Source organism: Amblyraja radiata, chromosome 12 (genome assembly GCF_010909765.2).
Source record: "Amblyraja radiata isolate CabotCenter1 chromosome 12, sAmbRad1.1.pri, whole genome shotgun sequence".
In the NCBI taxonomy this organism is placed as follows: Eukaryota; Metazoa; Chordata; class Chondrichthyes; order Rajiformes; family Rajidae; genus Amblyraja; species Amblyraja radiata.
The window spans coordinates 60,310,672-60,382,760 of NC_045967.1; the positions used below are offsets into that span (position 1 = coordinate 60,310,672).

The 72,089-nt window shown below is 47.2% G+C and overlaps 1 protein-coding gene and 1 pseudogene across 1 annotated transcript; both read right to left on the reverse strand.

Moving 5' to 3' along the window:
• Positions 1 to 32,847: 32,847 nt before the first annotated feature.
• On the reverse strand, positions 32,848 to 53,910 carry LOC116979331 (interferon-inducible GTPase 5-like). Its single transcript, XM_033030937.1, has 2 exons — positions 53,743 to 53,910; positions 32,848 to 34,063 (listed from the first exon to the last, which is right to left on the reverse strand). Exon 2 carries the CDS (start codon positions 34,054 to 34,056, stop codon positions 32,848 to 32,850), a length of 1,209 nt encoding a protein of 402 aa, XP_032886828.1. The 5' UTR covers positions 34,057 to 34,063; positions 53,743 to 53,910.
• Positions 37,921 to 40,725, reverse strand: LOC116979332 (annotated as a pseudogene).
• Positions 53,911 to 72,089: the final 18,179 nt, after the last annotated feature.

Below are 72,089 nucleotides of genomic sequence, written 5' to 3' on the forward strand. Positions count from 1 at the left end.
TTTCCCCCTTATCCTTAAGCTGTGACCCCTTGTCCTGGACTTCCCCAACATCGGGAGCAATCTTCCTGCATCTAGCCTGTCCAACCCCTTAAGAATTTTGTAAGTTTCTATAAGATCCCCTCTCAATCTCCTAAATTCTAGAGAGTATAAACCAAGTCTATCCAGTCTTTCTTCATAAGACAGTCCTGACATCCCAGGAATCAGTCTGGTGAACCTTCTCTGCACTCCCTCTATGGCAATAATGTCCTTCCTCAGATTTGGAGACCAAAACTGTACGCAATACTCCAGGTGTGGTCTCACCAAGACCCTGTACAACTGCAGTAGAACCTCCCTGCTCCTATACTCAAATCCTTTTGCTATGAAAGCTAACATACCATTCGCTTTCTTCACTGCCTGCTGCACCTGCATGCCCACTTTCAATGACTGGTGTACCATGACACCCAGGTCTCGCTGCATCTCCCCTTTTCCTAGTTGGCCACCATTTAGATAATAGTCTGCTTTCCTGTTTTTGCCACCAAAATGGATAACCTCACATTTATCCACATTATACTGCATCTGCCAAACATTTGCCCACTCACCCAGCCTATCCAAGTCACCTTGCAGTCTCCTAGCATCCTCCTCACAGCTAACACTGCCCCCCAGCTTAGTGTCATCCGCAAACTTGGAGATATTGCCTTCAATTCCCTCATCCAGATCATTAATATATATTGTAAATAGCTGGGGTCCCAGCACTGAGCCTTGCGGTACCCCACTAGTCACTGCCTGCCATTGTGAAAAGGACCCGTTTACTCCTACTCTTTGCTTCCTGTTTGCCAGCCAGTTCTCTATCCACATCAATACTGAACCCCCAATGCCATGTGCTTTAAGTTTGTAAACTAATCTCTTATGTGGGACCTTGTCGAAAGCCTTCTGGAAGTCCAGATACACCACATCCACTGGTTCTCCCCTATCCACGCTACTAGTTACATCCTCGAAAAATTCTATAAGATTCGTCAGACATGATTTACCTTTTGTAAATCCATGCTGACTTTGTCCAATGATTTCACCACTTTCCAAATGTGCTGCTGTCCCATCTTTAATAACTGACTCTAGCAGTTTCCCCACTACCGATGTTAGACTAACTGGTCTGTAATTCCCCGTTTTCTCTCTCCCTCCCTTCTTAAAAAGTGGGGTTACGTTTGCTACCCGCCAATCCTCAGGAACTACTCCAGAATCTAAAGAGTTTTGAAAGATTATTACTAATGCATCCACTATTTCTGGAGCTACTTCCTTAAGTACTCTGGGATGCAGCCTATCTGGCCCTGGGGATTTATCGGCCTTTAATCCATTTAATTTACCCAACACCACTTCCCGGCTAACCTGGATTTCACTCAATTCCTCAACTCCTTTGACCCCTGCTATTTCCGGCAGATTATTTATATCTTCCTTAGTGAAGACGGAACCAAAGTAGTTATTCAATTGGTCCGCCATATCCTTGTTCCCCATGATCAACTCACCCGTTTCTGACTGCAAGGGACCTACATTTGTTTTAACTAATCTCTTTCTTTTCACATATCTATAAAAACTTTTGCAGTCAGTTTTTATGTTCCCTGCCAGTTTTCTTTCATAATCTATTTTTCCTTTCCTAATTAAGCCCTTTGTCCTCCTCTGCTGGTCTCTGAATGTCTCCCAGTCCTCCGGTATTCTGCTTTTTCTGGCTAATTTGTACGCATCATCCTTCGCTTTGATACTATCCCTGATTTCCCTTGTTATCCACGGATGCACTACCTTCCCTGATTTATTCTTTTGCCAAACTGGGATGAACAATTTTTGTAGTTCATCCATGCAGTCTTTAAATGTCTTCCATTGCATATCCACCGTCAACCCTTTTAGAATTAATTGCCAGTCAATCTTGGCCAATTCACGTCTCATACCCTCAAAGTTACCTTTCTTTAAGTTCAGAACCATTGTTTCTGAATTAACAATGTCACTCTCCATCCTAATGAAGAACTCAACCATATTATGGTCACTCTTGCCCAAGGGTGCACGTACAACAAGACTGCTAACTAACCCTTCCTCATTACTCAATACCCAGTCTAAAATAGCCTGCTCTCTCGTTGGTTCCTCTACATGTTGATTTAGATAACTATCCCGCATACATTCCAAAAAATCCTCTTCCTCAGCACGATTGAAGTCACCCATTATAACGGTTTTGCCTTTGTCGCACGCATTTCTAATTTCCTGTTTGATACCATCTCCAACTTCACTACTACTGTTAGGTGGCCTGTACACAACACCCACCAGCGTTTTCTGCCCCTTAGTGTTTCGCAGCTCTACCCATACCGATTCCACATCCTGCAAACTAATGTCCTTCCTTTCCATTGCGTTAATCTCCTCTCTAATCAGCAACGCTACCCCACCTCCTTTTCCTTTCTCTCTATCCCTCCTGAATATTGAATATCCCTGGATGTTCAGCTCCCAGCCTTGGTCACCCTGGAGCCATGTCTCCGTGATCCCAACTATATCATAGTCATTAATAGCTATCTGCACATTCAACTCATCCACCTTATTACGAATGCTCCTTGCATTGAGACACAAAGCCTTCAGGCTTGTTTTTACAACACTCTTATCCCTTATACAATTTTGTTGAAAAGTGGCCCTTTTTGATTTTTGCCCTGGATTTTCCGGCCTGCCACTTTTACTTTTCACCTTGCTACCTATTGCTTCTACCCTCATTTTACACCCCTCTGTCTCTACGCTCACACATTTAAGAAACCCTTTCCCTTTAACTCCATCCTCCACTAGCCCATTCGACACCCCACCCCCCTTATTCAGTTTAAAACCACCCGTGTAGCAGTTGCAAACCTGCCTGCCAGAATGCTGGTCCCACACCTGTTAAGATGCAATCCGTCCCTTTTGTACAGTTCCCCCTTACCCCAAAACAGATCCCAGTGATCTAAGAATCTAAATCCCTGCCCCGTGCACCAGTTCCTCAGCCACACGTTCAGGTCCCGTATCTCCCTGTTCCTGCTCTCGCCAGCACGAGGAACTGGAAGCAAACCGGAGATAACAACCCTGGAGGTCCTGCTTTTCAGCATTTTTCCGAGCTCTCTAAAGTCACGCTGCAGAATATTCATCCCCTTCTTTCCGACATCGTTTGTGCCGACATGCACTACCACTTCCGGATGTTCACCTTCGCCCTTGAGGATTTTCTGCACTCTGTCCGTGACATCCTGGATCCTGGCACCAGGAAGGCAGCACACCATCCTCGCATCCCGTCTGTTGCCGCAGAAACCCCTGTCCGTACCTCTCACAATGGAGTCTCCTACTACAATGGCGTTGCCTGCCTTAGGCCTTTTTGGTTTTGGCTCAACAGCCCTATTCGCATCACAAGCCAGTCCGCCGCCCAGTGTAAACACCTCTTCTGTCCCGACAGCTTCTAAGTGGATGAACCTGTTCACAAGAGGTACAACACCCGGGGACGTTGGCATTCCATGCTTCCCTCCCGTTCTCACTGTCTCCCACCTTCTCTCTTCCAGTACCTTAGGTGTAACAATCGTACTGTAGGACTTGTCGAGGAGTACCTATTGTCTATTGTCTACTAAAACAACCGGTTCTCACAAGTTTCACTAACACGTGTCAGCTGCAGTCATTTTAATTAACGGTCGAATACTAAGAGTTAGGCTTTATATAGATCTTTTATTGTGAAGTATTTGTACTGAAGCAAGACTGTTAATTAACAATTGATACAACTCTATTTGTCTAAACATTCAAATGTTTTGACCCATCAACAGCAACGGTATTACACTAGACTAAGTGGGTCCCGTTGGGTCCCAGCATAACATGGGAGGGCTGGTCACCCTACGCAATATTCCACCTCTCCACCAATTCCAATATTGCTGGCCAGTGGGGGGAGGGGGGGATTTCTGTTGCGCTAGTATGGGCGTTATGGGCCGAAGGGACTGGTTTCCAGGAGGTTAGTATGGACATTGTGGGCTGAATGGATTCTTGGGCTGGCAACTCAGTCACTGAGGCCTGGAAGCTCAGTCACTGAGGCCCGGCAGTACAGTCACTCGGACCTGGCAGGCTGGAGAAACTGCCAAAAATTCTGCCCAAAACATGTGACAGACTCTGAGAGAGAGAAGGGGGAGAGGATGGACCGAATGGATTATTGGGCTGGCAGTTCACTTACTCACGGCTGGTGGGCTGGCAGTGCAGTCACTCGCGGCTGGTGGGCTGGCAGTTCAGTCACTTACAGCTGGTGGGCTGGCAGTCTACTTACTCACAGCTGGTGGGCTGGCAGTGCAGTCACTCATGGCTGGTGGGCTGGCAGTGCAGTCACTCACAGCTGGTGAGCTGGCAGTTCAGTCACTTACAGCTGGTGGGCGGGCAGTTCACTTACGCACAGCTGGTGGGCTGGCAGTGCAGTCATGGCTGGTGGGCGGGCAGTTCTGTCACTGACAGCTGGTGGGCTGGCAGTTCACTTACTCACGGGTGGTGGGCTGGCAGTACAGTCACTCACAGCTGGTGGGCTGGAAGTTCAGTCACTCGCAGCTGGTGGGCTGGCAGTATCCTTAAAAAAATCGCAAACCGTATGTGGGTTTTGAATTACATTTTACTCAAATGCAAGCCAAGCAATGGCATAGTTGTTTGCTGTTAATTGGATATAATCAACCTCGCAAATTAACAATATCCCTATTGAAAGGGAGTTGGTGCTGAAGCTTTCAGGACATTTTATAATTTGCCAAAATATACATCTCAATACCATAATGACTTTTCCACACACGACTCGTAAGTCTGGAGATTTTTTAATGATAAATTTAGCTTTAATTTAGCCAATTGGGCAAACACTTTGCATGCCAACAAAACACATTTGCTGAAAGCCCTTTAAAAGCCAAGCCAATTGGGCAAACACTTTGCAGGCCAACAAAACACATTTGCTGAAAGCCCTTTAAAAGCCAAGCCAATTGTCAAACACTTTGCAAGCCAACACCAGGCGATATAAGGCCCCTGTCTCACTTAGGAAACCTGAACGGAAACCTCTGGTGACCTTGTGCCCCACCCAAGGTTTCTGTGCGGTTCCCGGAGGTTTTTGTCAGTCTCCCTACCTGCTTCCACTACCTGCAACCTCCAGCAATCACCTGCAACCTCCGGGAACCGCGCGGAAACCTTGGGTGGGGCGCAAAGTCTCCAGAGGCTTCCGTTCAGGTTTCCTAAGTGGGACAGGGGCATAAGGCCCTGCGACGGGCCAATTCAAACACCGCGATTTGGAGCTGGCAAAGTTAAATTAAAATAAATTAAATTAAATTTCTTTATTTATATAGCACATTTTTAGTCAACATGCATTGACCCCAAAGTGCTTCACATAATTACATCCACACACACAGGCAAAGGTGGGTGAAGTGTCTTGCCCAAGGACACAACAACAGTATGCACTCCAAGCGGGATTCGAACCAGCTACCTTCCGGTTGCCAGCCGAACACTTAGCCCATTGTGCCATCTGTCGTCCCAGTTGCTGTAGCGAGAGCTCTCGGAAATATGCCTCCCACCAGGGACTTGCGAGCTCCCAATTTTTAAGTCCATAGGGCCTGCGGCCGAGGTCTCCGAAGTTCTGCAGTCGTGTCACCGCCACCGCTCCACCTCAGCCTCTGAGTCAGCCAGCTCCGTGATGGTGGGTGAGTAGGAGGTGAGCCCGCAGGCTCTGCAACTGGAGCCCTCAGGTCGATTCCGGTCGGAGGCTGCCAGCTCCACGAGGTTAGGCCCCAGCAAAATGGAGACACGACAAGGAAAAGGTCAAAGGCAGAGGCAGGGACTAGAGAGTACCCCGGTGGCTGTACACATTGACAATAAGTACTCCTGTTTGAGTACTGTTGGGGGGGACAGCCTACCTGGGGGTAGCAACAGCGGCCGGGCCTCCAGTACAGAGACCGGTTCTGTTGCTCAGAAGGGTAAGGAAAAGAAGAGGAGGGCATTAGTAATCGGGGACTATAGTTAAGGGGTCAGATAGGCGATTCTGTGGACGCAGTCGGGAGACCCGATGGTAGTTTGCCTCCCTGGTGCCAGGGTCTGGGATGTGTCTGAACGTGTCCAAGATATCCTGAAGTGGGAGGGAGAGGAGCCAAGGTTGTGCTACATATAGGTACCAATGACATAGGTAGAAAAAGAGAAGAGGTTCTGAAAGGAGAATTTAGGGAGTTAGGAGGAGAGTTAAGGAGAAGGACCACAAAGGCAACAATCTCGGGATTACTGCCTGTGCCACGCAACAATGAGAATAAGAATGGAGCGAGGTGGAGGATAAAAGCGTGGTTTTTTTAAGTGTGTGAGCAGAGAGACAGAGGGGTGTAAAATGAGGGTAGAAGCAATAGGTAGCAAGGTGAAAAGTAAAAGTGGCAGGGAGAAAAATCCAGGGCAAAAATCAAAAAGGGCCATTTTTCATCATAATTGTATAAGGGGTAAGAGCATTGTAAAAACAAGCCTGAAGGCTTTGTGTCTCAATGCAAGGAGCATTCGTAATAAGGAAGATGAGTTGAATGTGCAGATAGCTATTAATGATTATGATATTATCGGGATCACAGAGACATGGCTCCAGGATGACCAAGGCTGGGAGCTGAACATCCAGGGATATTCAATATTCAGGAGGGATAGACAGAAAGGAAAAGGAGGTGGGCTAGCGTTGCTGTTTAGAGAGAAGATTAACACAATGGAAAGGAAGGATATTATCTCGGAGGATGTGGAATCAATATGGGTAGAGCTGCGAAACACTAAGGGGCAGAAAACGCTAGTGGGAGTTGTGTACAGGCCACTTAACAGTAGTAGTGGAGCTGGGGATGGCATCAAACAGGAAATTAGAAATGCGTGCAACAAAGGTAAAACAGTTATAATGGGTGACTTCAAACTACATATAGATTGGTTGAATCAAATTGGCAAGGGTGCTGAGGAAGAGGATTTCTTGGAATGTATGCGCGATAGTTTTCAAAACCAACATGTAGAGGAACCAACGAGAGAGCAGGCTATTTTCGACTGGGTGTTGAGTAATGAGGAAGGGTTAGTTAGTGTGGCCCCTTGTTGTGCGTGGCCCCTTGGGCAAGAGCGACCATAATATGGTTGAGTTCTTCATTAGGATGGAGAGTGACATTGTTAATTTTACTTCAGAGTCACGTGAGTGACTACGTGAAGAAGACCCGTCCAGGCGCACGCGCGTCATACCGTCAGACGCATAGCGACTGTGACTGCGTTAGGAGGAACAGAGCCCTCCAAGCGGTGAGTGAAAGTAAACCTGAAGGTAAGTAGTTTCACTTTCACTTCAGGCCATTTTTCTGCCAAGGAGACTGTGTGCTGGGAAACAGGCAAGTCTAATTATGGAGAAAAGTGGGAAAAGTAAAGGGAAGCGCACCGCAGTAAGAACTCACGAGGACAGAGTGTCTGAGAGTAGTGGGCGCCCTGTAAAAAAACAGTGACTTCTAAAACAGTAGAAAAAAGCCCCGTTGAAACACCCACAGTGGGTAAGGCCAAAAAGGAAACAAACAGGCCAGTGGACTCGGATGAGTCGGAACCAGAGATCATGTCAGACAGAGTTTCACAATTGAAATTCCTCATGGGGAAAATGATATACAAAGGCAAACTCCGTAAGCAGTATAAATACCGCGGGCCTACAGGAGAGCCAGCGTATGGAACACCCAGGAGAGGTGCTGGGAAACTTTGGCCTATAAGTGAGCCAGTGACTGAAATGCCTGATGATGATGAATATGTATGTTGGCCTAGCACAGAGCCAGCAACAGAAATGTCTGAAAGACAATACAGATGTTGGTCTACAGGAGAGCCAGCGTATGAAGCAGCATCCAAAAGAAGGCTGCCAGAATATGGTTCTATGGAAGAGCCTGTGATACCCAAAAAAGGGTTGACTAAGCGTAGGCCTATCAGAGAGTCAGCACATGAAATACCTGAAGGAGAAATGCCAGGTGAACCCCATTATGAGGAGGAATATCCAGAGGCTTCTGACAATGAATCATATGAAGACCAGAGCCCGGTAATACAGCTCAAAGTACCAGGTCTGGCCCAAAATTTCTTTAGTCCCAAACACAAGGGACAACCTCTGCCAGAGGATATAGCAGAAAGTATAAATTACCTGCTTTCCCTACATTTGGAAGTACCAACAATGGATGAGATTGTGAATTCACGTGCCTATGCAGAGAAAATTCAGGGACACCTCTGTCACACAGGAGACACCAGGAGGATGTGGAAGGGAATCCAAACACTGATGGGGTACAAGGCAAGGCAGCAGGTGACTAACACCGACACTTCTCTTCCCGATAAACTGAACAATTTCTTTGCCCGTTTTGATGCAGCTAACACCACACCCAAGGGGAGAGCCAGCCCCTGCGCACAAACTGACCAGCCAGTCCTGATCATAGAAGCAATGGACACACGGAGAATCCTGTCCAAGGTCAACCCGTGGAAAGCAGTTGGACCCGACAACATCCCAGGACGGGTGCTCAAGGAATGTGCGGATGAGTTAGCAGATGTGCTAACAGACATCTTCAACATCTCACTTAGTCAAGCCATTGTCCCCACATGCCTCAAAACTTCTATAATAATCCCAATAGCAAATAAATCAGTTGTGGCCTGCCTAAATGATTACCGCCCTGTCGCCCTAACCCCCATAGTAATGAAGTGCTTTGAATGCCTGGTGAAACCCCACATTACTGCCAGCTTCCCCTCATCGTTAGACCCCCTCCAGTTCGCCTATCGCCTTCTACAGAAGATGCCATCTCCACTACGCTGCACACAGTACTCACTCATCTGGAAAACAAGAACACCTACGCCAGAATCCTGTACATTGACTTCAGCTCAGCCTTTAACACCATCATCCCACAGAGACTTGTGGAGGAACTAACCCTGCTGGGCCTTAACACCACCCTATGTCACTGGATCCTGGACTTTCTGACACAGAGACCGCAGTCAGTCCGTGTTGGCAAGAATATCTCAGGCTCGATCACGCTGAGCACCGGCTCCCCTCAAGGCTGGATGCTCAGCCCGCTGTTGTTCACACTGCTCACACATGACTGTGCTGCTATATTCAGGGACAACGGGATTATAAAATTTGCAGATGACACCACAGTGGTGGGACTCATCAGTGGAGAGGATGAATCAATGTTCAGGGAGGAAGTGAAACAACTAGTGGACTGGTGCGGCAACAACAATCTAGAATTAAACGTAGAAAAAACAAAGGAGATGATTGTCGACTTCAGGAGGTCGCAGCCCAAACACACACCCCTCAACATCAGTAGCACCAGAGTGGAGAGAGTGGAGAGCATAAAGTTCCTCGGAGTGCAAATTACAGACAGTCTCACCTGGTCCAGGAACATCACTGGGATTGTCAAACGCCCATCAGCGACTGCACAACCTGAGGAAACTCAAACAGGCCTCACTCCCCACCAACATCCTCAGGACTTTCTACAGGGGTACGGTGGAGTCTGTACTCACGTACTGCATAAACACGTGGTACTCTAACTGTAACTGCTCAGACAGGAAGGCTCTGCAGAGGGTAGTGAGGGGAGCAGAGAGGATCATTGGCATCTCCCTACCCTCGGTACAAGAACTGCTCCAGAGCCGCTGCCTGAAAAAAGATCTGAGCATAGCAAAGGACAGACTGCACCCACTCCACACATGCCTGGATCTCCTGCCATCAGGAAAGAGATACCGTAGCATCAAAGCCCGGACAACCAGACTGCTAAACAGCTTCCTTCCACAGGCTGTGAGGCTGCTAAACAGTCATTCCACCTGATTCTGCAGCTTTTGCACTGACATTTTAATAACTGGCACTGAGTAATAACTCTGGCACTGGCTCAGGTCACTTAAATCAGTTGCCCTGGACATTTTATGACTTTTTTAAATTGTATTTTAATGTTGCTTTTTTACCTGCACTTTTTAAAAAACTATTCGTACTGTTTTTATCAGGAACTGGATTGTTTTTATTTATGTGTGAAATGTTTAAGTTTTTATGTGCGATGCTCCGGTATTCCCTGAGAAACGTCTTCTCATTTTGCACTGTACAATTGTTGCTTTGCATGATGACAATAAAGAATGATGCTGATGAATAAATATGAAATCCCGCAGAATTGTGCACTGCTAGCAGTCCCAGCACTAAACAGTGAAATATGGGGTTATTTGGGCACCGCAGTACACGCACAAGAAATGAGGATACTGCGGGTAATAAAATGAATGGGGTCAAGCATTATGCCGTTTGCCAGAGACCTGGAAGAAGGAAATGTGACTACGTCACAACAGGATGTTATGGGGATGATGTGTAATGCACACCTTGAAATAAACTGTTTTCGTAAAAGTGCGATAAGACCTAACATGCATCCTAAGTTTGCAGGGCTCTGTAAACCATCGAATATACAATTGCCAAACTTGCTCTTTGGAGAAGAACTAGCCAAAAAGCTGAAAGTCCTGACTGAAGAGGCAAAAACCATGGGTATGATAAAACCACTGATGTTTGGCAGAACAGTTCGAAGGCAATATCCATACCGAAGGGTGGCTGGAGCTGGTGAAGGGACAAGCCGCTCGTACCCGTATACGCGCTATTGGCGCACAACCCCAGGACGTGGAGGACATGGTATTCCCACAAGGGGCAAGGTACAAAAAGTGACACCAGCAAACCCTGAGGTAGGTGGCTCTGGTTCTGAAAGAAACATATCAGATGTTTCATATCCGCAAGTTGGGGGAAGGTTACAATTCTTTCTCAAAGAATTGCTGAAAATAACATCTGACACATTTATACTGCGCAGTATAATGGGGTTTAAAATTGAATTCTACCAAAATGAGAATCCCCCTACTCAACATATTCCGAGACGAATACATTCTTTCTCTAAAGAAGAGAATAGAATCATTCAAGTAGTATTTGACATTTTGAGTAAAAATGGGATTATTGAAAAAACAGTCTATCAGAACCACCAATTTATATCTAGTGTTTTTTCTAGGCCAAAAAAGGATGGTGGCTGTAGAATTATTCTAGATTTAACAAGTCGCAACCCCTTTGTACAGTATAAACATTTCAAAATAGAGACATTTTTTGATATGCATAGATCTCGAAGATGCATATTATTCGGTGGCTGTGCATGTGAATGACCGTAGGTATTTAAAATGTAACTGGATGAATCAATAGTGGCAATTGAAAGCATTGCCTAATGATTTAACCTCAGCCCCAAGATTGTTTACAAAATTGCTAAAACCAATTTTAGCATTGTTAAGAGCCCAGGGCCATTTAGTAATGGCTTATTTGGATGACATTTTAATTGTGGGAGACACTGAAGCTACAATAAAAGCATCAGTGTTAGAAGTGAAACTTACATTTCAAAATCTGGGATTTCTTATACATCCAGATAAATCTAGACTGTCACCCAACAAAACAATTAACTACTTGGGTTTCACTATTAATTCAGAGCAGATGATAGTCACGTTACCCAAGGACAAAAAGCTGCAGCTAATTGACGGTTGTAACAAACTAATGTCAGATCATCAGCTATCAATTAGGCAAGTGGCAAGCCTACTTGGCAAACTAATTGCTTCTGTTCCAACTGTTCAGTTTGGTCCACTGCATTACCAGCAGCTGCAGCAAGCAAAGGTCAAAGCATGTAAAATCTGCATGTGCAGGTTCAGATTGACAATACTACGACAGTAGCATATGTCAATCATATGGGTGGAATCAAGTCAGAAGCTTGTGACAGATTGGCAAATATTATCTAGCACTGGTGCATTACTAGAAACATTTGGCTTTCGGCAATTTACCTACCAGGTAAATTCAATATAATTGCAGACATTAGGTCATGAAAATTCAATGACAATACAGAATGGATGTTAAATCGTGACATTTTCAACAACATTGTTCAAAAATTTGGAAAGCCAGAAATGGACTTATTTGCATCCAGACTGAACCATCAATTACCTCAATATGTTTCATGGGAACCAGGTCCAGGTGCAACAGCAGTGGATGCATTCTCGTTAAATTGGGGTGGAACATTTTTATATGCATTTCCTCCCTTTTGTCTTATTAGTAGGTGTCTACAAAAGATCACACAAGATAATGCTTCAGGATTATTGGTTGTCCCAGATTGGCCTACATAGAAACATAGAAACATAGAAAATAGGTGCAGGAGTAAGCCATTCGGCCCTTCGAGCCTGCACCGCCATTCAATATGATCATGGCTGATCATCCAACTCAGTATCCTGTTCCTGCCTTCTGTCCATAGCCCCTGATCCCTTTAGCCACAAGGGCCACATCTAACTCCCTCTTAAATATAGCCAATGAACTGGCCTCAACTACCTTCTGCGGCAGAGAATTCCAGAGATTCACCACTCTCTGTGTGAAAAAAGTTTTCCTCATCTCGGTCCTAAAAGATTTCCCCCTTATCCTTAAACTGTGACCCCTTGTTCTGGACTTCCCCAACATCGGAAACAATCTTCCTGCATCTAGCCTGTCCAACCCCTTAAGAATTTTGTAAGTTTCTATAAGATCCCCCCTCAATCTTCTAAATTCTAGCGAGTACAAACCGAGTCTATCCAGTCTTTCTACAACAATACACATTTATTGTCATTTGAGCCCCAGTGAGACCCAGTGAATTTCTTCATATGAAAGTCCTGACATCCCAGGAATCAGTCTGGTGAACCTTCTCTGTACTCCCTCTATGGCAAGAATGTCTTTCCTCAGATTAGGAGACCAAAACTGTACGCAATACTCCAGGTGTGGTCTCACTAAGACCCTGTACAACTGCAGTAGAGCCTCCCTGCTCCTATACACAAATCCTTTTGCTATGAATGCTAACATACCATTCGCCTTCTTCACTGCCTGCTGCACCTGCATGCCTACTTTTAATGACTGGTGTAACATTACACCCAGGTCTCGTTGCATCTCCCCCTTTCCTAATCGGCCACCATTCAGATAATAATCTACTTTCCTATTTTTTCCACCAGAGTGGATAACCTCACATTTATCCACATTATACTGCACAACCATGTTATCCACTAGTGTTAGAAATGGTGACAGAACCTCTAATGCATATTCCAAGACAAGAAAACCTACTGGTGCACCCTGTAACTGGTGATTTTCATCCTTTACATGATCGTATTGATTTGTTGATTTGCAGATTCTAAAAAGGCCATATGTCGGAAGAGGACAATCAAATCACACTATGGATGTAATTGCAGGAGCCTGGAGGGATAGTACCCAGAAGCAATACATTTCTTACATTAAGAAATGGGAGGAGTTTTGTTCAAGACAAAACATTTCATACCACACTGCAGACACTTCAGATGTGTTAGAATTTCTGTCAACATTACATTTTGATGTAAATTTAAGTTATGGTGCGGTCAACACTGCTAGGAGTGCCCTCTCTACATATTTATGGAGAGCATCTGAACAACAGGTTCTAAGATCACACCCCTTGGTCTGTAGATACATGAAGGGTATCTTCAATGTTAAACCTCCCAGACCTAGATATATGGAAATCTGGAATGTGAGGGATGTGCTCATGTTACTTCGGGATTGGAGTCCCATCTCAAATTTGTCTTTAGACAGAATTACCATGAAGATAGTCATGTTAATGGCATTAGTTTCAGCACAAAGAATACAGACATTACACAAACTACGGATAGACAGAATGTGAATGACCACAGAGGAAATTACATTCTATGTCTATGACGTCCTAAAACAGAGCAGACCAGGAGTCACGGGGTGTAAATTGGTCTTTACAGCATATCCTTCAGATCCAAGACTATGTGTAGTGACACATTTAAAATACTACATTGAGACCACCAAGGATCTAAGAGGTGTAGAATCTGCATTATTTATCAGCCACACAAAAAACACACTAGAAAGTGTCAACGCAAACAATTTCCAGATGGCTGAAGAAGGTGCTATTGGATGCAGGATATGATACTGACAAATTTATATCTCATTCCACCGGGGCGGCGGCACCATCAGCGGCCAAGGATTTGGACGTTCCTATAGACCATATCCTCGCGGCCGCAGGATTGGCAAATTAAAGGATGTTTTACAAGTATTACCACAAAGAGATTGCAGACCCTGGTGTATTTGGTGGTACTGTTTTGGATTCAGTATTAAATGTTCCCCAGTGATTAAAAAGGGGACACAATATGTTTATGATAAATAAAAACCATTAACTGATTACATAAATGTTATGGTTGCATGTTATTGACTGTCTTTCACTCATATAGAGTCAATCAAATGCAGTGATATGCCAGAGTTGAATCTACTGCCTGAAATCACAGAAGCTTTAAAACCTTCACGTAGTCACTCAGGTGACTCCGAAGTAAAATAGTAAGATTAAACGAGAACTTACCAGTTTGAAGTTTGATCTTTATTTTATGAGGAGTTACGTTGAGGGACTACGTGCCCTCCGCTCCCACCCTAATAAAGATCAAAGGTAAGTTAAGTTGGTATCACGTAGCTTACTTTTATCCTTCGGTATCTAACATCTGTGATTTCACACCGCTGCTGTGCAGATTGACGCACGTGCGCCTGGACGGGTCTTCACGTAGTCCCTCGACGTAACACCTCATAAAATAAAGATCAAACTTCAAACTGGTAAGTTCTCGTTTAATCTTACTATTCAGAAACAATTCAGAAACAGAGGCCCGGGAACTGTTGGAGCGAGTGGAGGAGGGTCAGGGCTGTGAGTATTTAAATCGGGCGTGGGGCTTGCTTTCACAGAGGCCTGGGAACCGTTGGAGCGAGTGAAGGAGGGTCAGGGCTGTGAGTATTTAAATCGGGCGTGGGGCTTGCTTTCACAGAGGCCTGGGAACCGTTGGAGCGAGTGGAGGAGGGTCAGGGCTGTGAGTATTTAAATCGGGCGTGGGGCTTGCTTTCACAGAGGCCTGGGAACTGTTGGAGCGAGTGGAGGAGGGTCAGGGCTTTTACCAAAATCTGTAACGTTCCACACTTCATAGGGAGGGTTTTGGTGGAAGCCGCTGATTGGTGGAAGCAGACTAGAGGAAGCAGCTGATTGGGTGCAACCTCAGGTTAGCATTTCTGCTTTCTGGTTAAAGGTACAGTGCTTTAGTAAAGGTACAGTGGGCTAAGGGTACAGTGGGCTAAAGGTACAGTGGGCTAAGGGTACAGTGGGCTAAGGGTACAGTGGGCTAAAGGTACAGTGGGCTAAGAGTACAGTGGGCTAAGGGTACAGTGGGCTAAGGGTACAGTGGGCTAAGGGTACAGTGGGCTAAGGGTACAGTGGGCTAAGGGTACAGTGGGCTAAGGGTACAGTGGGCTAAGGGTACAGTGGGCTAAGGGTACAGTGAGCTAAGGGTACAGTGAGTTAAGGGTACAGTGCTTTAGTAAAGGTACAGTGAGCCAAGGGTACAGTGCTTTTTGTTTATATAATAAAGGTGCAGTTTAAAAGTCAAGAGGGAGCAGCTGTTGTGAATCAGATACCTGCTGATTTCTCCCAGCAGTTTCTATTGTATTGAACTTGTATCGGATCCAGGGTAAGGCGAGAGAATGACAGTCAGAGCAGTGTACTGTTCGGGATGTCAGATGTGGGAGGTCATGGTGTCGGATGGCCCTCCAGACGTCCACATCTGCTCCAGGTGCAGCGAGATGGGACTCCTAAGGGACCGTATTAGGATCCTGGAGCAGCAGCTCGATGACCTCTGTCTGGTCAGGGAGAGTGAGGAGGTCATAGAGGGGAGTTATAGGGAGGTGGTCACTCCAAAACCACGGGAGAGAGACATGTGGGTCACGCTAAGGAAGGGCAAGGGGCAGAGGCAGGGACGAGTGAGTACTCCAATGTCGGTACACCTTGCAAATAAGTACTCCTGTTTGAGTACGGATGGGGGTGACAGCCTGCCTGGGGGTAGCGAGAGCGAACGGGCCTCCAGCACAGAGACCGGCCCTGTTGCTCCGAAAGGTAGGGACAAAAAGAAGAGGGCAATAGTAATTGGGGACTCTATTGTTAGGGGGTCGGATAGGCAATTCTGTGGATGCAGTCGGGAGACCAGGATGGTGGTCTGCCTCCCTGGTGCCAAGGTCTCGGACGTGTCTCAACGCATCCAAGATATCCTGAAATCAGAGGGAGAGGGGCCTGAGGTCGTGGTACGTATAGGTACCAATGACATAGGTAAAAAAAGGGAAGAGGTTCTGAAGGGAGGATTTAGGGAGTTGGGAGGGGAGTTAAGGAAAAGGACCAAAAAGGTAACAATCTCAGGGTTACTGCCTGTGCCACGCGACAGTGAGAGTAGGAATGGAGCGAGGTGGAGGATAAATGCGTGGCTGAAAGACTGGTGCAGAGGGCAGGGATTCAAGTTTCTGGATCATTGGGACTTCTTTTGCGGAAGGTGGGACCTGTATAGAAAGGATGGGTTGCACTTGAACCCGAGGGGGACCAATATCCTGGCGGGGAAATTTGCAAAGGTCACTGGGGAGACTTTAAACTATAATGGTTGGGGCGAGGTGTCGCTCTTCCAGGGAGATGCTAAATGCATTTCGTTGTCTCTGTATTGTACACTGACAATGACAATTAAAATTGAATCTGAATCTGAATCTGAATCTGAATCTGAGGGACTCAAATAAAGAAAGCTAGTAGACAGAATGGGAGGCAGGAAGCAGATAAGGGAAGCACTCGGACACAAGAGGAGAAAGAAAAAAAAGGAAATAAACAGAGAATAAGAGGCGGGGGGTTTCTTAAATGTGCATATTTTAATGCTAGGAGCATTGTAAGAAAGGTGGATGAGCTTAGAGTCTGGATAGACACCTGGAAGTATGATGTTGTGGTGATCAGTGAAACATGGTTGCAGGAGGGCTGTGATTGGGAACTAAATATTCCAGGATTTTGTTGCTTCAGGTGTGATGGAATTGGAGGGGCAAGAGGTGGAGGTGTTGCATTGCTAGTCAGGGAAGATATTACAGCAGTGCTTTGGCAGGATATATTAGAGGGCTCATCTAGGGAGGCTATTTGGGTGGAACTGAGAAGTGGGAAAGGTGTAGCAACACTTATAGCGGTGTATTATAGACTGCCAAATGGGGATCGAGACTTGGAAGAGCAAATATGTAAGGAGATTGCAGATATTAGTAGTAAGCACAAGGTAGTGATTGTGGGAGAATTCAACTTTCCACACATAGACTGGGAAACACATTCTGTAAATGGGCTGGATGGTTTGGAGTTTGTAAAATGTGTGCAGGATAGTCTTTTGCAGCAATACATAGAGGTACCTACTAGAGGAGGGGCAGTGCTGGACCTCCTGTTAGACGGGACAGGTGGCGGAGGTATGCGTTGGGGAGCACTTTGGGTTCAGTGATCACAATACCATTAGTTTCAATATAATTATGGAAAGGGTCAGAACTGGACCTAGGGTTGAGATTTTTGATTGGAGAAAGGCTAACTTTGATGAGATGCGAAATGATTTAAAAGGAGTGAACTGGGACATTTTGTTTTATGGGAAGGATGTAGAAGAGAAATGGAGGACATTTAAAGGGGACATTTTAAGAGTACAGAATCTTTATGTTCCTGTTCGGTTGAAAGGAAACAGTAAAAATTGGAAAGAGCCCTGTTTTTCAAGGGAAATTGGACATCTTGTTCGGAAAAAGAGGGATATCTTCAATAATTATAGGCAGCATGAAGTAAATGAGGTGCTTGAGGAGTATAAGGAATGTAAAAAGAATCTTAAGAAAGAAATTAGAAAAGCTAAAAGAAGATATGAGGTTGCTTTTGCAAGTAAGGTGAAAGTAAATCCAAAGGGTTTCTACAGCTAAATTAATAGCAAAAGGATAACGAGGGATAAAATTGATCCATTGGAGAGACAGAGTGGACAGCTATCTGCAGAGCCAAAAGAGATGGGGGAGATATTGAACAATTTCTTTTCTTCGGTATTCACCAAGGAGAAGGATATTGAATTATGTGAGGTAAGGGAAACTAGTAGAGTAGCTATTGGGTACTATGAGTTTCAAAGTAAAAGAAGTACTGATCCTTTTGAAAAATATAAAAGTGGATAAGTCTCCAGGTCCTGACAGGATATTCCCTAGGACATTTGAGGGAAGTTAGTGTAGAAATAGCCGGGGCTATGACAGAAATATTTCAAATGTCATTAGAAACAGGAATAGTCCCGAGGATTGGCGTACTGCGCATGTTGTTCCATTGTTTAAAAAGGGGTCTAAGAGTAAACCTAGCAATTATAGACCTGTTAGTTTGACTTCAGTGGTGGGCAAATTAATGGAAAAGATACTTAGAGATAATATATATAAGCATCTGGATAAACAGTCAACATGGATTTGTGCCTGGAAGGTCATGTTTGACTAATCTTCTTGAATTTTTTGAAGAGGTTACTAGGGAAATTGACGAGGGTAAAGAAGATGGTAAATGGTAGGGAATTGAAGAATACAGTTGAACAGAGGGATCTGGGAATAACCGTGCATAGTTCCTTGAAGGTGGAATCTCATATAGATAGGGTGGTAAAGAAAGCTTTTGGTATGCTAGCCTTTATATATCAGAGCATTGAGTATAGAAGTTGGGATGTTGGAAGAGTGGGCTGAAAGATGGCAGATGGAGTTTAATGCTGATAAGTGTGAGGTGCTACATCTTGGCAGGACAAATCAAAATAGGACGTACATGGTAAATGGTAGGGAATTGAAGAATGCAGGTGAACAGAGGGATCTTGGAATAACTGTGCACAGTTCCCTGAAAGTGGAATCTCATGTAGATAGGATGGTAAAGAATGCTTTTGGTGTGCTGGTCTTTATAAATCAGAGCATTGAGTATAGAAGTTGGGATGTAATGTTAAAATTGTACAAGGCATTGGTGAGGCCAATTCTGGAGTATGGTGTACAATTTTGGTCGCCCAATTATAGGAAGGATGTCAACAAAATAGAGAGAGTACAGAGGAGATTTACTAGAATGTTGCCTGGGTTTCAGCAACTAGGTTACAGAGAAAGGTTGAATAAGTTAGGTCTTTATTCTCTGGAGAGCAGAAGGTTAAGGGGGGACTTGATAGAGGTCTTTAAAATGATGAGAGGGATAGACAGAGTTGATGTGGACAAGCTTTTCCCTTTGAGAATAGGGAAGATTCAAACAAGAGGACATTGTAGATCAGTGCATGCTCCTTTAACATAGTGACCTCACCACTACTAACCACGCCCCATTGTCTCCTGTATGATTGTAGCTTCCCCGCCTCTAGCTCTCTCTCTAGTTCCAGTGATGACCACGGACAGCTAGGGCATAATGTATGTAATGAATAAAGATACTTGGTAAGAGACTTTGAGTGTTGGATGAAGTCCTTTTACATGGTGTCAGCGCGGTAGACTTGCGTCTCCTGTTTATCGGTTTTATTTTATTATTTGTTTCTCCCAGTTGTTTCCCCACCTTTACATTTAATATGGCTAACTCGTTCCGTCGTCCTGACAAGCTCATTTTTGACGCGGACATCGTGCACCGCTGGACTGTCTTACAGCGCGACTATGAGCATTATATCGCTATTGCTCATCCTGGTGTATCTCCTGCGGTACAAGCTCACATGCTCCTCAACCTGGCTGGTCCGGAGGCTATGGAACATTATGCTGCGTTCGACTTCGACCCTCCGGAGGACCGCCATGACCCGGTATGTCTCATGGCCAAATTTACTGCCCTGTGTGACATTCCCACAAATAACATAATTGAGCGCTTTAAGTTTTTCTCAAGACGTCAGGTTCCCGGTGAGCACATTGACGCTTACATTGCCTCTTTGCGTCATTTGGCTCGGAGGTGCCGCCTCGAAGCTATTACAACTGACGAATTGATCAGGGACGTCCTGGTATACGGTCTCCTAAACTCAAAGCTGCGCGAAGATCTACTGATGAAACCCGACCTCACGCTAAAGGATGCCATGCATTCTGCTCGTATGGCCTCTGCTGTCGGCTCCGTTTCCCACCCACAGTCCCAGGACATCAACTTCACCGGTACCGTGGGCCGCCGGCGGATCAATAGCCCGCCTCGCCCGTTCTCGCCCGCTTCTCCCGCTAAGGTCACCCCTCGTCGTTGCCCGAATTGTAATTTCTCCTCGCACCAGAACAACGTTTGCCCGGCGCTGGGTAAAACTTGCAACTCTTGCGGGAAACTTAACCATTTTTTGTCAGCCTGCCGTTCTCGTGGGAAACCGGTCCCTGCTCCTAGAAGGAGTCTAAACATTCTAGCGGACACTGATAGCGCGCCTGGTTCCCAGTACCAACCAGAACTCCCTGATTCAGATACGATTTCCTCCCATGGTGATCCGACTGTATTTTCGCTCCTGGGTGCACCTGGCCCGATAACGGATCCCTCAATACATGTTATTGTGAATGGACACTCCTTCTCGGCCAAGGTCGATACTGGTGCGTTTGCAAACATTATGTCTGTTCGCCTCTTCAAAAAGATAAGTTTGGGTGAGAGAGTGCTTCCCGATAGCTCCTGCCTTCATGCCTATGGGGGAGGTGTTCTGGTCGCAGTGGGGAAGGCCACTGTTATCTGCACTGTTCTCAAGACCTCTCGGCCCCTCACTTTTTTCCTGCTGGACTCTGATAACGTCACCCTGCTGGGCGCCCGTGCATGCCAGGACTTGGGTTTGGTCTCTTTTCACCACGATGTCCACCTGGTGCAGGCCCCCATGGACCCCCTGATAGAGTATCCTGACCGTTTCGATGACGTTCTGGGCAAGCTGCCCTGTGCCTATAAAATCGTTGTTGACCCGGGGGTCGACCCGGTCGTTAGACCGGCCCACCGGGTGTCTTTTGCCATGAAAGGCCGCGTGGAGTCCACACTTCGTGATATGGTTTCCACTGGCATTCTCAGAGAGGTGAGCGCACCCACCCTGTGGGTCTCCACCATGGTCGTTGCTGCCAAGAAAGACGCCAGCAAGATCAGGATCTGCATCAACCCGAAGGACCTGAACCTTGCTATCCAGCGCCCGCACTACCCCATGCGGACGGTGGAGGACGTCGCTGCACAGGTCGGTCCTGCCACTGTCTTCTCGGTCTTAGATGCCAAGAGCTCCTTTTGGCAGATCCCTCTGGATGAACGCTCGTCTTATTTAACCACCTTCAGCACACCTTTCGGCAGGTTTCGTTTTCTTCGCATGCCCTTCGGGATCAACTCAGCGAGTGAGGTTTTCCAGCGGACCATGGAACAGCTGTTTGCCGGGTTGCCATGTGCTATTATTGTCGATGACATTCTGGTATACGGGAAGGACGTCGCTGAGCACGACCTGCACCTACGCCAAGTCCTGGACCGGGCCCGTGAAATTAATCTCAAGCTCAACCCGAAGAAGTGTCGGTTCCGCGTTCAGGAGGTCACGTACGTGGGCCACGTTTTCACGGCCAGTGGACTAAAGCCAGACCCCCAGAAGACTGCTGCGGTCACCGAAATGCCTGCTCCCACCGACGTGCCCGGCCTGCAGCGATTTCTGGGCATGGTCAACTACCTGGGTAAGTTCATACCCGAGCTCAGCGAACTGAGTGCCCCTCTGAGGGAGCTAATCAAAAAGGACAATGCCTGGGTCTGGCTACCGCATCACCAGTCGGCATTCGTAGCCCTGAAGTCCAGGCTCGCTCGCACCCCGACTTTAACGTATTTTGACCTGAACAGACCAATCGTCCTCACCTGCGATGCTTCTCGGTTCGGACTCGGTGCTGCCTGCCTGCAGCTCGAGGACAATCGGCAGCTGCCTGTTTCCTATGCCTCTCGCACCATGACCCCTGCTGAGCAGCGCTACGCTCAGATCGAGAAGGAGCTCCTTGCCGTGGTGTTCGCATGCTCCAAATTCAAAGACTACATTATGGGCAACACTTTCACCATTGAAACGGACCACCAGCCGCTGGTTTCTATTTTGAACAAGCCTATCCATGCGGCTTCCTCGCGGTTGCAGCGAATGATGCTGCAGCTCCAACGATTCACATTCAACATTGTGTACCGCAAGGGCAAGGAAATGTTCGTGGCCGACACATTGTCCCGTGCGCCGCTCCCTTCCGTTGCCCGTCATCCATACGAATCGTCTGACCTGATGGTACTGAACGTTAACATTGTTCCCTCTTGGCAGATGCAGTCCCTGGTCGAACACACTGCCGCTGATCCTGCCCTACAACAGCTTGCGGGCGTCATCCGCCGTGGCTGGCCTGACCGACGCTCTTCTCTACCGGCCGGTGCCTTGCCCTACTTCCTGGTTCGGGACGAATTGGTGCTGCACAGCGGCGTGGTGGTGAAGGGCCACAAGGTCGTGGTGCCGGACGCTCTGCGTGACCACTACTACCAAACCGCACACAGCGGTCACCCCGGGGTGGAGTCCACTTTGTCCCGGGCCCAGGCTCAGTTTTTCTGGCCTGGCATGATTCCGGAGATTCGTGACAGGGTCTCCGCCTGTGCTGCCTGCAACAGCCTACTGCCTCATCAACAACGCCAACCTCTCATGCAGCAGCCGGCTCCTGAGCTGCCGTGGATGGCTGTCGCCACTGACATATTCGAATGGCGTGGCAAACACTTCCTGGTCCTGGTGGACTCCTACTCCAGCTGGTTCGAGGTGGACCAGCTGCCTTCCCTCACGTCTGTTGCCGTCATCGGGAAGCTTCGCCGCCACTTTTCAACCTTTGGCTCCCCGGTGACTCTCCAATCCGACAATGGCGGGCAGTTTTCAAGCGCGGAGTTCGCCGCTTTCGCCGCCCTATGGAACTTTCGCCACATCACCAGCAGCCCCGAGTACCCGCAGAGCAACGGCCTTGCTGAGCGCGCTGTCCGCAGTGCCAAGGAACTGCTGGAACATTGCCGTCTGTCCCATTCGGACTTCCATCTTGCCCTCCTCAACCTCCGCAACATTTCTCGGGACCCCGCACTTGGTTCGCCTGCCCAGCGCCTCATGTCCCGCACCACTAGACCCCCTCTCCCGGTTTCTCAGCAATCTCTAACGCCCGCTGTCCAAAGCCCTGCCGCTGTTAAGGATCGCATCGTTGAGAAACAGGTCATCCAAAAGCGCTCCTTTGATAAATCTTCCCGATTACTTCCCCGTCTGTTCCCGGGCCAGGTTGTTCGGATGATGTCCACCTCCGGTCATCACCGGCTGGCCGTTGTCGTTGGCAATGCCGACTCTCCACGGTCCTACCTGGTTAATTACGAGGGCACCGTGTACCGTCGGACACGCCAGCACCTGCTACTAGTCAACGAACCTGCTCCACCTCCCGCGGACCCGTTTTCGCCGCCTGCTCATTCCCCGCCGCCTTCCCCGCCCCCTCCGCCGGTCCGTTCACCGCCGCCTGCGGCTACTCCTGCCCCTGTCACTCCTCGTATGCCACGGACCCTTCCCTCTCAGCTCATGGTGCCCAGCCCGCACGGTCCCCCTTCTCCTCCTTCACCTGCTGTGGATCCCATTCCGTCGCCTTGCTCTCCTCCTCCACCTGGGCTTTCATCTCCCGGTTCCCCTATCTCTGTCCCTGCACCCGTTCCTGTTGCTCCTGCGGTGGAAGGGGAAGGCGGGTTGCGCACCCGCTCCGGGCGTTTGGTCAAGCCGCCTGTCCGGTACGGAGTGGGCGAGTAGTCTGCTTCATTATGTTTTCCAACTGTTTCTGGTTTGCCTCTAGCGTATGAGCCGTGGTCGCTTTGTTTCCAAGAGAAAGGATGTAGATCAGTGCATGCTCCTTTAACATAGTGACCTCACCACTACTAACCACGCCCCATTGTCTCCTGTATAATTGTAGCTTCCCCGCCTCTAGCTCTCTCTCTAGTTCCAGTGATGACCACGGACAGCTAGGGCATAATGTATGTAATGAATAAAGATACTTGGTAAGAGACTTTGAGTGTTGGATGAAGTCCTTTTACAGACATGACTTCAGAATTGAGGGACAGAAGTTTAGGGGTAACATGAGGGGGAACATCTTTACTCAGAGAGTGGTAGCGGTGTGGAATGAGCTTCCAGTGGAAGTGGTGGAGGCAGGTTCGTTGCTATCATTTAAAAATAGATTGTATAGGCATATGGATGAGAAGGGAATGGAAGGTTTTGGTATGAGTGCAGGCAGGTGGGACTAAGGGAAAAAAGTTGTTCGGCACGGACTTGTAGGGCCGAGATGGCCTGTTTCCGTGCTGTAATTTTTATATGGTTATATGGTTATATGGTTCTAAACTTAAAGACATTTAATTGTCACATGTGCCAGATGGCTCAATGAAATGAAATTCCCATACAGCCATACAATTAAAAAAATAAAGAACACACACTATAGAATTTGACATAAAACATCCCCACACAGCAGAATCAAAGTTTCCCACGGTGTGGGAAGGCACCAAAGTCAGTCTCTTCCTCCACTGTTCCCCGTGGTCAGGGCCTCCCCAAGCCCTCCGCAGTTGCAGCTACGGGCGGCCGCAATGTCCAGGACCGCTCGCCGGGGTGATACAAGTCCGACGTCGGGGTTGCAGGATATCCTCAGCGGCGTGGACACCAGAGTCGGCCCCCTCCTACCGGAGTCGGCGGCTTCCAAAGTCCGTAGGCCGCGCCGGGTGGAGACTGCTGCTGTAGACCCTGTGCAAGGCGCCCCAGGACTCCACGATGTTATTCAGCGCCATCCGCGTTGGAAGCTCTCCGCACCAGAGCTCCGCGATGTTGGAGCAGCGGCCCAACGCTCCGGAGCTCCAAACGGCGACCCAGGTAAGCATCGCCCGCTCCGCGGTGACTCCAGCGCTGCGCCGCCGCTGTAGCAGCTCTGGTCCGGTTCTCGGTCCCCGGCAGGAAAGGCCGCTCCGATCCAGCTGGTAGGCCGCGAGGTGGGGGGCGAGGACGCGACTCGGAGAAATAGTCTTGTCCCCGCCAGGAAGAGACTGGGAAACGGTTTTCCCCTTACCCTGCCCCCCTCCCCCACATAGAAAAGTTAAAGTTTCCCCCAACACAAGACTTTAGACTAACTAAAAATTAAAAAAAAGATTGAAATGACAGACCCTAGAGGATGGCATTCATAGCAAAGGTATTTGAGCATAGGAGAAGGGAAGTTCTGCTGCAGTACAGAGTATTGGCGAGACCACACCTGGAGTATTGCGTACAGTTTTGCTCAAGTTCAAGTTCAAGTGAGTTTATTGTCATGTGTCCCTGTATAGGACAATGAAATTCTTACTTTGCTTAAGCACACGGAACATAGTAGACATTTACTACAAACCAGATAATGTGTCCATACACCATGATATAAATATATACACACATGAATATATAAACAGATAAAGTGCAAATAACAGAAAGTGGTTATTAATAATCAGAGTTTTGTCCGAGCCAGGTTTAATAGCCTGATGGCTGTGGGGAAGTAGCTATTCCTGAACCTGGCTGTTGCAGTCTTCAGGCTCCTGTACCTTCTACCTGAAGGTAGCAGGGAGATGAGTGTGTGGCCAGGATGGTGTGGGTCTTTGATGATACTGCCAGCCTTTTTGAGGCAGCGACTGCGATAAATCCCCTCGATGGAAGGAAGGTCAGAGCCGATGATGGACTGGGCAGTGTTTACTACTTTTTGTAATCTTTTCCTCTCCAGGGCGCTCAAATTGCCGAACCAAGCCACGATGCAACTGGTCAGCATGCTCTCTACTGTGCACCTGTAGAAGTTAGAGAGAGTCTTCCCTGACAAACCGACTCTCGGTAATCTTCTCAGGAAGTAGAGGCGCTGATGAGCTTTCTTGATAATTGCGTTAGTGTTCTCGGACCAGGAAAGATCTTCAGAGATGTGCACGCCCAGGAATTTGAAGCTCTTGACCCTTTCAACCATCGACCCGTTGATATAAATGGGGCTGTGGGTCCCCCTCCTTCTCCTTCCAAAGTCCACAATCAGTTCCTTGGTTTTGCTGGTGTTGACGCCAGGTTATTGCGCTGGCACCATATGGACAGTTGCTCGATCTCTCTTCTATATTCTGACTCATTTCCATCAGTGATACGCCCCACAATAGTGGTGTCGTCAGCGAACTTGATGATGGAGTTCGCACTGTGGTTGGCTACGCAGTCATGGGTATAGAGTGAGTACAGCAGGGGGCTGAGCACGCAGCCTTGAGGTGCTCCCATGCTGATTGTTATCGAGGCTGACACATATCCACCAATACGAACAAACTGTGGTCTGTGGATGAGGAAGTCGAGGATCCAATTGCAGAGGGATACGCAGAGACCCAGTTCTGCGAGTTTGGCAACCATTTTGGATGGGATGATTGTGTTAAATGCCGAGCTGTAATCGATGAATAACAGCCTGACATATGAGTTTTTGTTGTCCAAGTAGTCCAGTGCGGAGTGGAGGGCCAGCTAGATCGCATCCACCGTTGATCTGTTGTGGCGGTAAGCGAACTGCAGTGGGTCTCCAAATCTGAGGAAGGACATTATTGCCATAGAGGGAGTGCAGAGAAGGTTCACCAGACTGATTTGTGGGATGTCAGGACTTTCTTATGAAGAAAGGCTGGATAGACTCGGATTGTACTCGCTAGAATTTAGGAGATTGAGGGGGGATCTTATAGAAACTTACAAAATTCTGAAGGGATTGGACAGGCTAGTTGCAGGAAGTTTGTTCCCGATGTTGGGGAAGTCCAAGACAAGGGGTCACAGCTTAAGGATAAGGGGGACATCCTTTAGAACCGAGATGAGAAGAACATTTTTCACGCAGAGAGTGGTGAATCTCTGGAACTCTCTGCCACAGAGGGTAGTTGAGGCCAGTTCATTGGCTATATTTTAGAGGGAGTTAGATGTGGCCCTTGTGGCTAGAGGAATCAGGGGGATATGGAGAGAAGGCAGGTACGGGATACTGAGTTGGATGATCAGCCATGATCATATTGAATGGCGGTGCAGGCTCGAAGGGCCGAATGGCCTACTCCTGCACCTATTTTTCTATGTTTCTATGTTTCTATGTAGGAAGGAACTGCAGAAGCTGGTTATACACCGTTCTACCCATCACTTCACTGGTCTCAGTCTGTTCACGTCACTCACCTGTGAAACAGCGAGCGTTGTGGTGAGCGGGTGTACACACTGCCACACCACTCCGCCCAGTGGAACCTGTTCACGGACTCGCCAGCCGCCTGTCACTTCTCCGGTGAGGAAGAGACCGTGTTCCATATGTACATGGGGTGTGAGAGGTTGCAGCCCCTGATCGACTATCTGAAGGGGCTGCTTCTCACGTTTTGGCTACATTTTAGTCCTAAGCGCATGATATTTTGGCGCCCGGTACAGAGGGAGGAGGGTCGGGAGGGAGGGCGTAAATCATACTGATTGTAGGGGCGGTTGGGGAGGGAGAGAAAGTGGGAAGGAGAAGCAGCAGGACAAAGTATGGCCGGTAATAGGTGAACACCGGTGAGGGGGTTATTTGACAGGCTGATTGTGGGACAAAGGGCCAGGGATGCGGGTGTCAGCCAGGTTCCAATGTAAGGGTGGGGGGAGGGTGAAAGAAGGGGGTGGATTAAATTAATTCGCCTGCAGAATCACACCTGGGGAGCTGGTGATGGGACAGCAGGGACAGGGCGGTCGGTTTACAAAGAGCTTCCACAGATAAACTGGACGGGAAACCATTGAGTGTGATGCCAACGAGGACTTTATTGATTTACTCTCCCAGTACAAGAGAAACCCAATGTTTAGAGTAATCATTGCGAATACAACATCAACTTGCTTAACAGAGACGACGCGGCCCCTCTGCGTGGATGCAGTTTTGGTCCACTGGTCCACTGGTACACTGGTCCACTGGTCCACTGGTCCACTGGTACACTGGTCCACTGGTCCACTGGTCCACTGGTACACTGGTCCACTTCTCCACTGTATCCTGATGGATAATATTGCAAGTGTCTCTACAGGTCACTTCTTGCTGCGGTAGCCTGGTTGCATCCGGGCCCCACCACTGCATCACATTTCACGTCTCATCATTTTATTCACTTTTCCCCTCATATTTTTCTTTATTATTCCGTTTTTTGGTATAGTTAAGATCTAAGTTAAATGCGACTATATAATTCTTATTTGCTGAAATAAGCGCTCTACTAATAGATCATGTTTCTGTTACCGCCCTGCTAAAGGATCAGACTATTTCTGTGCTAACTTGTGTAAAATGATGACATCTACTGTAGAACATTAGATTATAACACAATTAGTTCTACACTACACTACAATGCTACAATGCTTCCCGGCTGCTCGACTCGGGTGCAATCATCTCTGTTATGTTGTCCTTACGCTGCTGGGTTCTGCTGCAAACAGCTCACTACTATTAAGTAACATTTTGGTTGGCATCTGCCTTCAGATTCGAATTTCCGTACATTCGTGGATTAATCTTCGAATATCTTGATACTATTAGAATTTACTGCACTTGTCTCCGCCGTGTGAATTTTATTATAATAATAATAATAATGGATGGGATTTATATAGCGCCTTTCTAATACTCAAGGCGCTTTACATCGCATTATTCATTCACTCCTCAGTCACACTCGGTGGTGGTAAGCTACTTCTGTAGCCACAGCTGCCCTGCGGCAGACTGACGGAAGCGTGGCTGCCAATCTGTGCCTACGGCCCCTCCGACCACCACCAATCACTCACACACATTCACACACAGGCAAAGGTGGGTGAAGTGTCTTGCCCAAGGACACAACGACAGTATGCACTCCAAGCGGGATACGAACCGGCTACCTTCCGGTTGCCAGCCGAACACTTAGCCCATTGTGCCATCTGTCGTCCCAATTATTGCCGTTATCTCTATGTGATTAGATCAAAGTTGATTCGTCATCCAAGAGATGACACCTCAGTAAGATTTGCCCTGTCACGCCAACACAATTCCCTCCACACCGCTGAGCTCGGTTTAACATGTTCCCAAACACGCGGTCTGGGGGCAGAAGCAGCCGAGTAGAAGTTCGTTCCCCGCTCGCTCCAGAGACTCCGCCGTGGCCGTTGAGGTCCAGTCAGCGACTCGACTGTACAAACCCGCCCGACTGTACAAAGCTGAATGGTTTCATTAGTTAACTCCTTTAACCACCCTCCATCTTTGGTCCATATCTTCTCTGTCAGTAAATGTAAACTGACCGGACTGTGTTCAATAAAGTCACCTGCAGTTAATAACAGGGGTTGTTGCAAAAGCTCATCAGGTGATGTAGCGCCTGTGGAGGGGAAATTCACTCTGCTCCTCTTTCACGGGGACTGGCGGCCCTGAGTGGATATTTGCCTGTTATTTTGTATTGTTGATCTCCAGCTCCGGACACAAGTGGGAAATAACATTTGTGGTGAAAATTGGAGGAAGTTTAACAGAAATTAAAGAAATTAATTTTCCGTCTGAAGAAGTGTTTCGGCCCGAAACATCACCTATTTCCTTCACTCCATAGATGCTGCTGCTCCCGCTGAGTTTCTCCAGCATTTTTGTGTACCTTTAAAGGAATTAATGTCTGGCAAAATAACATTGAAAGGGGCTATGCTGTTTGTGAAACGGTGAAAGATTTACAATCCATAATTAGAAGTTAATCGGACGAAAAACTCAGACTGTGACCAAATCTCCGGCACCGTGGGGTTTTAGTAAATATTTCATGTAAAAGGGAAAAAGAGTAGCAAAGTCAAATGTGGGTCCCTTGAAGGCAGACACGGGTGAAATTATTATGGGGAACAAGGAAATGGCAGAAGAGTTGAATAGGTACTTCGGATCTGTCTTCACTAAGGAGGACACAAACAGTCTCCCAGATGTACTGGGGGTCAGAGGATCTATGGGGGTAGAGGAACTGAAAGAAATTTTCCTTCGGCGAGAAATAGTATTGGGAAGGCTAATGGGACTGAAGGATAATAAATCCCCTGGGCCTGATGGTCTGCATCCCAGGGTCCTCAGGGAGGTGGCTGTAGAAATAGTGGATGCATTGGTGATCATTTTCCAATGTTCAATAGATTCAGGATCAGTTCCTGTGGATTGGAGGATAGCTAATGTTATCCCACTTTTCAAGAAAGGAGCGAGAGAGAAAACGGGGAATTACAGACCAGTTAGCCTGACTTCGGTGGTGGGAAAGATGCTGGAGTCAATTATTAAAGAGGTAATAATGGGGCATTTGGATAGCAGTAAAAGGATTAGTCCAAGTCAGCTTGGATTTATGAAAGGGAAATCATGCTTGACTAACCTTCTGGAATTTTTTGAGGATGTGAAAATTGAAATGGATGAAGGGGTGCCAGTGGATGTAGTGTATCTAGACATTCAGAAAGCCTTTGATAAGGTCCCGCACGGGAGACTGGTGACTAAAATTAGAGCACATGGTATTGGGGGTAGGGTGTTGACATGGATAGAAAAATGGTTGGCAGACCGGAAGCAAAGAGTAGGATTGAACGGGTCCTTTTCAGAATGGCAGGCAGTGGCGAGTGGAGTGCCGCAAGGCTCGGTGTTGGGGCCGCAACAGTTTACCATATATTAATGATTTTGAAGAGGGAATTAGGAGCAACACTAGCAAGTTTGCGGATGACACAAAGCTGGGTGGCAGTGTGCATTGTGAAGAGGATGTTAGGAGGTTGCAGGTTGACCTGGACATGTTGAGTGAGTGGGCAGATACGTGGCAGATGCAGTATAATATAGAGAAATGTGAGGTTATCCACTTTGGTGGAAAAAACAAGGGGAAGATTATTATCTCAATGGGGTTAGGTTAGGTAAGGGGGAGGTGCAGCGAGACCTGGGTGTCCTTGTACACCGATTACTGAAAGTTGGCGTGCAGGTACAGCAGGCAGTGAAGAAAGCTAATGGAATGTTGGCCTTCATAACAAGAGGATTTCAGTATAGGAGTAGAGAAGTTCTTCTGCAGTTGAATAGGGCTCTGGTGAGACCACATCTGGAGTATTGTGTACAGTTTTGGTCTCGTAATTTGAGGAAGGATATCCTTGTGATTGAGGCAGTGCAGCGTAGGTTCACGAGATTGATCCCTGGGATGGCGGGACTGGCATATGAGGAAAGATTGAAAAGACTAGGCTTGTATTCACTGGAGTTTAGAAGGATGAGGGGGTTCTTATAGAAACATATAAAATGTTAAAAGTACTGGACAAGCTACATGCAGGAAAAATGTTCCCAATGTTGGACGTGTCCAGAACCAGGGGCCTCAGTTTTAGAATAAAGGGGAGCCAATTTCAAACTGAAGTGGGAAAAAACGTTTTCACCCAGATAGATATGAATTTGTGGAATTCCCTGCCAGGGAGTTTAGTGGAGGCCAAGTCACTGGATGGGTTTAAGAGAGAGTTAGAAAGAGCTCTAGGGGCTAGTGGAATCAAGGGATATGGGGATAAGGCAGGCACGTGCTATTGATTGCGGACGATCAGCCAAAATCGCAATGAATGGCGGTGCTGGCTCAAAGGGCCGAACGGCTTTCTCCTGCACCTATTTTCTATGTTTCTATGCTTCAATTTTTCTAAATTCTGTCATTGAACAGATTAAAAAAACAACCATCGTTCACTGTATTTTTACAGAGTGAACTGCTCCCGGCCTGTTATAATTTAGGAGGAATCAGTACGTGAACTGGACTGCCAGTAACCTGTGTAGAACAGGCTCGGTAATCTGAGGTTAACGCGCAGACTTCATTGGAGATGGAGAAGTACTTGCTCCCACTCGGGTTCTGTTGTTTACGCGGTGGCTGATGAGATGGATGTGGGTCCCGCGGACTGTACCTCAGGTGGCGCTTGATGGGCTGGGCAGGTGGCTAGTTTGTGACGTGGCCACTCCTGTATTTCACTTGGCCTCCAGGTTCTCAGTAGCATCCCGAATTATCGCCACTTTCATCAGTCACGGGCCAGGAATTCCACAGAATCAGTGACAGATTTAAAGTTTTAATCAAGGAGGGTTTGAGAACATTATACATTGTTTGTTCTGTCTCTGTGGAGCTCGTCCGTGGTGATACGGCTCAGTGTAGAGTGGCTGCTTCAGGAGTTAAATGTCAGGTGTCTAGTCTAAAGACGTCTCTCACCCCCAAACGCCAGCCATTCCTTCTCTCCAGAGGTGCCGCCTGTCCCGCTGAGTTACTCCAGCATGTTGTGTCTATGTCAGGTGACTAAATGTTATAGTTCTCTCTGCAGGAGAGCGGGGTTGGGGCAGGTCATTAATATTGGTGACTAATATTGGATTGGACACCTGCAAATGGCCAAGGACACGAGAGATACCTGGGAAGGCAGGAGGTGATGGGGATATTTGGACTCCACAAAATTATGTAGATAGGTTGAGTGAGTGAGCAAAGTCACTTCGATAATGGAGTTTAACGCAGGAAATTGTGAGGCCATACATTTGGATAGGAGGAATCTAAAGCCGGATGTGATCAAAATGGAGAAAGTCTGTAGATAAAGGAGGCACATAAATATGTAGATGTTTGTATCCATGAGGTACAAGTGACTAGTGGGTCGTTGAAACAAGAGGTTAAGAATGCTAACGGCATGTTGGCTTTTATTGCAATGGGGTTGGAGTTTAGAAATAGGGAAATGTTGCCATAATTGTAACTAGAATATCTGGAATGTTGTGCATAGTTTTAGTTGGCCAATTGTACAGAACAGTACAACACACTCAGCCCACTGGGATCAGAAGATCATCTTCTCATGTAAGACTGAAGAAGTTAGATCTGTATTCGTTGGAGACTGGAAGAAGATGTCGTCTTTATGAAACATTCGAGATCCTTGGAGGTTTGACTAGATGTTGATATGGTTTCATTGGTGAGAGCTTGTTGAACGAGGTGGCAACGTCACACTGAGTCTCCCCGGGAGAGTTATCTTCTGTTCCCCGGCGGGTTGGTGTGCTTAAGGTGTTTGCAGCGAATTGGTTGTGAAGATTACAGCAGTGACAACAGCTTTTAAAATAATTCATCAGCTGTGAAATAATTTGGAACTTAATGAAGATGTGAAAGATGATATTTATTTTCCATTCCAGCATCCGCGATGACTTGCAGCAACACAGTAGCGGATTCTTTATTGTGGATGACTAGGATCAGTGGCAAATGCAACTTTCACCATTCTCTGGGCATTCTCCACAAGTTCATCCAGTACGTCGGTCAGCAACTTGTAAGTCATTTTAAGTGATGATACTGAACCGAAGATGGAGCCAATGATTGGTATCATGTTAAGGGCCACTTCCACCATTGAAACAGCAACAATACTGGAACGCCACAACATTTGTTTCACAAACTCCGCATTTATTTCACCCATCAGTGGGCTTCTTACTTCTGCTTTCAGAAATTCCACAGGTTTCTTTGCAACATTGGCCAGTCTCTGAAGGGAGGCATCATCCAGGCCGAGACTTTTGCGGAAATCTATTATTGCAGTGACTAGTATCACGAGGTCAACGGCGAAATACAATCCGGGAACCGACACCACTCCCAAAACTCCTGAGACTGTTGCCAACATCCAGATACGTTCCTTCAACTGGGCTTGTTTCATCTCCACAATCTTCACTGTTGTGCTTTGAAGTGACATCAATAGAACATCTTTCTTTATTCCATTGAGATTATCTAGAAGCGTTTGCTTAAACTCATCTAAATTACTGTTTGCTGGGGGAAGGCATGATATCTGGAAAATAATGGGGTTTGAAATCCCTACTTCCGTCAAACCGCAACTTATGTTTTGTTTCATCTCTTCAAGTTTCCTCATTCTGTCAAAATCTATACCTTGCATTTCTAAAGAACTGAAATCATTGTCAATTTGACTTCGTACGAAGTAGAACTTCTTCCCCAAGTTTTGAATCTCCTTGGCGACCTTTGCATCGTTTTCGGTGAATCGATTCTGTGAGATTATTATGAAAAAATCGTATGTAGTAAGTCCCATTCTGCTCACGTAATCCTTCATTGGAAACTTTGTTGTTTCAACTCCCGGCAGGTCCCAGAAGCAAACATTAGGGAAGGTGGAATGTTTGTATGGAGTTTGCTCCATTGTGGTTTCAATGTTCCCGATTTCAGCTGCACCCTCATCGCAGCCCCGCAGCCCCCTCATGGCGTTGATGAAGGTGGATTTCCCTGCACCTGCTTCCCCTGTCACAGCGATGTTAAGCTCTGCATTTTCTATATCGTTCAATTTCTTCATGATCAGTGTCGCAAACATGCTCAGCCCACCCTGCTCATAACTAACTTTCAGTTGATAGATTTCGTGCTGACTGAAGTATTCAGATTGTGAAGATGAAGCCATCGTCTCTCTGTGGAAAGAAATGAACATATTGTATTTTTAATACATCTCTAAATGTGTATTTCATGAGACACAGAAGCAAAATCACAGTCACATGTTTGTGATCAAAGCAGAGATCACTGGACCTGAATGTCCCACTTCACAGAGATAGCGGGATACACTGGGCTGAAGATTCAATGAACCGGTCACTCATTAACACTCCTTCCCATTCCCACACTGACCTTTCTGTCCTAGGTCTCCTCCATTGCCAGTGAGGCTAAACACAAATTGGAGAAACGGCAACTCATATTTCGCTTGGGCAGCTTATAGCCCAGTCGTATGAAGATTGGTTTTGCTAACTTCAGGAAACCGCGGCATTCTCCCTCCCTCTACCCCTCCTCCACCAAGTTGCACCAGCTTCTCGTTTTCACCCAACAAACAGTAACAATGGCCCGTTTACTTTAACATCAATACTTTTTGCATATCTTTCAATCATTGTTCTTTATCTCACTACATCATCGTCTTTTTTTTCTCGTTTTTACTTTTCCCTGAGTCTTCTCTCCAGAGATGCTGCCTGTCCCGCTGAGTTACTCCAGCTTTCTGTGTCTATCTTCGGTTTCAACCAACATCTGTAGTTCACAGTCACTAAGAAAGATTACTGATCACGTTTTCCCCATCGATTCATACTTTCAGTTGTGACCACTTTGTGTAACATGAACTTTGTTGTGCTTTGTGGATAAAGAATATGAATCATTCAGGGTAGGTATACAGGGTCATGCAGGCTAGCATTGGTATTAAATGTAGAGTTAGCCGATCTCCTTGTTTCTTTCAGGAGGTTTTCCTGCAGAGAGTGAATGGGCTGACGTGTGTTTACACTGCGGGTAAACGGGAGGCTGGATTTCAGTTCTGAGGATGAGACAGAAAGACAGTGTTGTCAGAAACTAAATGCCAGGGCAGGAAAGGTTTCCAAGCCTTCTTGAAGAAATGCAACTCTCTCTCTCTGAAACCAGCCAATCACTAGCCCAGGACTGCTCAAAGCGGAGAGGGGGCATTAGGGACCACATTGTAAACGCCGGTGACCATGCACGGGGTCACGCATGGCCCAGTCTGTGTGTTGATAAGCGTGCGCCACCTTACACACTCCCCAAACACCAGTCGGCTGCCCCCTGTGGAAGAGACATTGGTTCCCACATTGAAGTTCCTGAACCGAGTAATCTTTGATCCTGACGTGTTTCAAAGGAGAGGAACATAGCAGAGTGTGAAGCAGAGAAATATAAAACTCCACAGGTCGGCAGAGTCTGAAACAGGAAGTCATTTTCTGCCCGGTGTGTAATGACAAGTTACTGTCTCCTTTAAACTGATGTCATTGAACATCAAACAGCACAGAACAGGTACAGTACAGGGACAGGCTGTTCGGCCCACAAAGCTATGCCTGTTGTACATGATTTTTACATCCAGGGGGAAAGGTTTTGATCGCCTACCCATCTATGTCTGTCGTGGTTTTAAATGCTTCCATCAAGTTTAATTTAGATAAGAGATCCGGTGCAGAAACTGGCCCTTCGGCCCACCGAGTCCGCACCGACCAGCGATCCACGCACATTAACACTATCCTGCACACACAGGGGACAATTTTAAATGTGTACTAAGCCAATTAACCTAACAACTTGTACGTCATTGGAGTGTAGAAGGAAATGGAAGATCTCTGAGAAAAGGACACGGGGAGAACATACAAACTCCGTACAGACAGCACCCGTAGTCAGGATTGAACCCTTGGTCTCTGGTGCTGTAAGGCAGTTGCTCTACCGCTGCGCCACCGTACCACCCAGGTATGGAATTCTTAAACTGTGGCCCCTGGTTCTAGAACTCTCTTCACCCAGAGAGTTGTGAATCTGTGCAATTCTCTGCCACAGGAGGCAGTGGAGGCCAATTCACTGGATGTTTTCAAGAAAGAGTTAGATTTAGCTCTTAGAAACATTGAAACACAGAAAAAACAGGTGCAGGAGTAGGCCATCCGTTTTTCCAGGGGTCATGAAGGGGTCATAAATAATATCAATTTGTTGAGCCCATTTTTAGGAACCTAACTAAGGTACGTACCTCACACAGTACTTTGTTCGTGTATGCCCGTACGTATACGCACACGAACTGTGTGTGTTGTGAACCATGTCTGCCAAGAAGCGCACAGATAGTGAAGCATTTCTCAAGTTCAGCTTCACTGGCATTGTTCAATCATCCATGGTCAAGCCGCAATGTGTTATCTGTGCCAAGGTTTTGAGCCACGAGAGCATAAAGTCCAGCAAACGGAAGATCCATTTGGAGTCTTGTCACAGCGAGCTGGTGGGGAAGGGCGTGGACTATTTCAAACTCAAGGGTTTCCACATCGATTTGATGGGTCCCTGGAGGCTTCATACCGGATTGCTTATCGAATCACTCAGACTAAGAAACCTCACACCATCGGTGAACAGCTTATCAAGCCATGCCTTCTCGAAGCAGGTAAGTTGGTGCTGGGGGAACAGCAGTCAAACAAGTTCAGGCAGATTTCCCTTTCGAATTACACAGTCAAAAGTTGAATCTCGGATATGAGTAATGCTATTCTGCTGCATGTGGTGAGCGCTGTGAAGAGTAGACCAGTGTATTGACTGCAACTGGATGAGTCAACAGATGTTGCCTACGTTTGTTACCTCGATGGAGTAGCCATGAAGGAGGAGTACCTGTACTCGGAGCCATTGACTACTACCACTCAGAGAAAATATGTGTTCAGAATGCTGGAAGCCTTCCTCATCAAACATGAGCTTGGTTGGGAACGCCTTATTGGGGTGTCTACAGATGGGGCACCTTCCATGCTCGGATGCGGATCCGGCTTGAAAGCTTTCCTGAAGAATGTCACTCCCCATGTGTCCTTCACCCACTGCATGATACATCACCATACTTTAGCGATGAAGACTCTCCCTCCTGGTCTTCGAGAAGTGCTTTCAGATGTGGTGAAGATTGGGAACCACAACCGAGGGAGCACAACAAACACAAGAATCTTCAAAGCGAAGTGTGAAGAAATGGGCTCCGATTTCACTGTTCTGATATAACACACAGACGTGCGTTGGCTTTCACGTGGTAAAGTTCTCAATCGTGTGATTCAACTTCGTGAGGAAATAGCGCTGTTCTTGGAGAGAGGGTGTACTGAGAAGGAGAATCAGCTTCATGAAAAGATGCAGGGTGAACTGTTTGTGATGAAGGTTGTTTACTTGGCTAACTTCCTCGCCGAGGTGAATTCTTTGAACCTGTCACTTCAAGGAAACCTCCCAATGCTACACACGGCTCGTGACAAAGTGGCAGCGTTCAGGAGGAAGATTCGCCTTTACCAGAGAAGAGTCCAAGATGATGACACGACTATCTTCCCTGAGATGACGACTCTCCTGGATGCTACGCCAGATGCTGAATGCCACTTCCACGAGGAGATCTCAACCGACCTTCTGGCAATTAGTGAAGCCATCGAACGTTACTTCCCCGGACTGGACGACCACTCTCGTGAGGAGAGGATCATCGTTTTCCATTGAAGACGGGGCCATCAGTGATACTGACGTGGCTGCAAAGGTTGAATTTTACCGAATTCGTGAAGTGGCGCAACTCAAGAGTGACTTCATGGAACAAGAGCTCGTCACGTATTGGCTGAAAGTGAAGGACAGTCCTGTTCTTTCGAAGAGGGCCCTGATCCTATTGGTCCAGTCCCCCTCAACCTATCGCTGTGAGGTTGGATTCTCAACCATAGTAACTCTGAAGACGAAGGTATGCAATAGGCTTGTGATTGACGCTGACATGAGGTGCTGCTTGTCGAGCATTTGTCCTCGTTTTGACCAACTGATGGCTGTGAAGCGATTCAGCCACCCCATTCACTGATTATTGGCAGACATCTTTTAATAAGTCCGGCTGGGTTTTTTCAATTTTTGTTTCGGGGTCATGGTACTGAGCAAGAATGTCTGATGGGGTCATGGGGCCAAAAAGGTTAAGAACCACTGTATTAAACGGCTTCAACGACAGAAATAGCAAAGAGAGCCGCTCCCAAACCCATCCCTACTACATAATAGTTATTTCTCACAGCAGCGCTGATTTTGGACAATAGACAATAGGGGCAGGAGTAGGCCATTCAGCCCTTCGAGCCAGCACGGCCATTCAATGTGATCATGACTGATCATCCCCAATCAGTACCCCATTCCTGCCTTCTCCCCATGCCCCTGACTCCGCTATTTTTAAGAACCCTATCTAGCTCTCTCTTGAAAGTATCCAGAGAACCGGCCTCCAGCGCCCTCTGAGGCAGAGGATTCCACAGACTCACAACTCTCTGTGATAAAAAGTATTTCCTCGTCTCCGTTCTAAATGGCTTACCCCTTATTCGTAAACTGTGTCCCAGGTTCTGGACTTCCCCAACATCATGAACATGTTTCCTGCCGCTAGCGTGTCCAAACCCTTAATAATGTTATATGTTTCAATGAGATCCCCTCCCATCCTTCTAAACTCCAGAGTGTACAAACCCAGCAGCTCCATTCTCTCAGCATATGACAGTCCCGCCATCCCGGGAATTGACCTGGTGAACCTACGCTGCACTCCCGCAATAACAAGAATGTCCTTCCTCAAATTAGGGGACTAAAACTGCACACAATACTCCAGGTGTGGTCTCACTGGGGCATTGTACACCTGCAGAAGGACCTCTTTGCTTCTGTACTCAACTCCACTTGTTATGAAGGGCAACATGCCATTAGCTTTCTTCTCTGCCTGCTGTACCTGCATGCTTACTTTCATTGACGGATGAACAAGGATCTCTGGATCCCGATGTACTTCTCATTTTCCCAACTTAGAAACATAGAAACATAGAAAATAGTTGCAGGAGTAGGACATTCGGCCCTTCGAGCCTGCACCGCCATTCAATATGATCATGGCTGATCATCCAACTCAGTATCCTGTACCTGCCTTCTCTCCATACCCCATGATGCCTTTTACCACAAGGGCCACATCTAACTCCATCTTAAATATAGCCAATGAACTGGCCTCAACTACCTTCTGTGGCAGAGAATTCCAGAGATTCACCACTCTCTGCGTGAAAAATGTTTTTCTCATCTCGGTCCTAAAGGATTTCCCCCTTATCCGTAAACTGTGACCCCTTGTCCTGGACTTTTCCAACATCGGGAACAATCTTCCTGCATCTAGCCTGTCCAACCCCCTAAGAATTTTGGAAGTTTCAATAAGATCCCCCCTCAATCTTCTAAATTCTAGTGAGTACAAGCCGAGTACATCCAATCTTTCTTCATATGAAAGTCCTGACATCCCAGGAATCAATCTGGTGAACCTTCTCTGAACTCCCTCTAAGGCAAGAATGTCTTTCCTCAGATTTGGAGACCAAAACCGTACACAATACTCCAGGTGTGGTCTCACCAATACCCCGTACAACTGCAGTAGAACCTCCATGCTCCTATACTCAAATCCTTTTGCTATGAATGCTAACATACCATTTGCTTTCTTCACTGCCTGCTGTACCTGCATGCCTACTTTCAATAACTGGTGTACCATGACACCCAGGTCTCGTTGCATCTCCCCTTTTCCTAATCGGCCACCATTCAGATAATAGTTTACTTTCCTGTTTTTGCCACTAAAGTGAATAACCTCACATTTATCCACATGATACTGCATATGCCATTCACACAGCCTATCCAAGTCACCTTGCAGCCTCCTAATTTGACACCATTTACATAGTAATCTGTGCCTTTCAACTTTTCCACAGATGTGCCTGTTCTCTCGGCCAATCTGCGGAGAGCAGCATCATTCAGACACTGACATTCACGGAAATAGATTATCGCTCCAATCAATATCGCCATGTCACAGGCGGCAGAGAGACCCGGGACCGGGATCGCTCCCACTCCTCCCGACATGATCGCCAACATCCAGATACGTTTCTTCAATATCTCACCTTTCTTCCGAATAACCTCCACACTGATGTTGAGAAGGGCCAGGACAGAGTTCTTTATATTCCAGTGCTTCCATTAACCGAGGGAAATCATACATAGTCTTCTTGAAACTGGATATCAGGAACACAATGGGATCGGGGATCCCGGCCTTTCCCAATTTACTGACGCAGTCACACCGGATCTTTCCCATTTCTGCATCTTCATCAAATGTCTTCCGTTGCCGCCGCATTAAATCAAGGTCAGCGTCAATCTGAGAGCGGGCAAAATAGAACTTCTTCCCCAGCCGCTTAATCTCCTTGGCAAGATTTGCATCATTCTCTGTGAATCGATGAGCTGCCACTATGATGAAGAAATCGTATTTTTTAAATTGCATTTTCTTCAGGTAGGAACCCGCGGTGAATTGTGGAGTTCCGATCCCCGGCAGGTCCCAGTAGCGGACATTGGGCAGAGTGGGATGTGGGTATCCGGTTGTCTCCATTGTAATTGCAGTCATCCCAGCCGCAGCCGCTCCCTTATCTTCGCTACAAAGCCCTCTCATGGCGTTGATGAGGGTGGATTTTCCTGCACCCGTGTCCCCCGTCACGGCGATGTTCAGCTCGGTGTTGTCCAGTTCATTCACCTTCTTCTCCAGCAGAGGTTGAACATTTTCCACACCACCAGTTGCGGACTTCAGTTTGTTGAGCTCTTCCTGTGTGAAGAATGTGGGGGTCTCAGACTGAGCCACCTGTTGGCTGAAAGGAAACATGTTCGGTGAAAGTTTCCAGTTGAAATGAAACCAACTGAAATAAAGGACAAGCACCTTCTCTCCCTTTCCCTCTTCTCTTCCCATTGTTCCACCTGGATACACACCATTTATCCCACAATCCCGCCCTTTCCCCCTTCCCCCATCACCTTCACCAATATCCATTACTCCAGCTTCACATCTCACATCTCTTCTCTTGGCCTAGGAGAGGAATTATTACATTCGTCCCCAATCCCACGAGTTCTCCTTATCTCAGTTTGTCATCACTGGCCTTCCTTCAATCATTACCCCCCTCCCCCACCCCCCAACATCTATCAACCTATCACTTGCCTGACTTAGTCCTGCCCCCAATCCTCATCCAGTCACCTCCCTCCAATCACAATCAGAGTGAAGAAGGGTCCTGACCCGAAACGCTACCTGTCACTCAGAGATGCTGCCTGACCCGCTGAGCTACTCCAGCGCTGTGCTTGAGGTGAGGGAGGAGAGGTGGAGAAGTATCATTGTGTGATGTATCCGGACATACCTGGAGCTGGCATTTCCCATTCTCCTTCTCTGTCTGTCCTTGTCTCGCCTGTGTGATGATCCAGTGGTCTCAGTACTGCCCGGGGGGGGGGGGGGGGGGGGGGGGGGGGGGAGAGGTCTGGGCACCGGGGCTCCTCCTTGTCTTCAGTTGTGTGTGTTCTCCTAGAGGAAAGCAGAGAGGTTGCTGGTGGTTCTTTCTGTAGCAGAGGTGTATGTAAGGCTGCAAAATATATCCCTCTTAATCAATATACATCATTTGGCCCAACGTCCGTGCCAACACAATGCCCCATCTAAGCTAGTCCCACTTGTTCACAATTGGCCCATACCTTTATAAACCTTTTCCATCCATGCCACTGTCCAAATGTATTTTATATGTTAATATAGTACCTGCTTCAATTAGTTCCTCTGGTAGCTCGTTGCACAGACCCGCCACCCTCTGAGTAATAAAGTGGCTCCTCAAGTTCCAATGGAATCTTTCCTCCCTCACTTTAACCCTAAGCCTCTACCACGGGTAAGAGACCGTGGATTCTCCCTCAATTTCCCTCATGATGTTATACGCATCTTTCAGATCACCCCTCATCCTCCTGCGCTCCAAGGAATAAAGTCTTAGCTTGCCCAACCTCTCCCTAGAGCTCAAGTCTTCGAGTCCTGGAAACATTCCCCTAAATCGTCTCTGCGCTCTTTCCAGCTTAATTCAGTTCAGTTTAGTTTAGTTTATTATCACGTGTACCGAGGTACAGTGAAAAGCTTTTGTTGTGTGGCTATCCAGTCAACGGGAAGACAATCCATTATTGTAATTGAACCATTTACAATGTACAGATACACGATAAGGGAATAACGTCTAGTGCAAGGTAAAGCCAGTAAAGTCTGATCAAAGATAGTCAGAGGGCCCCGGGCGAGGTAGATAGTGGTTCAGGACTGCTCTCTAGTTGTGTTGGGATAAAACCCTGTGGCAGTAACTTGCTTTGAATCTCCCAGTGATTCTCAGGGACAAGTTGCATCTGCAGAATAAAGGAATTAGACTTTAAAATTAACCTACGAACATTCCTCTCACCTTCGCTCCCCCCATCCCCCACCCTGGTTGTTTCATCAGCTCCATAGTTCGCATTGTTTCCCTTCAGACCACACCTTTCCCGGCACACAATGGGCACTGCCCTGCCTGAGCTCATTTGTTACCAGCCCTGATATGTCCTGGAGAAACTCAGTGGGTGCAGCAGCATCTATGGAGCGAAGGAAATAGGCAATGTATCGGGCCGAAACCCTTCTTCAGCCTGATGTGAGGGGGGGCGGGGGGGGGGGGGGGGGGGGGGTGGGGGGGGAGAAGAAAGACGAAGAGGTGGAGCAGGGCCAGAGTGAGGACCACCGTACATTGGAGGAGCAGCACCTCATATTTCGCTTGGGCAGTTTGCACCCCAGCGGTATGAACATTGACTTCTCTAATTTCAGGTAGTCCTTATGTTTCGGTAAGACACCACTAGGGGGCAGTTATACCTACAATGAGAAAACCCACGCAGGTCACAGTGAGAACTCTGTACAGACAGCACCCGTAGTCGGGATCGAACCAGGGCCGGATTTAGATGAGGAGCGATCGTAGCCCGGCGGCCCGGACACGGATAGCGGGGGGTGATGGAGAGAGAGAGATAGAGTTGAACGGTAGGTGTCCTGCCTTGGCCAGAGGCCCCCCTAGACCTCGAGGTCCTAAGCTTAACCTTGTCTAGTTTAGAGGTAAATCCGATCATCGAACCTAGGTCTCTGGCGCAGCAAGTGCTGTAAGGCAGTAACTCTACCGCTGCCTGCGCCACCGTGCCGCCCAATGGGGTCACCGGCAGTGGACTGAATACATCACGGGGGGAAACAAGATAGACACAAAATGCTAGAGTAACTCAGCGGGACAGGGAATATCTCTGGAGAGAAGGAATGAATGGGTAACGTTTCGGGTCGAGTACCTTCTTCAGACTGAAGTCAGGAGAGACGGAGATGCATAGATATGGGAGTGTGAAAACGGGCCAAAGGCAACAAAGCAAGCAGAGATAAAATGTAGTCGGAGATAGAGACTGGTTGAAGAACCGGGAAGGGGAAAAGATGGAGAGAGAGGAAAAGCAAGGGCTACTTGTAGTTAGAAACATAGAAAATAGGTGCAGGAGTAGGCCATTTGGCCCTTCGAGCCTGCACCGCCATTCAATATGATCATGGCTGATCATCCAACTCAGTATCATGCACCTGCCTTCTCTCCATACCCCCTGATCCCTTTAGCCACAAGGGCCACATCTAACTCCCTCTTAAATACAGCCAATGAACTGTGGCCTCAACTACCTTCTGTGGCAGAGAATTCCAGACATTCAACACTCTCTGTGTGAAAAATGTTTTTCTCATCTCGGTCCTAAAGGATTTCCCCTCTATCCTTAAGCTGTGACCCCTTGTTCTGGACTTCCCCAACATCGGGAACCATCTTCCTGCATCTAGCCTGTCCAACCGCTTTAGAATTTTGTAGTTTTCTATAAGATCCCCACTCAATCTCCTAAATTCTAGCGAGTACAAGCCAAGTCTATCCAGTCTTTCTTCATATGAAAGTCCTGACATCCCAGGACTCAATCTGGTGAACCTTCTCTGCACTCCCTCTATGGCAATAATGTCCTTCCTCAGATTTGGAGACCAAAACTGTACGCAATACTCCAGGTGAGGTCTCACCAAGATCCTGTACAACTGCAGTAGAACCTCCCTGCTCCTACACTCAAATCCTTTTGCAACGAATGCTACCATACCATCCGCTTTCTTCACTGCCTGCTGCACCTGCATGCCTACTTTCAATAACTGGTGTACCATGACACCCAGGCCTCGTTGCATCGCCCCTTTTCCTAATCAGTCACCATTTAGATAATAGTCTGCTTTTCTGTTTTTGCTACCAAAGTGGCTAACCTCACATGTATCCACAATATACTGCATCTGCCATGCCCAAGCGAAATATGAGGTGCTATTCCTCCAATTTGCACTGGGTCTCACTCTGACAATGGAGGATGCTCAGGCAGAAAGGTCACTGTGGGAATGTGAGGGGGAGTTAAAGTGTTTCGCAACCGGGAGGTCAGGTAGGTTAAGGTGGACTGAGCAGAGGTATTCAACAAAATGATTGCCAAGCCTGCGCTTGGTCTCACCGATGTACAGGAGTCCACACCTGGAACAGCAGATACAGTAGATGAGGTTGGAAGGGGTGCGAGTGAACCTCTGCCTCACCTGATAAACCTGTCACAGACCTTGGACGGAGTTGAGGGGGAGGTATATGGACAGGTGTTGCATCTCCTGCGGTTGCAGGGGAAAGTACCTGGGGAGGGGGTGGTTTGGGTGGGAAAGGGTGAGTTGATCAGGGTGTTGCGAAGGGAACGGTCTCTGCTGAACGTCTAAATTGGTGGAGATGGGAAGATGTGGCTAGTAGTGGGATCCCGTTAGTGGTGGTGAAAATGTCAAAGGATTATGTGCTGTATGCAATGGTTGATGGGGTGAAAGTTGAGGACAAGAGGAACTCTGTCCCTGCTGCAACTGGGGGGGGGGGGAGGTGGAGCAAGGGCAGAGCTGTAGGGTACCGAGGAGACGCTAGTGAGGGCCTCATCTATGATGGGAGAGGGGAACCCCATTACCTGAAGAATGGGGTCATCTCTGATGACCTGGTATGGAGCACCTCATCTTGGGTGCAGATGTGGCGGAGACAGAGGAATTGGGAGTAGGGGATACAGCAGGAGTGGGGAACCTGCAGCTCTTAAGGCCGAATGCGGCCTTTTAGGCCTTTAAGTGAGGCCTTTTGAATGAATCCAAAATTTGTAGAACAAATCCTTTTATTTTTATTAATATTTTTGGTCATCTTTTATTATTTTTATTTTAATCTTAAAATGAATGTATTTAAAATACCAAAGAATAAAAGAAGATTCACCAAAATAATCCTCCCCGACTAGTGAGTGTATGTACAGACGGAGCACCTTCCATGACAGGATAACGTGAAGGGTTTATTGCACAGATAAAAAAGGTGTTATCAGATCCTGCTGATCTCATTTCATTGTATCCTACATCAGCAAAATCTCTGTGTTGAATCTACTATTTCAAGTGACACTTTGCAACAAGTTATGAGTATTGTTAACTCTATTCGTGCAAATGCAACCCGGCATCGTCAGTTTCATAATATGCTAAAGTTGAACGATGAGGCATTTGTGTGGATTTGCCGTATCATTGTAAAGTGCGTTGGATATCGCAGGGACAGGTGTTAGCAAAATGGTTATCTTAGCGAGAACAGATCGTTAAATTTCATGGTACAGAATCATCAATGTGAATTATTGAATGAAGATTTCTATAGGAATACTGCATTTCTGTGTGATATCATGTCAAAACAAAATGACTTGAATGTTTCTTTGCAAAATAAAACTAAGTATATATATTAAATGTGGCAAAAAATCCAAGCATTTCCAAATAAACCTATCTTTTTTCAAAACTCTTCTTCAAGATGAAATTTTGGATGAACTTTTTCCACCGTTAGCGAAGGTTATTGATGAGCAGGAGGATTCATGCGAATCATGTGAAGAATATTCAGCTGTTATAGACTTATTAATTAAAGAAATACAATGAAAGGTTCACTGATTTGAGAATCATGACATCACACTCAAATTAGCATTTCAACCTCACCTAGTTGATGTCTCCAAGGCTCCTAAAGAACTACAGATGGAATTGATTGAGCTCTCTGAAGATGACATTTTCAAGTCCTTATTTGACGCTAAGAAAGATTTAGGAGAAAATGCAATAGAATACCCACGTCTTCAGCAACATGCATGAAAAATGCTTTCTTGCTTTTCAACCATTTATTGCTGCGAATCTACATTCTCCTACCTAACCCAAACCAAGATGCTCTTAAGCTCACAAATGACGGATACCCATCTAGAAGATCAGCTGAAACTGCGTACCTCCATGTTGCAACCAAATATTCAAATCCTTTCCCACAACAAAGTCATTAAAAGGTTAGTTAACTTTAGAATTCACAAAATAGTTTCATTTTCTTCAGTTAGTACATAGTAGTTAGATTTTTACAAAATAATGTACATTTTTAAAGTATATCTAATTGAAGTTTTTTTCATGGGGCCTTATAAGATTACAGCTAACTTAATGCGACATTCCAACATGAAAAGGATCCCCACCGCTGGGATAGAGGCTTTACAGGAAGCAGGGTGGGGAGAAGTGTAGTCTAGATAGTTGTGGGGGTAATATATGTCAGTCATATAACCATATAACAATTACAGCACAGAAACAGGCCATCTCGACCGTTCTAGTCCGTGCCGAACACATATTCTCCCCTAGTCCCATCTACCTGCGCTCAGACCATAACCCTCCATTCCTTTCCCGTCCATATAACTATCCAATTTATTTTTAAATGATAAAACGAACCTGCCTCCACCACCTTCACTGGAAGCTCATTCCACACAGCTACCACTCTCTGAGTAAAGAAGTTCCCCCTCATGTTACCCCTAAACCTCTGTCCCTTAATTCTCAAGTCATGTCCCCTTGTTTGAATCTTCCCTACTCTCAGTGGGAAAAGCTTATCCACGCCAACTCTGTCTATCCCTCTCATCATTTTAAAGACCTCTATCAAGTCCCCCTTTAACCTTCTGCATTCCAAAGAATAAAGCCATAACTTGTTCAACCTTTCTCTGTAACTTAGTTGCTGAAACCCAGGCAACACAAACCCAGGCTACCATTTACCATGTACGTCCTATTTTGATTTGTCCTGCCAAGATGTAGCGCCTCACACTTATCAGCATTAAACTCCATCTGCCATCTTTCAGCCCACTCTTCCAACTGGCATAAATCTCTCTGTAGACTTTAAAAATCTACTTCATTATCCACAACCCCACCTATCTTAGTATCATCTGCATACTTACTAATCCAATTTACCACACCATCATCCAGACCATTGATGTACATGACAAACAACAGTGGACCCAACACAGATCCCTGTGGCACCCCACTAGTCACTGGCCTCCAACCTGACAAACAACCATCCACCATTACTCTCTGGCATCTCCCATTCAGCCACTGTTGAATCCATCTTGCTACTCCACCATTAATACCCAACAATTGAACCTTCTTAACCAACCTTCCATGAGGAACCTTGTCAAAGGCCTTACTGAAGTCCATATAGACAACATTCACTGCTTTACCCTCATCAATTTCCCGAGTAACCTCTTCAAAAAATTCAAGAAGATTAGTCAAACATGACCTTCCAGGCACAAATCCATGTTGACTGTTCTTAATCAGACCCTGTTTATCCAGATGCTTATATATATTATCTCTAAGTATCCTTTCCATTAATTTGGCCACCACTGACGTCAAACTAACAGGTCTATAATTGCTAGGTTTACTCTTAGACCCCCTTTTAAACAATGGAACAACATGCACAGTACGCCAATCCTCCGGCACTATTCCCGTTTCTAATGACATTTGAAATATTTCTGTCATAGCCCCTGCTATTTCTACACTAACTTCCCTCAATGTCCTAGGGAACATCCTGTCCGGACCTGGAGACTTATCCACTTTTATATTTCTCAGAAGTGTCAGTACTTCCTCTTCTTTGAATCTCATAGTTTCCATAGCTCCTCTACTTGTTTCCCTTACCTCACATAATTCAATATCCTTCTCCTTGGTGAATACCGAAGAAAAGAAATTGTTCAATATCTCCCCCATCTCTTTTGGCTCTGCAGATAGCTGTCCACTCTGACTCTCCACTGGACCAATTTTATCCCTCATTATCCTTTTGCTATTAATATAGCTGTAGAAACCCTTTGGATTTACTTTCACCTTACTTACCAAAGCAACCTCATATCTTCTTTTAGCTTTTCTAATTTATTTCTTAAGATTCTTTATACATTCTTTACACTCCTCAAGCACCTCATTTACTCCATGCTGCCTATAATTATTGTAGATCTCTCTCTTTTTCCGAACCAAATGTCCAATTTCCCTTGAAAACCATGGCTCTCTCCAATGTTTACTATTTCCTTTCAACCGAACAGGGACATAAAGATTCTGTACTCTTAAAATTTCACCTTTAAATGTCCTCCATTTCTCTTCTACATCTTTCCCATAAAACAAAATGTCCCTGTTCACTCCTTTTAAATCCTTTCGCATCTCCTCAAAGTTAGCCTTTCTCCAATCAAAAATCTCAACCCCAGGTCCAGTTCTGACCCTCTCCATAATTATATTGAAACTAATGGTATTGTGATCACTGGACCCGAATTGTTCCCCAACGCATACCTCCGCCACCTGTCACGTCTCATTTCCTAACAGGAGTATCAGCACTGCCCCTCCTCCAGTAGGTACTTCTATGTATTGCTGCAAAAAACTATCCTGCACATATTTTACAAACTCCAACCCATCCAGCCCATTTACAGAATGTGTTTCCCAGTCTATGTGCGGAAAGTTGAAATCTCCCACAATCACTACCGTGATCGATACTCAATCTCCTGTGATGGAGACGGTGTGATCAAGAAACGATATGTGCGTGTGTGTGAGTGTGTGAAGTGTGTGTGTGTGTGTGTGTGTGTGTGTGTGTGTGTGTGTGTGTGTGTGTGTGTGTGTGTGTGTGTGTGTGTGTGTGTGTGTGTGTGTGTGTGTGTGTTTATGTGTGTGTGAGTGAGTGTGTGAAGTGTGTGTGAAGTGTGAAGTGTGCGAGTGTGATATGTGAGTGTGTGTTTACGTGAAGTGTGCAATTTGGACATGTATCAAACTGCGAGATACATAAACTGCGAATTCGGAGCGGAAACACACACACACACAAAGTCACACACACACACAAACTCTCTCACACACACACACACACACACACACACAAACTCTCACACACACAAACACACACACACACACACACACACACACACACACACACACGCAAAGTCACACACACACACAAACTCTCACACACACACACACACACACACACACACACACACACACACACACACACACACACACACACACACACACACACACAAACCAAGTGCACTGGAGATCTGAAATAAAAATCAAATCAAACGCTGGAAACGTTCAGCAGCCCAGGCAGCCAATGGATCCTCGAGCTGAAACACTTCACTCACATTTGATTGGGAGTAGGGGATGGAATCCTTACAGAAAGCAGGGTGGGGAGAAGTGTAGTCTAGATAGATGTGGGGGTCAGTGGGATTAAAATAGATGTCAGTGGACAGTCTATCTCCTGTGATGGAGACAGTGTGATCAAGAAACAGTGTGTGTGTGTGTGTGTGTGTGGAGTAGAGAGAGAGTGTGGAGGTGTGTGAGAGAGAGAAGAGAGAGAGAGAGAGAGAGAGAGAGCGAGAGAGTGTGTGGAGTAAGTGTTCTGTGAGTATAAGTGTGTGTGTTGTGAGGGTCTCATTTGTCTGGTATGTTGTGTGGTGGTCTTGTGTGTGCTTAATCTGTCTGTGTCTGGTGTGAGAGAGAGAGAGAGAGCAGGGCTGGCCTTTGGAGGTGCGGGGCCCAATTGGGAAACGTTTTGGTGACCCCCAGGTCTGTAGAATCATAGAAATATAAATAACGTCTATTACAAACTTTCTGTCTCTATGGTGGAATGGAAAGTAATCAAAATGTGCGCTTTAAAAAGTGCATGCGAGCAAACAGATCTAAGCTACATTTTAATATAAAATTGCATAGATGTAAGCTTACAAGTAACAAAACAAAATGTGTAGATCACCTCTGAAAAGTACATAGTTACAAAACCACTTGTTTTAGTGACTGCGAAATGAAAAAAAAATGTAATTTAATTAACTAGATCCTGGAAAACCAATCCAGGCATTACATTTTGGGCTTCAGCCCCTTCCTACCCTTTCGGGCTTTGATTACTGCAGACCTTTTTGAGTGGAAGACTTGCTATAAAACCACGGATTTTGCGATTTAACTACTTGGTTTCCCTCCCAAGTTGACTCTCTCCAACTTTCCGCACGAGAGATCGCTTAAACCAAATATTTAAAAAATCACATTTGGCCGCTTCTCTCCAGAAGGTGGTAAATTCAAATCCAGACATGTATTGAGAGTTGAGTGGTGTTTTCCACATATAGATGCGGTGTCTATACTGAAAACATCATTACAACATTATATGTTGCTCAGTTTCAACTGTGTGGTCCCTTCCCATCCTCCCATACTGTGAAATTATTTATTAAAAATATTAATTTTGTTTTCAGAAAAAAACATTTCAGAATTTAAGTGCATTGTTGGAAACAAATTATCTTTTTTGGATTTCTATTAACAATCATAATTATAAATGAGTCATATTATTATTGCCTTTTATTATGAGAAAGTTATCTTTCTTGCTTTTTTCTCTGCAAAGTCTTTTAGAATTTTGTCTCAGTTTAAACTCCAGCTAATTTCAGATTCAATGGACATAATTGCCAAACTGTTCCAACGTTCTTGCTGAATTGATGATCTCAAGTAAGTTTTCATCACTTTTAGCTTGGAAAAAACTCCTTTCTCCAGATGCCACAGACACAGGGAGTGTCATGAAAATCCAAAGAGCAATAAATACATTTGGAAATGTGGTCGATCTGTTGTTGTAAGCAAGGAATTCAAGCATTTTCAGCAGATAATCTTTGCTGCAGTTCACAACAACTGAGCATAGCCTGCAAATGCTTTGTGGAGTTCTCTCATCCTTAGCTAGTCTTGTATGAATGTTCAGCCAGTTATTAAAACCACAACTTGCAAGTGCATTTCAAGTCAAGTTCAAGTGAGTTTATTGTCATGTGTCCCTGTATAGGACAATGAAATTCTTGCTTTGCTTAAGCACACAGAAAATAGTAGGCATTTACTACAAAACAGATAAATGTGTCCATATACCATGATATAAATATATACACACATGAATAAATAAACTGATAGTGCAAATAACAGAAAGTGGTTGGTAATAATCAGAGTTTTGTCCGAGCCAGGTTTAATAGCCTGATGGCTGAGGGGAAGTAACTATTCCTGAACCTGGTTGTTGCAGTCTTCAGGCTCCTGTACCTTCTACCTGAAGGTAGCAGGGAGATGAGTGTGTGGCCAGGATGGTGTGGATCTTTGATGATACTGCCAGCCTTTTTGAGGCAGCGACTGCGATAAATCCCCTCGATGGAAGGAAGGTCAGAGCCAATGATGGACTGGGCAGTGTTTACTACTTTTTGTAGTATTTTCCTCTCCAGGGCGCTTAAATTGCCGAACCAAGCCACGATGCAACCGGTCAGTATGCTCTCGACTGTGCACCTGTAGAAGTTAGAGAGAGTCTTCCTTGACAATCCGACTCTCCGTAATCTTCTCAGAAAGTAGAGGCGCTGATGTGCTTTTTTGATGATTGCATTAGTGTTCTCGGACCAGGAAAGATCTTCAGAGATGTGCACGCCCAGGAATTTGAAGCTCTTGACCCTTTCAACCATCGACCCGTTGATATAAATGGGGCTGTGGGTCCCCCTCCTACTCCTTCCAAAGTCCACAATCAGTTCCTTGGTTTTGCTGGTGTTGAGGGCCAGGTTATTGCGCTGGCACCATATGGACAGTTGCTCGATCTCTCTTCTGTACTCTGACTCATCCCCATCAGTGATACGCCCCACAATAGTGGTGTCGTCAGCGAACTTGATGATGGAGTTCGCACTGTGGTTCGCTACGCAGTCATGGGTATAGAGTGAGTACAGCAGGGGGCTGAGCACGCAGCCTTGAGGTGCTCCCGTGCTGATTGTTATTGAGGCTGACACATTTCCACCAATACGAACAGACTGTGGTCTGTGGACGAGGAAGTCAAGGATCCAGTTGCAGAGGGATGCGCAGAGACCCAGTTCTGCGAGTTTGGTAACCAGTTTGGAGGGGATGATTGTGTTAAATGCCGAGCTGTAATCAATGAATAACAGCCTGACATATGAGTTTTTGTTGTCCAAGTGGTCCAGTGCGGAGTGGAGGGCCAGCGAGATCGCATCCACCGTTGATCTGTTGTGGCGGTACGCGAACTGCAGTGGGTCCAGGTTTTTGTCGATGTAGGAGTTGATTTGCTCCATGATCAACCTCTCAAAGCACTTCATCACCACCGGCGTTAGTGCCACTGGTCGATAGTCATTGAGGCATGTCACCTTACTCTTCTTGGGCACCGGTATAATTGATGCCCTTTTAAAGCAGGTGGGGACCTCAGACCTCAGAAGTGAGAGGTTGAAAATGTACGTAAAAACTCCCGCCAGTTGGTCCGCACAGGTTTTTAGAACACGACCGGGTATACCATCAGGACCAGGTGCTTTTCGGGGGTTCACCCTCCTGAAGGATTTCCTGACATCGGCCTCTGTGACTGAGACTGAAATGCCATCGCAGCGAATGGGGGATCGGGAAGGCACATCAGTATTTTCCCTGTCAAAGCGTGCGTAAAACGCATTGAGCTCGTCAGGGAGTGATGTTACACCGGCATTCGAGCTGCCTCCTGGTTTTGCCTTGTAGGAGGTGATTGCATTCAGACCCTGCCACAGCTGCCGGACATCTGTCTCGTCCTCCAGTTTGGAGCAGAAGTCCCTTTTGGCCTTTTTGATGGCCTTACCAAGGTCGTATCTGGTCTTCATGTAGGCCACTGTATCGTTGGATGTGAATGCCCTGTGTCTGGACTTCAGGAGAGTGCGGTTCTCAAAGTTCATCCAAGCAGCATTTGCTGCGTTATTATCAAAAAACTTGCGGTAGTAACAGAAGATTTCATCACTTGATACAGAGTACATTAGCCATGGACCATCTACAATTTCACCATTTGGCAGTTTCCTTTTGCAATGACATTTTGAAAAACATGACCCACGGTAGCACCCTCCCTTTCTCGAAAACTGCCACAGAGAAACCAAACTTCCGAGAAAGGAAGGGTGTTTCCTGTATACACGAGCAAGGTTTAGCAAGATAACAACACACACATACACCCACACACACACACCCACACCCACATCCACACACCCACACACCCACACCCACACCCACACCCACACACCCACACACCCACAAACCCACACCCACACCCACACCCACACCCACACCCACACACCCACACCCACACACCCACACCCACACCCACACACACACACACACACACACACACACACACACACACACACACACACACACACACACACACACACAACTGCTGCCCTGGTCGATCAAACCCAGTGAACACTTTTGCCAACTCTCACTTCAATTCATCCCGTTAATGAAAACCAAGTGCACTGGAGATCTGAAATAAAAATCACATCAAACGCTGGAAACGTTCAGCAGCCCAGGCAGCCAATGGATCCTCGAGCTGAAACACTTCACTCAGATTTGATAACTTAGAGATAGACACAAAAAGCTGGAGTAACTCAGCGGGACAGGCAGCATCTCTGGAGAGAGATAACTCAGAAACTGATAACTGATTCTCTCCGCGGCTGCTGCCTGTCTCACTGAGTGTTTTGAACAGTTTCCAGTGTCGCTGCTCCGATTCTGCTCCTTACCTACTTCGGTTCAGGAGGAGACTCCGTCAGTGAACGTCCGCTGTGATCGCTACTCCAGTCCGCTGTGTGTCTGGACTTTCCCTCTCCCCGTGTCAAGTACTTGGATGGATTGCTGCACGTTATCCAATAATGTTCAAGATGTGTGTGAGCTCACTTGTTGCCGGGTGACTTTACTCTTTACTCTTTTGCAAGCGCTGTAAGGCAGTAACTCTACCGCTGCGCCACCGTGCCGCCCAATGGGATCACCGGCAATGGACTGAATACATCACGGGGGGGAAACAAGATAGACACAAAATGCTGGAATAACTCAGCGGGACAGGGAGCTTCTTTGGAGAGAAGCAATGGGTGAGTTTTCGGTTCAAGACCGTTCTTCAGACTGAAGTCAGGAGTGGGGGAGATACATAGATAAGGAAGTTTAAGGTGTGAAAATGGGACAAAGGGGATTATAATCAATGTAGAAAAGAACATTGTTAGCTGGGAGAAGTGATCAAAGAAGCAAACAGAGATAAAATGTAGTCTTCCGGTTATCTAGTCCATGCACAAGATTATACGTTGATCAGCCAGTGCTGAACACACTTCTCTGTATCTGCTCAATGGTGCCTGTCTTGTTCTTCTTGTGCATCTTGTGCTGGTGGTGGGAAGATTGGTGAAAACAGGGCTGCAACCTGAACGCTCTTTCATTGACCCCATAAAATGTAGTCGGAAATAGACAATAGACAACGTACAGCAGTGGGCCATTCCGCCCTTCTAGCCAGCACCGACATTCAATGTGATCATGGCTGATCATCCACAATCCACAATCCGTATCCCGTTCCTGCCTTCTCCCCATATCACCTGACTCCGCTATCTTTAAGAGCCCTATCTAGCTCTCTCTTGAAACTATCCAGAGAACCGGCCTCCACCGCCCGCTGTGGCAGCGAATTCCACAGACGCACAACTCTTTGTGTGAAAAAGTTTCCTCATCTACGTTCTAAATGGCTTACCTCTTATTCTTAAACTGTGGCCCCTGGTTCTGGACTCCCCCAACATCGGCAACATGTTTCCTGCCTGTAGCATGTCCAAACCCTTAATAATCTTATATGTTTTAATAAGATAAGATGCCCTCTCATCTTTCATTAGGGCCCCGTACAACTGCAGAAGGACCTCCTTGCCCATATACTCAACTCCCCATGTTATGAACTGATGGTGACTGATAGGAGAACTGGGAAGGGGAAAGGATGGAGAGAGAGGGAGAGAAAGGGTTACTTGAAGATAGAAAAGTCAATGTCCATTGCACTGGGGTCTAAGCTGCCCAAGCGAAATATGGACATCTAAGATCAAAGGGGACATAGGAACATAGAAAATAGGTGCAGGAGGAGGCCATTCGGCCTTTCGAGCCAGCTCCGCCATTCAATATGATCATGGCTGATCATCCACAATCAGTACCCTGTTCCTGCTTTCTCCCCAAATCCCTTGATTCCGTTAACCCCAAGAGCTATATCTAACATCCCCCACATCAGATTGGGTTTTGTAAACACAACAATTTAATGATCAAATCCTCAATAAATGTCCACGTGACCAGATTCCCCAAACATGTGGGAGCCCCATTTCCCACATTACTGCTTCAGTACAAACCAAAGACAAGGCCTGTGTGTGGTCTTCCACTTCATGGCGATGGCAGCAGATACTGACCCCCTTGACGTGACACAGAATAGTTATTGAGAGATACAGCATGGAAACAGGCCATTCGGCCCAACTAGTCGAGGGCGACCATCGATCTCACCTTCACACCAGTTCTAAGTTGTCCCACTTTCTCGCCCACTCCCTACGTACTAGGGGTAATTTACTGAGACCAATCAACCTACAAACCCGCACGTCTTTGGGATGTGGGAGGAGACCGGAACACCCAGAGGGAACCCACACGGTCACGGGGAGACTGTGCTAACTCCACACGGACAAGAGCCGATGTCAGGATGGAACTTGTATCACCCGCGCCGTGAATCAGCAGCTCTACCCGCTGCGCCACTGTGCTGCCCCATTCTCAACATCAATGCCCGGGTTATAGAACTGGGTTGACCACAGTGCCGCACGACCTGGCAGTGATATGTAACCCGCTCCTCCAGGGGAAATATCTGTCTCTATATTCAGCATGTTGAAACACAACCGGATCTCACAAGTTTCACTAACACGGGTCAGCTGCAGTCATTTTAGTTAACGGACGAATACTAAGAGTTAGGCTTTATATAGAACTTTTATTGTGTATATTTGTACTGAAGCAAGCTTGTTAATTAACAATAGATACAACTCTACTTGTCTAAACACTTCACATGTGTTGACCCATCAACAGCAACAGTATTACATATCATGTTAAAGAGTCAAAGGTACACAAAATTGCTGGAGGAACTCAGCGGGTGCAGCAGCATCTATGGAGCGAAGGAAATAGGCGACGTTTCGGGCCGAAACCCTTCTTCAGACTGCTGCACCCGCTGAGTTCCTCCAGCAATTTTGTGTACCTTCGATATTCCAGCATCTGCAGTTCCCTTTTGAACATGTTAAAGAGTCACCTGCCCCCGGCAATGGACTGAATACATCACCGGGGGGAACAAGATAGACACAAAAACTCAGTGGGTCAGCGAGTATCTCTGGAGAGAAGCAATGGGTGACTTTTCGGTTCAGGACACTTCTTAGGACTGAAGTCAGGAGAGAGGGAGATACATAGATAAGGAAGTGTAAGGTGTGAAGACGGGACGAAGGGGCTGGACATCAAAGTATATGTAGAATCGATCATTAGACACATAGAAACATAGAGAAATAGGTGCAGGAGTAGGCCAATCGGCCCTTCGAGCCAGTAGCAATGATCATGGCTGATCATCTAAAACCAGTACACGGTTCCTGTTTCCCCCCCATATCCCTTGATTCCCCGCATATCCCTTGATCGGCTTGTACTCGCTCGAATTTAAAAGATTGAGGGTGATCTTATAGAAACTCACCAAATTCTTAAGGGGTTGGACAGGCTAGATGCAGGAAGATTGTTCCCGATGTTGGGGAAGTCCAGAACAAGGGGTCACAGTTTAAGGATAAGGGGGAAATCTTTTAGGACCGGGATGAGGAAAACATTTTTCACACAAAGAGTGGTGAATCTCTGGAATTCTCTGCCACGGCGAGTTCATTGGCTATATTTAAGAGGGAGTTAGATGTGGCCCTTGTGGCTAAAGGGATCAGGGGGTATGGAGAGAAGGCAGGTACAGGATACTGAGTTGGATGATCTGCCATGATCATATCGAATGGCGGTGCAGGCTCGAAGGGCCGAATGCCCTACTCCTGCGCCTATTTTCTATGTTTCTATGTTTCTATGTTTCCTTCAATCAAGAGCTAAATCGAACTCTCTCTTGAAAACCTCCAGTGAATCGGCCTTCACTGCCTTCTGTGCCAGAGAATTCCACAGATTCACAACTCACTGGGTGAAAAAAAATCCTAATCTCAGTCCTAAATGGCCTACCCCTTATTCTTAAAATGTGACCCCTGGTTCTGGACACCCGCAACAGCGGGAACAGTTTTTCCTGCACCTAATCTGTCCAATCCTTTAAGAATTTAATATGTTCCTATAAGATGCCCTCTAATCCTTCTAAATTCCAGTGAATACAAGCCCAGTCAACCTATTATTTCATCATATGTCAGACCAGCCATCCCAGGAATTGAATGGCGTTGCAGGCTCGAAGGGCCGAATGGCCTACTCCTGCACCTATTTTCTATGTTTCTATGTTATTCTTAAACTGTGGCCCCTGGTTCTGGACTCGCCCAACATCGGTAACATTTTTCCTGCATCTAGCGTGTCCAAGCCTCTCATCCTTCTAAATGCCAGTGAATACAAGCCCAGTCGTTCCATTCTTTCATCAAGTCCCGCCATCCCGGGATTTAACCTTGTGAACCTACGCTGCACTTCCTCAATTGCAATCATGTCCTTCCTCAAATTAGGAGACCAAAATTGCACACAATATTCCAGATGCCGTCTCACCAGGCCGCTGTAAAACTGCAGCAGGACCTCCTTTCTCCTAAACACAAATCCTCTCGCTATGAAGGCCAACATGCCATTTGCTTTCTTCACCGACTGCTGTACCTGCATGCTTATTTTCAGTGACTGATGTACAAGCACATCCAGGTCTTGTTGCCCCTCCCCTTTGCCTAATCTGACACAATTCAGGTAATAATTTGCCTTCCTGTTCGATAACCTCACATTTATCCACATTATACTGCATCTGCCATGTAGCTGCCCACTCATCCAACCTATCCAAGTCACCCTGCAGCCTCATAGCATCCTCATCGCAGCTCACACTGCCACCCATCTCACCCACAAACATGGGGATGTCACATTTAATTCCCTCGTCTAAATCATAAATATATATTGTACACATCTGGCGTCCCAGCACCGAGCCTTGCGGCACCTCACGAGATACTGGCTGCAATTCTGAAAAGGTCCCCGCGTGACTCAGCCACTCAGGCCCGGGAGCTGTGAGGCAAAGATCGTGCGGGATCAGAGACCGCTGGGGAACAGTTATACCTTCAATGAAAAAACCCAGGCAGGTCACAGGGAGAACTCCGTACAGACAGCACCCGTAGTCGAGACCAACCCCGGGTCTCTTGCGCTACAAGCGTTGTAAGGCAGTAACTCTACCGCTGCGCCACCCTGCTGCCCAGACTGGGGTGACCGGCAATGGACTGAACACATCACTGGGGATAAACAGGATCACGTGTTGTGTAAACACCCAGTTTAATATTTAAACGATACATCTCGACCAATAGTACAGAAGGACATGGTGTGTGTGTTAACGTGTTGAGCTCCGTCGTCCGCTGCACCCCACCCCCCCCCCCCCCCTCCCCCCGCTGGTCACTCAGGTCGGCGTTGAATGTCCGGCCCAGATCACGCCAGGTCCACGCGAGTGCTTGCGCTCGATCAACGACGGTTCAAGACCAAAGTGGCTCGGGCCGCCACAATAGACACAACATGCTGGAGTAACTCAACGGGACAGGCAGCATCTCTAGATAGAAGCGATGGTTGACATTTCACGTCGAGACCATTCTTCAGACTGAAATCAGTGGAAAGGGAGATACATAGATAAGTTCAACAGTTCAACAGTTCAATAGTCCTTTACTCACGTGTACCTTAAGGTACAATGCCATTTGATTTACCATACAGTCACATCAAGAAAAGCCACAGGGCACCAATCTAAGATGTCAACAACTAGTGTACAGTAGATACAATGAATAATAGAAACATAGAAACATAGACAATAGGTGCAGGAGTAGGCCATTCGGCCCTTCGAGCCTGCACCGTCAATCAATATGATCATGGTTGATCATCCAACTCAGTATCCTGTACACAAGGGCCACATCTAACTCCCTCTTAACTATAGCCAATGAACTGTCCTCAACTACCTTCTGTGGGAGAGAATTCCAGAGATTCACCACATTTGAAAGACAATAATGTCTTTCAAATGACTCCACTAACTCCTATCTCCTGTCGAGTGATATTCTAGAGCATCTTAACATCAGGATAGATGTGTACAGATTAAACGTCTGAGGTTTGGTCGCTGGTAAAAAATGTTATGTCGCTGAGCGCTTTAGTGAGGCAGTTTGTGGTTGTTTTGAGACTAGCTCAAGGAGCTGGGCTTGCGAGTGGAGAATATGATGCAACACTACAGAATAATGGAGCAGTGACCTTATGATTTAACCACTTCATTATCTCCAAACATCATCAACAATTCACTTGAAATATGGCTATATGGTTATATGAAATGCAATTGAACAACCCCAACTTGACATCTAGCTGGAAATTCAATAGAAATGCTGTGTTGTTTCAGTGTTATGTGGCTGTAAATCCAGTTAGCCTAGAGTGAGAGTGATGAGCCCGGCTACAGGCCATTCTCAGAATGATTCACCTTCAGAGGCTGGTGCCCCTTCTACATGGTTCCTCGTGTAACCTTCCATTCAGGTTACGGTGGGATTATTGGAACCACAGAGTCACACAGCACAGGGTGGCACGGTGGCGCAGTGGTAGAGTTGCTGCCTTACAACACTAGAGACCCCGGTTCGATCCTGACCACGGGTGCTGTCTGTATGGAGTTTGTACGTTCTCCCCGTGATCTGCGTGGGTTTTCTCCGGGATCTAGAGTTTCCGCCCACACGCCAAAGACGACAGTTTTGTAGGTTAATTGGTGTGATACAAATGTAAAATTGTCCCTAGTGTGTGTAGGATAGTGTGTTAATGTGCAGGGATCGCTGGTCGCTACGGACTCAGAGCCAACGAACCTGCTTCCCATCTGTATCCCTAAACTAAAACTAAACTCAACAGATCCTTCATGTATGAACTGGTAATAACAATAATTATTTTGCTCCGAACTACTCCTTTTGGATCTGTACGTATCTAGTCTGGGTGTCCGTGATTGTCATGTATGTACATGCGACAGACAGGGTTTCCTTCCTGCAAGCATATGCTTCCAGAACAATGACGCACACTGACACCAGATATGCACAGATTGAAAAGGAGTTGTTGGCAGTGGTCTTCACGTGTGCTAAGTTCAACGACTCCATCTTTGGCAACCCAGTAACCATAGAAACGGAGCACCAGCCACTGGTAACTATCCTAAACAAACCCATCCACACAGCTCCAGCAAGACTGATGTCCAGAGAGACAGGTATCATTGTTCCTGTCTCAGAGCAACTGCTAGAGCCACACATATACAATCCGGGTGGTTCAGGCTCAACTACCCAAATGTCACAGAAGGCGAGCTATGATCAATCAAGTCGATCACTCCAGACTTTGATGGAAGGACAGACTGTCAGCGTACAAACCCACAAAGGTTACGATTAATGACAAGAACAGTTTAATTTAACAAATGGTCTTTGAATTATGAGCAAAAGGCACATGATCACTGGCTCCTGTCACAGTACATCTTAGTCCCATGCATATATGAAACTGGACACGAAAAGTTGGAGTAACACACCAGGACAGGCAGCACCTCTGGAGAGAAAGAATGAGTTCCCCTACAGCTCATTCCATATACCCACCACCCTCTTTATGAAAAAGCTGCACTTCAGGTCCGTAATAAATCTTTTCCCTTTCACCTTAAACCTGCGCCCTCTAATTTTAGACTCCCCTATGCTGGTAAATTATTGTGATCATTCACCTTATCTATGCCACAAAAAGCTTTTCACTGTACCTCGGTACACGTGACCTTTAAATAAACTGAACGGACTGATACAGTCATACAGTACGGTCACAGTGCAGCTAGTAAACCACACCAGGATGCCATAGGAGAGGATACTTTCCACGGCGCATCGGTAGAAGGACAGCAGCAGCGGCTGTGAGATGTTTGCTTTCCGCAGAGACCTCCGGAAATACAGCCGCTGCTGTGACTTCTTCACGAGAGTGACGGTGTTCATTGTCCATTTGAGGTCCTGGGAGATGTTTATTCCCAGGAACTTAAAGCCAGTGACTCTCTCCACCATGTCTCCTTTGATGTATAAAGGAGCAGGTTCCTCTCTCCTCTTCCTCCTGAAGTTAACGACCAGTTCTTTTGTCTTTGATGGGTTGAGTACCAGGTTGTTTTTGGTACACCAGACAGTCAGTTTTTGGACTTCATCTCTGTAGGCAGACTCGTCATTGTTGTTATTCAGTCCCACCACAGTCGTGTCGTCCGCAAACTTGATGATCCTGTTTGTACTGTGTGTTGGTATACAATCATAAGTGTACATTGTATACAAGATGGGACTCAGCACACAACCTTGTGGCGCTCCTGTGCTGAGCGTCAGGACGGGGAGTAATTGGACCCCATCCTGACAGTCTGTGGGCGGTCTGTTAAAAAGTCCTTAATCCATCCGCATGTATTTTCATTAACACCCAGATCAGACAGTTTGTCCACCATTCTGCTGGGGATGATGGTATTAAATGCAGAACTAAAATCTACAAATAACATCCTCACATATGAGCCAGGCCGCTCCAGATGTGTCAGTGCAGAATGCAGAGCTATGTTGATGGCATCCTCCGTTGACCTATTAGCTCTATATGCAAACTGATGCTGATCCAGGGTGGATGGGAGTGAGGACTTAATGTGGGCCAGGACCAGCCGTTCAAAACACTTCATCACCGTTGAAGTGAGAGTAACAGGTCTATAGTCATTCAAGCTGGTAATGGATGTTTTTTTGGGTACAGGCACGATGGTAGCAGTCTTAAAGCATTTAGGGACAGTGCACGTTGACAGAGAGAGGTTGAAGATGTCGCTAAAAACCTCCGCTAACTGGTCTGCACAGTCCCGCAATACTCTCCCTGGGATGCCATCTGGGCCAGCAGCCTTCCTGGGGTTGACCCTGCGGAGTGTTCTTCTGACGTCCTCCGTACTCACAGTGAGTGGCACAGTGAGTGCCAGGTCGTCAGTGCTGGGTGCGGCTGCAGGTGCAGGCTCCGCCTCATTCAGCTCAAAACGGGCGAAAAAGTGGTTGAGCTCCTCAGCTAGCGAGTTGTTACTGCTGCTGATGATCGGCCCCCCCTTTGCCCTCAGAACCTCAGCAGGTAGTGACCAAAGATCTTATAGCGGAGCAAGTTGGGTTACTCTCACTCAAACGTGTAGTACGCTCATGGGCGGATTCATGGGTGATTATAGGACCCATTTTAGCAACCAGCCCCGCCATCTTGTTCCGCCATCTTGTTCCGCCATCTTGTTCCGCCATCTTGCTTCCGGCCAAAGATCGGATCTTTGTTTCCGCAGCGGGGAGAGGGGGTGTGGGGCCCGGGGAGTGTGGGGCCGGGGGAGGGGGGGTGTGGGGCCCGGGGTGTGGGAGTGTGGGGCCCGGGGAGAGGGAGTGTGGGGCCCGGGGAGAGGGAGTGTGGGGCCCGGGGAGAGGGAGTGTGGGGCCCGGGGAGAGGGAGTGTGAGGCCCGGGGAGAGGGAGTGTGGGGCCCGGGGAGAGGGAGAGGGAGTGTAGGGCCCGGGGAGAGGGAGTGTGAGGCCCGGGGAGAGGGAGTGTGGGGCCCGGGGAGAGGGAGTGTGGGGCCCCGGGGAGAGGGAGTGTGGGGCCCGGGGAGAGGGAGTGTGGGGCCCGGGGAGAGGGAGTGTGGGGCCCGGGGAGAGGGAGAGGGAGTGTGGGGCCCGGGGAGAGGGAGTGTGGGGCCCGGGGAGAGGGAGTGTGGGGCCCGGGGAGAGGGAGTGTGGGGCCCGGGGAGAGGGAGAGGGAGTGTGGGGCCGGGGAGAGGGAGTGTGGGGCCAGGGAGAGGGAGGGTGGGGCCAGGGAGAGGGAGTGTGGGGCCCGGGGAGAGGGAGTGCGGGGCCGGGGAGAGGGAGTGTGGGGCCGGGGAGAGGGAGTGTGGGGCCCGGGGAGAGGGAGTGTGGGGCCCGGGGAGAGGGAGTGTGGGGCCCGGGGAGAGGGGGCGTGTGTAGGGCCCGGGGAGAGGGAGTGCGGGGCCCGGGGAGAGGGAGTGTGGGGCCCGGGGTGAGGGAGTGTGGGGCCCGGGGAGAGGGAATGCGGGGCCCGGGGAGAGGGGGCGTGTGTGGGGCCCGGGGAGAGGGGGCGTGTGTGGGGCCCGGGGAGAGGGTGTGTGGGGCCCGGGGAGAGGGAGTGTGTGTGGGGCCCGGGGAGAGGGAGAGGGGGTGTGTGTGGGGCCCGGGGAGAGGGAGTGTGGGGCCCGGGGTGAGGGGGTGCGCGGCCCGGGGCAGCGGGGAGAGGGGCATAGGAGGGGGGGGAGACATTGTGGTCTGGGGGCAGGCGAGGCAGTGCCGGGGGGGGGGGGGGGGGGAGGGGATAAGGCCTAGTGTGTGTGAAGTTGCGGGGAGGTTTACAATGTTTCTTATTTAATGTCCCTTGTCTAGTCTGAAATAAAGTTCATTATTGGATCAGAAGAAATATAATTGTGTGTGTTTTATGATTATATACATTTATATCACATTCATGTATATGTGTTTATAAACATTTTATTCTTTAACAAGAATTAACAGAATTATGAACTAACAGAATTATGAATCTAACCCTATATCACACACAAAAAGTCCCCCCGCAATGTCAATCACCCTGCGAGTCGGGTCGGGTCGGTTCCGGTTACAACAAAATCAACTCAAACACCGCTTGTGAGCCATTTAAAAAGAAATGATTTAAAAAACATTAAAAAAGACAATTACCAGAGTCAGATTTTATTCTTGACAAGAAGTATGAACTGACAGAATTATGAATCTAACCCTATATCACACACACAAACTGTTGTCCCCGCAACATTGATTGTGTGATGACTGGTGTACCAACGGTGTATGGTGGTACCAACCACACTGCAGTAGAGAGCTACTGTTCCCCAGACCTAGAATACCTACTGCTTAAATGTAGGCCGTTTTACCTGCCTCGGGAGTTTACTGTGGTTATCATCATGGCCATATACATCCCACCACAGGCTAATGCTAACCTAGAGCTAGCACAGCTGCACTCGGCCATCAGTAAGCAGCAGGATGCTCACCCCGACGGTGCCTTCATTGTTGCAGGGGACTTTAATCAGGTCGACCTACGTGCCACACTCCGCAAATTCCACCAGCATGTGCAGTGCCCTACCAGGGGCTCAAACACGCTGGATAAAGTGTACACCAACATCAAGGACGCTTACAGAGCTCTCCCCTGCCCATCCCTGGGACAATCCGATCACCTCTCACTGTTTCTACTGCCTGCATAAGGATTTGAGTATAGGAGCAGGGAGGTTCTACTGCAGTTGTACAGGGTCTTGGTAAGACCACACCTGGAGTATTGCGTACAGTTTTGGTCTCCAAATCTGAGGAAGGACATTATTGCCATAGAGGGAGTGCAGAGAAGGTTCACCAGACTGATTCCTGGGATGTCAGGACTGTCTTATGAAGAAAGACTGGATAGACTTGGTTTATACTCTCTAGAATTTAGGAGATTGAGAGGGGATCTTATAGAAACTTACAAAATTCTTAAGGGGTTGGACAGGCTAGATGCAGGAAGATTGCTCCCGATGTTGGGGAAGTCCAGGACAAGGGGTCACAGCTTAAGGATAAGGGGGAAATCCTTTAAAACCGAGATGAGAAAAACTTTTTTCACACAGAGAGTGGTGAATCTCTGGAACTCCCTGCCACAGAGGGTAGTCGAGGCCAGTTCATTGGCTATATTTAAGAGGGAATTAGATGTGGCCCTTGTGGCTAAGGGGATCAGAGGGTATGGAGAGAAGGCAGGTACGGGATACTGAGTTGGATGATCAGCCATGATCATATTGAATGGCGGTGCAGGCTCGAAGGGCCGAATTGCCTACTCCTGCACCTAATTTCTATGTTTCTAAGTTTCTATGTCTTAGTGAAACACACGGGGACCAGGGGTCGGTAGAACACTGGGCTCCAAGGTTTAACCATGAGTGATTTCGAAGAACTGTAACCCAATGTATGTTCATTTTCAATGTTCACTGTTGTAAATAAATACATTGAATCTTACATCCCAGTGTTGTCATCTGTTGAATCCAGAGGCTTCTATTAACATCCAACACCCCTCCCACCGTGTTTAACTATCCCGCTCTGTCCCCAGCGATCAGGTGGGGGATGGGGGAAAGGCGGGTTCTAACAGGAAAGGGTCCCGGAAGTGGGCTGAGACGGGACGGTCTACGTGCAGCGCCAGATGTGGCCCCGGGTTGACCTCCTGTGAACTGTGTCCGGCCACATCTGGCCGCATCAGTGACTGTTCGCTTTCAGTAGCGAGCGCAGTGACTGGTGTTGGGACCGCTGGTGATCCAGTGAAACATAACTGTGATACTGACCTGTCCACCTTCCCCGGCTGCAGTCCCTGCCCCAGTGGTCAACCTGCTGGGATCTCTGGCCATTGACCAGCGCACCTTTCTCTGACTACAGTGCCCAAGTGGCCGGGAGCTCCAACCATGCAGGTAAAAATGTTTAAGAAAGAACTGCAGATGCTGGAAAAATCGAAGGTAGACAAAAAATGCTGGAGAAACTCAACGGGTGAGGCAGCATCTATGCAGAGAAGGAATTGGCGACGTTTCAGGTCGAGACCCTTCTTCAGGCTGATGTTGGGGTGTGAGGGGTGGGTGGAAAAGGAAAGGAAGTAGGCGGAGACGGTGGTATTTGTGGAAGGACTGGGAAGATGGGGAGGGGAAGGAGGGAGAAAGCAAGGGCTATCTAAAATTACAGAAGTCAATGTTCATCCCGCTGGGCTGTAAACTACCCAAGCGAAATATGAGGTGCCGTTCCTTCAATTTGCGCTGGACCTCACTCTGGCACTGGAAGAGGCCCAGAACAGGACGGTCAGATTGGGAATGTGGGGGGGAGAGTTAAAGTGCTGAGCCACCGGGAGATCAGGTTGGTTATTGCGAACTGAGCGGAGGTGTTGGTCTCGCCGAAGTAGAGAAGTTGACACCTGGAACAGCGGATGCAATAGATGAGGGTTGATTGAGGTGCAGGTGAATCTCTGCTGCGCCTGGAAATACTAATTGGGTCCTTGGATGGAATCGAGGGGGGAGGTAAAGGGACAAATGTTGCATTGCCCGTGGTTGCTGGGGAAAGCACCCGGGGAGGGGGTGGTTTGGGTTGGAAGGGACGAATTTACATCCAGATCATTTCTATGTATCACAAACAACAGATTTCCCAGTGGGAAATGTTGAACTTTGAATATTCCCAACACCCGGTCGATGCACAGGGTCTCTTTCCCAGAGTAGGGGAATCGAGGACCAGAGGACATAGGTTCAAGGTGAAGGGGGAAAAGATTTAATAGGAATCAGAGGGGTATCTTTTTCACACAGAGGCTGGTGGGTGTATGGAACAAGCTGTCAGAGGAGGCAGTTGAGGCTGGGACTATCCCGTTGTTTAAGAAACATTTGGACAGGTACATGGATAGGACAGGTTTGGAGGGTTATAGACCAATCGCAGGCAGTGGGACTAGGTTAGCTGGGACATTATTGGCCAGTGTGGGCGAGTTGGGCCGAAGGGCCTGTTTCCACACTGTATCACTCTATGACTCTATGACCCACTCAGTTGTTGGAGCTACCTCACCCTCAATGACGGGAAATGTCGCCTCCAAACAGACAACTCCACGTATCAGTGTTCCGAACAACTTCAAGCTTTTAAACACAGAAACATAGAAGATTGATGCAGGAATAGACCATTCGGCCCATCGAACCAGCCCCGCCATTCAATATAATAGTGGTTGATCATCCAAAATCAGTACCCCGTTCCTGCTTCCCCCCCATATCCCTCGATTCCGTTAGGCCCAAAAGCTAAATCGACTTCATCATCCAGAGACCACAGTCTGTTCGTATTAGTGTAAATGTGTCAGCCTCGATAACAATCAGCATGGGAGCACCTCAAGGTTGCGTGCTCAGCCCCCTGCTGTACTCACTCTATACCCATGACTGCGTAGCGAACCACAGTGCGAACTCCATCATCAAGTTCGCTGACGACACCACTATTGTGGGGCGTATCACTGATGGGGATGAGTCAGAATATAGAAGAGAGATCGAGCAACTGTCCATATGGTGCCAGCGCAATAACCTGGCTGTTAGGTAGGGGGCGCTGCGCTGGCAGCAGCCTATCGGCAGCGTGTCCATCTTTTTTCAACTTTTTTTATTTTTTTAGTATGTTTAAAAGTGTGTTGTTAATGTTTCTTTGTATGTTATGTGTGGGGGGTGGTGTGGGGGGGTAAGGGGGAAACCGTTTCGGCCGCCTCTTCCATGGAGAGGCGACTTTTTCAGGTCGCCTCCCCCGTGGCCTAACAGCATGGATCGGCGCCGACTTTCCCGGAGACGCGCCCGGAGCTTCAGCGGCGGGCACAGCATGGACTCTCGGCGCGGAGCGGGTGAGACCTCGCTGGAGGGGAGCGCTCCGTTACGCTGGCCCGCGGCAGCCGGCGGCCTGAAGCAGCGGTCTGCAGAACCCCAGCTGGTGCGGCGTCTACAGCCCGGGATCTCACGTTGGGGACCCGGGGGAAGAAGCTTCCACCGCCGGCCCGCGGCCATCTTCTACCGCGGGCGCGGTATGGACTTACCATCTCCCCTGGAGGGGAGCTTCGACCGCCGGCCCTGCAGACTGCGGTGCTTCCGGCTGCGGCACGGCAGGTACTTTAAAACTTTGACCGCCGGCCTGCGGCCTACACCAGCCTGAAGCCGCGGTCTCTGGTTGGGAAGAGCCGATCCTGGACTCACCTTGACTTTGACTTTGTCCCTTACCATCTGGACGCCCGCAGCAACGGCTGTGGAGGGTGGTGGTCCCGACCACGGGGGAAAATGGAGGAGGACTGGCCAAGCTCTGTGCCTTCCACCACAGTGATGAATGCTGTGGTGGATGTTTGTGTAAAATTTTTATTGTGGTTGTGTTCTTTATTATTGTACCGCTGCTGGCAACCCAAATACCACCGACCTTGGTTGTGTGGCAATAAATTATTTCAAATTATTTCAAATTCAACACCAGCAAAACCAAGGAACTGATTGTGGACTTTGGAAGGAGTAGGAGGGGGACCCACAGTCCCGTTTATATCAATGGGTCGATGGTTGAAAGGGTCAAGAGCTTCAAATTCCTAGGTGTGCACATCTCTGAAGATCTTTCCTGGTCCGAGAACACTAATGCAATAATCAAGAAAGCTCATCAGCGCCTCTACTTCCTGAGAAGATTACGGAGAGTCGGTTTGTCAAGGAAGACTCTCTCTAACTTCTACAGGTGCACAGTAGAGAGCATGCTGACCGGTTGCATCGTGGCTTGGTTCGGCAATTTGAGCGCCCTGGAGAGGAAAAGACTACAAAAAGTAGTAAACACTGCCCAGTCCATCATCGGCTGTGACCTTCCTTCCATCGAGGGGATTTATCGCAGTCGCTGCCTCAAAAAGGCTGGCAGTATCATCAAAGACCCACACCACCCTGGCCACAAACTCATCTCCCTGCTACCTTCAGGTAGAAGGTACAGGAGCCTGAAGACTGCAACAACCAGGTTCAGGAATAGCTACTTCCCCTCAGCCATCAGGCTATTAAACCTGGCTCGGACAAAACTCTGATCATAAACAACCACTTTTTGTTATTTGCACTTTACCAGTTTATTTATTCATGTGTGTATATATTTATATCATGGAGTATGGACACATTTATCTGTATTGTAGTAAATGCCTACTATTTTTCTGTGTGCTTAAGCAAAGCAAGAATTTCATTGACCTATACAGGGACACATGACAATAAACTCACTTGAACTTGAACTTAACTCTCTCCTGAAAACATCCAGTGAATTGGCCTCCGCTGCCTTCTGTGGCAGAGAATTCCACAGATTCACAACTCTCTGAGTGAAATGGTTTTTCCTCATCTCAGTCCTAATCGGCCTACTACTTATTCTAAAACTGTAACACTGGTTCTGGACTCCCGAAATATCGGAAACATTTTTCCTGCTTCGAGCCTGTCCAATCGCTTAAGAATTTTACATGTTTCTCTAAGATATCCTCTCATCCTTCTAAATTCCAGAGAATTTAAGCCCATTCTTTCATAATTTTATTCCGCCATCCCGGGAATTAACCTGGTGAACCTACGCTGCACTCCCTCAATAGCAAGAATGTCCTTCCTCAAATTAGGAGACTACAAGTGCTCACAGGAATTGATCCAAAGTCGAAAGAACATTGGAAAATGATCACCAATGCGTCCACAATAAAGGCGATGTATTTCCAAATGGGGTCTTGGTGGGGGAGCTGCAAGGGTGATGTATCCGGTCACAATGTTAACTGAAATATGTTTGTCGAGGTTGCAACTGAGGTTTGACGAGATGTTGATATGGTTTCATTGGAGTCTCCCCGGGAGAGTTATCTTCTGTTCCCCGGCGGGTTGGTGTGCTGAAGGTGTGTGCAATGAATTGGTTGTGAAGATTACAGCAGTGACAACAGCTTTTAAAATAATTCATCAGCTGTGAAATATTTTGGAATTTAATGAAGATGTGAAAGATGATATTTATTTTCCATTCGCGCATCCGCGATGACTTGCAGCAACTCAGTAGCGAATTCTTTATTGTGGATGACTAGGATCAGTGGCAAATGCAACTGCCACCAATCCCTGGGCATTCTCCACAAGTTCATTCAGTGCGTCAGTCAGCAGCTTGGAAGTCATTCTATATGACGATACTGCCCCAAAGATGGAGCCTATGACTGGTAGCATGCTTTGGACCACTTCCACAAAAAAACTGGAACGCCCAAACATTTGGTGCACAAGCGCGTTATTCACTTCACCCATCAGAGGGGTTTTCACTTCTGCGTTCAGAAATTCCACCGATATATTTGCGATATTGGCGAGGCTTTCAATGGAGGCATCATCCAGGCTGAGACTTTTGCGGAAATCTAGTATTACAGTGGCTATTATCCCGGGGTTAACGACGAAAGTCAACCCGGGAACAGCCACCGCTCCCACGGCTCCTGAGGCTATCGCCACCATCCAGATACGTTTCATCAACTGGTCTCGTTTCTGCTCCACAATCTTTACTGTTGTGCTTGGAAGTGACATCAATAAAACATCTTTTATCATTCTATCGAGATTATTTACAAGCGTTTCCTTTAACTGAGGAAAATCAAACTCATTTAAGGAAAGGCTTGATATCAGGAAAATATTGGGGTCTGAAATCCCGCTTCCATCAAACCGCAACTTATTTTTTGTTTCATCTCAGCAAGTTTCTCCTTTCTGTCAAAATCTATACCCTGCTTTTTCAAAGATTCGATGTCATTGTCAATTTGACTTCGTACGAAGTATAACTTCTTCTCCAAGTTTTGAATCACCTTGGCGACCTTTACATCGTTTTCAGTGAATCGATCATTTGAGATTATTATGAAAAAATCGTATGTAGTAAATCCCATTCTGCTCACGTAATCCTTCATTGGAAACTCTAACGATCCAAATCCCGGAAGGTCCCAGAAGCAAACATTAGGGAAGGTGGGATGTTTGTATGGAATTCGCTCCATTGTGGTTTGAGAGAAGCCGGTTGTAGCTGCACCCTCATCGCAGCCCCGCAGCCCCCTCATGGCGTTGATGAAGCTGAATTTCCCTGCACCTGCTTCTCCTGTCACAGCGATGTTAAGCTCTGCATTTTTCATATCGTTCAATTTTGCCATGATCCGTGTCGCACACTTGCTCAGCCCACCCTGCTCATAAGCAGTCTTCAGGTCTTTCATTTCTTGCTCAGTGAAGAATGTAAATTCTGAAAACCAATCCATCGTATCTCTGCGGAAAGAAATGAACATGTTGCATTTTTAATACATCTCTAAATGTGTATTTCATGAGACACAGAAACAAAATCACAGTCACGTGTTTGTGATCAAAGCTGAGATCACTGGACCTGAATGTCCCACTTCACAGAAATAGCGGGATACACTGGGCTGAAGGTTCAATGAACCGGTCACTCATTAACATTCCTTCCCATTCCCACACTGACCTTTGTGTCCTAGGTCTCCTCCATTGTCAGTGTGAGGCTAAACACAAATTGGAGAAACAGCAACTCACATTTCGCTTGTGCAGCTTACAGCCCAGTCGTATGAAGATAGATTTTGTTAACTTCAGGTAATCCCGGCATTCCCTCTCTCTCTATCGCTCCCCACCAAGTTGCGGCCAGCTTACTACCTGTCTTTTCTAAAAACCTCTCCAAGACAAGTAGTCATGAGGCGTTGGATTTTATCACGCCTCCCCAAAATTACATCTGCTCGAAGTGCCTACCTTGTTGGGGGTACATTGAGCAGGGCTTTTAAACCCAAAATCTAAATTTGCAATATTGATACACCTGACATCGGCTATCATTTTGCATGCTCATTCCAGAGGGGCAGGGTAGTATGGCAAAACACCTGACCCTACTGTTCAACACAGTATGTGATCCGCAACCTCTCGAAGGAAGTCATAGAACCTGCCGTCAACCTAAAAAATTCACAGGACTGTGAGAACGCCGACCACACAACCACAGATCCTGCTATCTGGCAAAATTACCAAACCAAGCCTAAAAACTGGACGAAGTGTCCAAGATATTCGGCATCATGAGGGCAGGACCTGGAATGAGCAAGCCACACAAAACCAGACAGCAGTACCTCCACGCATCCACCAGCAGGTGTCTACTTTATGGGACTGGTGAAAGCTTGGGGTCCGCATGCCAGTCCCCGCAAGCCTTTTCAGGCCAGGGCCCAGAGCGGGTCCCATAGAAAATGCGCCATCCCCCAACAACACCATCCCGACAAACAAGGAACCAGAAACCGAAGAAATTAGAGCACTACTAAACAACAGTGGTGGTAGGTGAGTATGGTTCCTACCATCACATAAAAGGTGATGGGTTTGTGCTAATAGGGGGTGGGGGGTGGGGGGGGACTGCATCTGGGTGCGGAAGCATGAAGAACTATC

Bases quoted from the DNA above. Each gene is read 5' to 3' on its own strand.
- LOC116979331 (XM_033030937.1), bottom strand. From the start codon at position 34,056: ATGGCTTCATCTTCACAATCTGAATACTTCAGTCAGCACGAAATCTAT.